At 43.7% G+C, this 71,315-nt stretch overlaps 3 protein-coding genes and 1 long non-coding RNA gene across 4 annotated transcripts; all 4 read right to left on the bottom strand.

Moving 5' to 3' along the window:
* Nucleotides 1-15,967: 15,967 nt before the first annotated feature.
* Nucleotides 15,968-25,165, bottom strand: LOC146754930 (uncharacterized). The gene is made up of 4 exons (XR_014938572.1): nt 25,043-25,165; nt 24,597-24,730; nt 23,447-23,606; nt 15,968-17,039 (listed from the first exon to the last, which is right to left on the bottom strand). It is a non-coding gene; the product is annotated as an uncharacterized LOC146754930 (long non-coding RNA).
* A 22,912-nt stretch (nt 25,166-48,077) lies between these two features.
* Nucleotides 48,078-58,952, bottom strand: LOC146754929 (uncharacterized). The gene is made up of 10 exons (XM_085526494.1): nt 58,745-58,952; nt 55,100-56,300; nt 54,521-54,659; nt 53,670-53,792; nt 53,104-53,265; nt 51,235-51,354; nt 49,526-49,726; nt 49,007-49,087; nt 48,152-48,278; nt 48,078-48,085 (listed from the first exon to the last, which is right to left on the bottom strand). The coding sequence occupies exons 2-10, from the start codon at nt 55,552-55,554 to the stop codon at nt 48,078-48,080; spliced, it is 1,416 nt and encodes a 471-aa protein (XP_085382620.1). The 5' UTR covers nt 55,555-56,300; nt 58,745-58,952.
* A 263-nt stretch (nt 58,953-59,215) lies between these two features.
* On the bottom strand, nt 59,216-64,360 carry LOC146754928 (uncharacterized). Its single transcript, XM_085526493.1, has 6 exons — nt 64,029-64,360; nt 63,133-63,399; nt 61,031-61,298; nt 60,478-60,539; nt 60,155-60,274; nt 59,216-59,227 (listed from the first exon to the last, which is right to left on the bottom strand). Exons 2-6 carry the CDS (start codon nt 63,187-63,189, stop codon nt 59,216-59,218), a joined length of 519 nt encoding a protein of 172 aa, XP_085382619.1. The 5' UTR covers nt 63,190-63,399; nt 64,029-64,360.
* A 678-nt stretch (nt 64,361-65,038) lies between these two features.
* Nucleotides 65,039-66,192, bottom strand: LOC146754927 (obscurin-like protein 1). Its single transcript, XM_085526542.1, has 2 exons — nt 65,841-66,192; nt 65,039-65,196 (listed from the first exon to the last, which is right to left on the bottom strand). The coding sequence occupies exons 1-2, from the start codon at nt 66,088-66,090 to the stop codon at nt 65,051-65,053; spliced, it is 396 nt and encodes a 131-aa protein (XP_085382668.1). The 5' UTR covers nt 66,091-66,192; the 3' UTR covers nt 65,039-65,050.
* Between the last annotated feature and the right edge of the window lie 5,123 nt (nt 66,193-71,315).

The raw sequence follows: 71,315 nt of genomic DNA, 5'->3' as shown, positions 1-71,315 counted from the left end.
ATAAATTGTCAGTATTTCTGTATGTAGCATAGGAAAAATTGCCTTTCACAAAGAAAGCTTCCGAACAGAGTAAACTTGAGACAAGGGCATTCTGACCACAGTAAAATTGGCATAGGCACCAGGTGAGGTAATTATGTAGGGCAGGGGCAAAAAGACAAAAAATGGACACAAAATGTACACAAATCGGACAAAGGATTAGACAAAAAATAGAGAAAATAATTGTATTAAGAAAGTAAAAAGGAAAAGAATTGGACAAAAAAATTGGAATAAGAAACTTAAAAGGACAAAGAATTGGACAAAAATGGGAGAAAGAACTTGAAAGGAAGAGAACTGGACCTGCAGCTTCATCACAGAATCACAGAATTGTAGGGGTTGGAAGGGACCTCTAGAGATCATCGAGTCCAACCCCCCTGCCAAAGCAGGCTCCCTACACCATGTTGCACAGCTCGGCGTCCAGGTGGGTCTTGAATATCTCCCGAGAAGGAGACTCCACCACCTCCCTGGGCAGCCTGATCCAGTGCTCCATCACCCTCACCGTAAAGAAGTTCTTGCACACATTAATGCGGAACTTCCTATGCTGAAGTTTCAGCCCGTTACTCCTAGTCCTGTCCCCACGCACTACTGAAAAGAGACCAGACTCACCACTATGGCTCCCACACTTCAGGTATTTATAAACCTGGATCAAGTCCCCTCTCAGCCTTCTTTTTTCAAGGCTAAACAGACCCAGTTCACTTAGTCTCTCCTCATAGGGGAGATGCTCCAGGCCCTTCACCATCTTTGTGACCCTCCGCTGGACTCTTTCCAAGAGATCCCTGTCTTTTTTGTACTGGGGAGCCATGAACTGTACACAATATTCCAGATGAGGCCTCACCAGGGCAGAGTAGAGGGGGAGGATCACCTCCTTCGACCTGCTGGACACGCTCTTTTTAATGCACCCCAGTATGCCATTGGCTTTTTTGGCTACAAGGGCACACTGCTGGCTCATGGTCAATCTGTCGTCCACCAGGACGCCCAGGTCCCTCTCAGCAGAGCTCCTGTCCAGCAGCTCTTCCCCCAGCCTGCACCGGTGCATGCAATTATTTCTCCCTAGGTGCCAGACTCTACACTTGCTTTTGTTGACCCTCATCTGGTTTCTTACTGCCCAGCTCTCCAGCCTGTCCAGGTCCCGCTGAATGGCAGCACAGCCTTCAGGCGTGTCAGCCAATCCTCCCAACTTCGTGTCATCAGCAAACTTGCTGAGGGTGGTCACTATCCCCTCATCAAGGTCATTGATGAAGACGTTGAACAAGACTGGAGCCATTACAAACCCCTCAGGGATGCCGCTAGTTACAGGCCTCCAGCCAGACACCCTACCACCAAGGACAACTCTCTGCGCTCTGCCAGTCAGCCCATTCTCGACCCACTTCACTTTCCGCTCATCTATCCCATATTTCCTCAGCTTTGTTATAAGGATGTCATGGGGGACAGTATCAAAAGCCTTACTGAAATCAAGGTAGACTACATCTACTGCTCTCCCCCCGTCCACTCAGCTAGTGACATCTTCATAAAAGGCCACCAGTTTGGTTGAGCACAACCTACCCTTGGTGAACCCATGCTGGGTACTCCTGATAACCTCCTTATCACCCAGTATTAAACCAAATACTACTCAATAGTAAAGTCTTACAGGAAAGCGAGACCTGCATCATCAAGAGAACCCAAACTACTCACAGCCTAATCATAAAGAACGTCACTAAGAACGATGATGGAGCAGGAGTGAAATTTGCAGCCATCCCCTGCCATCATGGCAGTGAATCTCAGTTTGGCCCCAGTGCACACCCGTCACTCACAACAACCAAAAATGGCCTTACTGGGAATGGCAACCACTGTCACCAAACCAGACCAATGCATTTCTTTCAGAAATACAAGGTCTGGTATCCTAACAGTTTTATGATCTTGTATCTTTCCCAGTTTTTATTTAAAAAAACAACTAAATAAATTGTATTACTCATATAAACCATATATAATGTTGTATATGATGATTTGTTCCCCCTCTGCCCCATCAACATAAACTACCTGTAACTACCCTTTGCTTTGGTTTCTATGAGGCCCCCTTTCCCTTTCAGTAGCAAAGTGCTCCCTTTACATTTATTATGGGGTCCTTTCGGCTCTTCATTGTGGCCCATGACAATTCATCTTCACACAGTGCAAACCAGATATGCCATAAGGTTGAACAGCTCTGTTGCACTAGAAAGCAAAGCACTGGCTTGCAACCACCCTGTTCACCCATCTGCAGGGCTTACACCAATACACCCATCATCTCTCCTCCCTACTTTGACGACTTGCCACTGCTGTGAGGTACAACGACATTTAATTGCAAATGATAAACAAACAAACTGAAAAGATCTCTCATGCTGCTTAGGCTGACCCCTGCTTTGTGATGCAACTCCATCCAGTCAGATCCACCACCATGACTTTGACGGCTAGGAACAGAACAGCCTAAGACTGTCAAAAAGAAAATGATTCAGACACCCAGGTGCCACAGCTTTTCAGCACTTTACTCCCAGAACACTGAGACTCCAAACCCTCAGATGGATAACACCGAACTGGGTGCCAGCACTCTATGTAAAATGGCCTGCGTGGAGTTAGTTATTCTCAGCACCATCAGACCATCAGACTCAACTCCTCCAATAGGAACCCTTCCCTGGTGCCCATCTCTCCCCTATGCCCAGAGCCCCCATGTTGGGTGCCAGCTCTCCGCCTGCTGTTGCCCTGTCGGGGCTGCTGCTGCAAGCAGGGCAGTGTGGGGCTGCCAGGGAGGTGGACTTGGTACGGCGATAGCACAGACTGCCACAGGAGCCTGATAAGACTGAACGTGCACGAGTCTACGGGGCACCACAGACAACAGGCATCCCAGGGTCCCTTCCAACCCAAGTCAGTCGGCAGCTCCCAGCAATTCCAGTGTATTGTTCAATGCCACATCTCATAAGCCAAAGCGTCAGCGAGGATGGAAGCAGCACATTTGGTAATGGACATTAAGCTGGATGACAACAGGTTACACCCAGCTACAACACAAATGATCAGATTCAACTTCAAGCACACTTTTTGGTTTCTACAACACTTCCCCTGTGCAACCAAACGAGGCCGGGTGGCCGGAGCTCCCACCAGAGGCAGGCTGCAGTGTGATTGGTTTGCCAGGCCTCAACTTTTCTAATCTGCTGCAGACAGGAAGTAAATACAGCTGCTCTTGAATTAAATACACACACTGAAATGGCACAGTGAAGCACCATGCTGAAGACAGAGCGGGTTTGGTGTGCACATGGCTTTGTGCAGCAGCACACGGAAAATTCAGTGACAGTAATTCCCACCATCGCTGTAAACAGCTTCCCTTTTGCATTGCAACCCACAGCCACACAGCCCAGCCCATCCTGCAGCCATCCCCTGCCATCATGGCAGTGACTCTGCCCCAACAAGCGGCTCATTACTGCCTGTAAGGCTCACCTGCCCATATGCTTACAAGCAAATCTCACACCTCTTGGTTCTGGATTCTAAATCAACCAGCACTTAAAAGGAGCCTAACAGGAGGGAGAGCAACATTTACCACTGTCAGGACAAGTGGAAAGAGTTTTAAGCAAAACAAGGGACAATCAGGTTCCACACAAAGGGAAATTTCTTTACTCAGAGGGCGGTGAGGCCCTGGCACTGCTGCCCAGAGAAGTGTGGGTGCCCCAACCCCAAAGGCTTCCAAGGCCAAGTTGGATGGAGCTCGTGATGCCTGAGCAGCTGCACGGAAACCCTGGCCATGGCAAAGGGCTGGAAGTGAGTGGGCTTTAAGGTCCTTTCCAACCTAAGCCATGACATGAGCCCAAGAATACAGAGAGATGCAGTTGTGCTTAGAATTGTTACCAGGAAAGTCTGTTGGGATTGGAAATATTAAAGCCTCAAGCAGTTAATACGTAGCAATTCACAAGATCAGGCCATGGGAGTGAAACATGAGTTTGTGACATGAGGCCGGATCCTGACCAAGGGAAACGAAGCTCAGAGACAGGGCTGCAAGCTGAGCGACCACACTCAGATGGCAGTATGGGATGTTTACATGCTAGCAGTGCCATCAGCAAGTGCAGGTGTTAGGGTGACAATTGTAACTGTGCCATGAAACAACTTCACCTGCACCTGGAAAATGACTCAGGGCAACATGCAGACAATGAAAAGCAAAGGCACCTGTTTCTCCTCATAACTCTACACCTCTGCTGCTCTGCCTGAATGTGGGAGAATTGCAGCCACCCTGCAGGATCATTGCAGGGGACAAAAGTGGGTCCAGACCCATAGAAGAGCCCCAAGGATGCTCTGGGTGATGGAACACAGCGTACCCTCACAGGGCAACGCAGGATCCCAAATTGGGAGCAGCGGCTGATGCAGCAGAAGGCCGTGCAGCCAGAAACAGCTTGCGGGAAATCTCAAGATTGCACCAAGGGAAAGGGCAAAGTTCCTCCCTTGGGGAGGACCTAAATGAGGCACCAGGGAATGTGGGGAGTGACCAGCTGGAAAGCAACCCTGTAGAAAAGCCCCGGGGAAGCAACGTTGGCAAGGGACACGGAGACAAACAGAGGCTACCAAAGTACATTGGCCAGAAAAGGGAGAGGACAGAAAATATTCAACCCACATCCCACCAACAAACAAGACAGGGGGACTGATGGCTAACAAATGACATACAGGAGGCAGAAGTGTAATATTAAAGAGCAAAGCCCTGAGTAGGATCACACAATCCATAAGAACATGCTATAAACATGAGGCTGATGTTCACAACTCTCCATCCAAGTCATGTTAAACATCACCCAAAAAGGGAAGAGAGAAGGCTGGGATGTGAGGGATAGTACAGGAGGGTGCAGAGGAGGGGCGGGATGAGAGATTAAGGAGACAAGAGAAACCAAGAAGCTGGGCTACGCTTTCCTAACCAAGACATGGATCCCTTCTTGGTAAGCACTGCCCCTTCACTTCCTGGTGAAAAACACCCAGGATAGCATTTGCTTTGCTAGCACTGCTACCAAATACCAGCACAGTCACAGCCACAGCACTGAGCAACAGCATCCACAAATCTGTTACATTTCTAGCTTCAATAGATCATTTATTCTCACTGTTAGTGAAACTGTCCCAGTTAAAGCCCTAGGGTGGACTCTGGCTGGAAAATGCCACAAATATCAACGCCACAACCACCGGACAGCAAACCTCCACCTATCTGTGCAGTCTGTGATGGCAGCGCAGGGTCACAGTCGCCCCATGACCTCACAGTGGGCCAGGTGCCTACCCATAGCCAGCGGGCCCAGCCCGCATTGAGTCTTGCTGGCGACTCTCGAGGTGTGAACGTCTCCTGTGGGAGCACGAGACACTGAGACCTTGCCAGTGCGAGAGACATCAGAGTCCTGCGAGAGGACTGCGAGTCACTGAGGATCCCATTGGAGGATCCCCAGAGCTCAGAGCTTCTGCCGGTGGCACACGAGCTGTCTGCCACAGGTAGGACGCCTGACAGGCGCTGAGGCCCGGAGGCTGCCGACTGCTCTGCAAGAGGCAGCTTCATCCAAATCCATCCTTGGAGCCACACAGCGCCAGGGCAGCCGCAGCCATGAGCCGGGAGGCGGCTTCCAACCGGAGGAGGAGGGAGACATGGACGTGGCCGGCAGAGGCCCACGAGGAGCCGTGCCCCATCTGCCTGGGCCCCATGGAGGACGCCGTCCGCGCTCTGCCCTGCAGGCACATCTTCTGCAGGGAGTGCATCCAGCACTGGACGGCCAACACGCCCAACTGCCCCCTGTGCCGGGGGTTAATCACCGGCATGCTGCGCCTCAGCTGGCGCCCCTCGGGTCGCCCCCCGACCCGCCGGCCCCGGGGAAGGCTGCAGCGCACCAGGGAGCGGCGGCAGACGAGATCAAGATCTGCCCATCGCTCCCGCAGCGTCCCAGCACGGCGCACGCAGCGCAGCCCCTCCAGGCCCCCCCGCCTGCTGGTGCGCAGCAACTCCTGGCACGGGGACCCCAACCAGCGCAGCCGCTTCGAGGAGCCACCCCGCGAAGAAGAGGATGGGGAATGGCTGAGGCGGGTGGCCCAGGAGCGGCGGATGGCCGCCGGAGACCACGCGCGGCGCCACGACGGGCCCCAGGTGTGAGCGGGCGGCCCAACCTCAGCCGGGAACAGCAACACCCAGAGCTCAGAGCTGCAGCTGAGAGCTGGAAGAACAGAACATCATCACCACGACCATAGGGTTGGGATGGCCCTCCTGCGACACACAGGGTGCACGGGGAGCGGGACACTGTCAAGAAATTAGAGTGCACCTGAAATGGGACATAAAGCTCCCCTCGATTTTTGCCACCTGAATCTAAAAAACAAAATCGCCATCTCTTGCATTAATCCCATCCCTGCTGTTGATGCAACACCTGGAAGATGTATATAGCAAGTGCCACCCTACACATGCTATGGACTGAGCAAATCTTCCTGGATTTTATTGGCAACAAGAAATCCTACAGCTCTGCCAACTTCTCATGCTGCATTCAGTGACAGTCATTCCCACCGTCACTGTAAGCAGCTTCCCTTTCCTATCCCAACCAGCAAACAAACAACCCACCCCATCCTGCAGCCATCCCCTGCCATCATGGCAGTGAATCTCAGTTTGGCCCCAGTGCACACCCGTCACTCACAACAACCAAACGTGGCCTTACTGAGAATGGCAGCCACTGTCACCAAACCAGACAGATGCATTTGTTTCAGAAAAACAAGGTCTGGTATCCCAACAGTTTTATGGCCTTGTATCTTTCCCAATTGTTGTTTTTTTGTTTTTTTTTTTTTCCTTTAAATATATACTAAATAAATTATATTACTTATATAAACCATATATAATGTTGTACATGTTGATGTGTTCCCCCTCAACATAAACTACCTGTAACTACCCTTTGCTTTGGTTTCTATGAGGCCCCCTTTCCCTTTCAGTAGCAAAGTGCTCCCTTTTCATTTATTATGGGGTCCTTTCTGCTCTTCAATGTGGCCCAAGACAATTCATCTCCACACAGTGCAGACCAGATAAGCCACAAGGTTGAACAGCTCGGTTGCATTAGAAAGCAAAGCACTGGCTTGCAACCACCATGTTCACCCATCTGCAGGGCTCACACCAAGACACCCATCATCTCTCCTTCCTACTTTGTTCCACTGGGCACAGACTGTTGGCTGCCCATCCTTCTGCTTTTCGCTCCAAGTCCTTACAGAGTCAGCTTCAACTTTAATTGCAACCAGTCAAAAGTAGCCACGAGTGGTACAAGAAGGAACCACAAGAAGTCCTATGGCTGGGATGAGCACATCTGCAGCTCGGGGCCTGTGTGAGCCCTGAATGCAGAGCCCTACATCTTTGCAAAGCCTCTGCCAGGAGCTGAGGGCAACAGCAGTGACTTGCAGATACAGGTGTGAGGGTGATCTTACCCGTCAGTAACAGCTTAGGTTAAGACTCTCTCATGCTGATTTACGTTTGACAGAGTAGTGATAAATAAGAAGCATGTAAATTTATCTGTTTGCTGCAAGTAGAAGGCATTTACACTTTTACTGATTATTAGAAATAGATAAGATGTGCTGAGGAGGGCATTGCTCCCTACCCTGTGAATGTAACGCCTTGCCTCCAAATACCTGTGCTGACAGCATGTACAGCTTATCCTGCAGTCCACGGAGATAAAGGTAGCATCTGCTGTAACACAACACCTGACCCTTTTAGGGGGCAGGTTTGCTTTCTAACACGCTGCAAGGAGTTCCACCAGCAATTGTGCTACACAACTCCTTACATTATGGAGCCACTGATGTTTTTAAAGAAGTCAGGTTGCAGTTTCACAGCTCCTCTTGCAGACCTTTCCATGGCACCATCGCAGCCACACACAGACCATTTTCCACCGCCCAGCTGACATGGTGTTGGATTCCCTTCTGCCTACAGCCTCATAACAGAGAGGAGAAGTAGGGAAGATGACTTCAAGAAGAAGAAACTGCTGAAACTGTCACTGAGGTCCCCATAAATATTCCCCATGGACCTCATTACACATTTGAGCAAACATTACCTTCACTCACACAGCTAAATTTCCTGTTTGCTTGGCTGATCAATTCCTCATCAAATTTTAATGCAGGGTTCAGGCCATCTGCTCTGCGGCGTTTTAATTAGGCCTAAGATTGCACAGCGTTGGAGGCAAGCTCAGAGCCACCCAAACCCCCTCTGCCTGTGTATTCAGGGGGAGGGGAAAGGGGACAGGAGGAAATGAAGAGGCCAAGAACTAATTAACTCCTGTTACTAGGCTAAGTCTGCTCTCTAGTGGTCACATCGCTCAAAACACAGTGCATGAAAAGGTTATGCAAAAGAAAACGTATCCAAAAGTAATCGAACTCCTCTCCATCGAATAGAGGGAAAAGGAAAAAAGCAAAATCTATCGTGCTTATTGCAAATGGGAACATTTACTTCCCCTGCAAAGTCTTATCTTTCCCCCCACTCCAGAATTCATACTCCTATAGGCACAAGAGCAACATGATGAAGAGAAAGCTGAGGTGCTGAATGAGTTCTTCACCTCGGTCTTCACTGGTGGCCAGGATTCTAGTCTTTTTCACGTCCCTAAGTCTTGCACCCCCATACCTCCATGTGGGGACCAAGGAGGTAAATCCCTCCCCACTGTAAGGGTAGAGCAAGTCCGAGAGTGCCTCCTTAGACTGAATGAGTATAAGTCTATGGGGCCAGATGGCGTGCATCCCAGGGTCCTGAAGGAGCTGGCTGAGGTGGTTGCCGAGCCGCTCTCCATCATATTTGAGAAGTCGTGGCTGTCAGGTGAGGTCCCGGATGATTGGAAGAAGGGTCATGTCACTCCCATTTACAAGAAGGGGAGCAGGGACGACCCGGGGAACTACAGGCCGGTGAGTCTCACCTCTGTGCCTGGGAAGATTATGGAACAGATCCTCCTGGACAACATGCTTGATCGCATAAAGAACAAGCATGTGATCCGAGACAGCCAGCATGGCTTCACCAGGGGAAGGTCATGCTTAACTAATCTTGTGGCCTTCTATGATGGAGTGATGGCGTTGGTGGATGAAGGGAAGGCGACCGATGTCATTTACCTGGACCTGAGCAAGGCCTTTGACATGGTCCCCCATCACATCCTCATCTCCAAATTGGAGGGAGGTGGATTTGATGGGTGGACAACTAGATGGATAAGCAATTGGTTGAAAGGCCGCAGACAGAGGGTGGTGGTCAATGGCTCTATGTCCAGGTGGAGGCCGGTAACGAGCGGCGTCCCTCAAGGGTCTGTCTTGGGACCGGTGCTCTTTAACATCTTTATTAATGACATCGATGAGGGAATGGAGTGCACCCTCAGCAAGTTTGCTGATGACACCAAGCTGAGTGGTGCAGTCGATACGGTGGAGGGAACAGATGCCATTCAGAGGGACCTTGACAGGCTGGAAAGCTGGGCTCGGGTGAACCTAATGAGGTTCAACACGGCAAAGTGCAAGGTTTTGCACTTGGGCCGGAAGAACCCCAGGCACCTGTACAGGCTGGGAGGAGTTGTCCTTGAAAGCAGCTCGGCTGAAAAAGACCTAGGGGTCCTGATAGATGAGAAACTTAACATGAGCCAGCAGTGCGCTCTGGCAGCCCGGAAAGCAAATGGGATCCTGGGCTCCATCAGGAGAGGGGTGGTCAGCAGGGATAGGGAGGTGATCGTCCCTCTCTACTCTGCTCTTGTGAGGCCCCATCTGGAGTACTGTGTCCAGGTGTGGAGCCCTCAGTACAAAAAAGATATGGAGATTTTGGAAAGGGTCCAGAGGAGGGCCACAAAGATGATCAGGGGGCTGGAGCACCTCCCCTATGAGGACAGGCTGAGGGAGTTGGGTTTGTTCAGCCTGGAGAAGAGAAGGTTGCGGGGTGACCTCATTGCAGCCTTTCAATACCTGAAGGGAACTTACTCCCAGGAGGGGAGTAAACTCTTCGAAAGGGCTGATAATAGCAGGACTAGGGGAAATGGTTTTAAGTTGAAGGAGGGAAGATTTAGGTTGGATGTTAGGGGAAAGTTCTTTACTAGAAGGGTGGTTAGGTCCTGGAACAGGCTGCCCAGTGAGGTTGTGGATGCCCCGTCCTTGGAGGTGTTCAAGACCAGGTTGGACAGGGCCCTGGGCAACCTGATCTAGTAAATGTGTATGTTTGGTGGCCCTGCTAGGCAGGGGGGTCGGAACTATATGATCCTTGAGGTCCCTTCCAACCCGGGTAATTCTGTGATTCTGTGATTCTGTGATTCTGTGATGAGATTGTGACCATGTTCAAGGAAACTCTTCTTTCTACATGGTTGGAAACTGTTCCTGATGCTCAGAGCACTCTATACGTCCAGCTATCCATAACCATGAGCAGCTGCCTTCTGTCCCTTCGACCCAGAACACACGGACTGTGGCACCTCCAGCCTCAGGTTTGAGGAGTTTGCCAGTAGCATCCAGCCAAATTCCTTCCAAGTCCACCAGAATGATTAAGTTCTTAAAATCTCTATCTATTCATTGAAAGAAAATGGGCTGGAAAGAAGTGAAAACAAATCAAACACCTTATTTTCCTTTGCAGTTTGGGAGTGGTTGTTTAAAGCATTACTCCGCAGGGTGCAAAAGCATTATATGTATTTAAAACAGCTGTTTATTTCACAGAGACTCTACTCAACTTGGATTTTCTTAAAATCACAGTTTCTTTGAGAAGTCATTAATAATATCAGCATCTGCAAGAGCACCAATTCACTGCTGAGTGGCATTGCAGCACGTATAGCAGTTGGTGCCTTAAGGAATGCAGTACTGTGTGCAGAACAGATCCCAAAAGTCACCAGGCAAGCATATTTTCAGGCACAAAATCTGATTCTTAACTGTATCTCTCTCTTAATAGATGTCAAGATGGCTGTCTTAAATCTGACAGACACGAGATCTAAATTTCTTCACAGCAAAGACCAAAATCAATAGTTAACCTGAGTGTAACCTCTCTGCTTGAAACCCATGTGCACTTAATTTAGGAATTACAAATTAATTAGTATGAATTATTATAATACAAATGATCAAAACACCATTTAGCATGAAGAACAAGCATAGCACAGGGCTTAAAAAAACAGCACAGCTTGTCAGTGAAGTATCACAAGGCTTGAACCATCCAATGCTTTTTTCCTGCACCAGGAGCTACGTCATATTGTAGGTCTGCAAAAACCAACAGTGCAGGATCTTACTCCAGAATGCTGAGGGGTCTGAGCAAGGACAGACTTGCATCCTACATTTAGCATGAAATCACATCAGTTTAGAAGAATACTAACCGTGATCCGAAATTGTTGTAATTAAAGGAATAATGTCCAAATTTAATTATTGGGCCCCTCACACAAGTAAATGGAATTATCTTCAATGGTGTTCCAGTTACACTGCATAGCTGCAGCATTCATTGACTGGCACTGAGAGCAAATATCTGTGTACTTGTAAACGTGGCAGCATCTACTGCAGCTTTTTGGGGAATAAATTAGTGGGAGGAAGAAGTAACTTCCTTGGCTTTGCAGAATAGTATTGCCTTGGTGCAGAGCTTGTACCCCTTGAGCATCTTGGACAGGATCCCTGTGCTGCAGAAGGGCAATATTAGCTGCCCAAAGAGTCAGAATGATAGAGAAATCAGCAGCTCTTCTCAGCTCATAGGCTGGGCAATGGGGAAGAGGTTTGGTCTCACACACAAGGTCTTCAGGAGGGCTGTGGCAAAGCTGGGAGTGGGCTTCCTGTTGGCAAATCACAGTGCAAGCGTTAATTGCAAAACTGTCTATTTTAGGACTGTACACAGATTTTATTTGACAAGCCAAATTCTGACAGTTCACTCTTCATCAGCAGAGTTCCTGCTCTAAATTACCAAGTGCCAATGGCACTCAAGGTAAAGCAGTGCGATAGTAACCACGGATTGTTTGAAGGTCCTGCCTCACAACGTCTATTGAAAATTGAGCATATAGGACAAGGAGAAAAGAAAAAGCTGCATCCGTAGGAATCATTTTGAGCTGACACAATGCACTGTTGTGGCTTTTTCCCTTCACAGCTTGCTTGCAGCAGTTCAGCTCGTTCTGTTTTCCCTACCAGCTGCTGTATGAACAGTGCCCCTGTCAGCAGGAAGTTACAAAGAAATGAATGAAGACTGATGATTAACGAAGAAAGAGGGTGAATATTAATCATGGAGTCAACATTTGATGGGAGCACTGGTGGAATAGTGGTCCCACTGGAAGTTGTTAGGAGTTGATTTTTATGCCCCTGGGCAGTAGCTTTAAACCACGACTCATGATGGAAGAGAGGTAGCTCATAATGTTTTAAACAGGCCATGGTGGAAAACATACCTTCTCCCTCCCCTCCCCAGCTCCTCTCTTTTGTTGTGCTACAATGAGAACAGAGTTCCACCGTGCATCCTACATTTGCCCAGAGCACCCAAACTGTACAGATCAAACCCTTAAGCAGGCTCAAACAGGGACAGGACATTTCCATTTTTCCTTGCTGTTCTACCAGAAGTCTACAAAGTCGTCTGTGACAACACACTTCTATAGCGAAATAACTGAAGTATGAATTTTGGTTGTTTGCAACCTGATTCAAACCTCTTTGAAGGCAATAGGAGTCACAGCTCCACTACAGAGCAAAGCTCTCCTAACCTTGGCTGGAATTTCCTGTACCACACAAATTAATGAGCATACTTGCAATCAATACTGCGTATGAAGTGCACAGGTGATACTCTCTTTCTTTGATATTATACAAAATCATTCATTATACCAGACCATTCATTTTTCTGATGAAAAAAAAACAACTTGCAGATGCTGCCTTCAGGCAAGCTTCATCCACTTCCCAGACCCAACCACTGATCCAAAATGGAGATATCAAATACTGTTTGGATACTGCAGATTTACTGCACGCATCAACTTTAATTGGACAGTCAGAAAAGACTTGCAAAGTCACTCAAGTATGGCTGCAGCCCAAAACTGAAGTTAATGTGAGTTGGACGCACACCAACATGCAGCTCTTCTAACAGTCCCATCATACAAAATAAGCTGTTACAAGTGTTTTACAATTTCTCCTGCAAGTGTTTCAGGGGGTGTTTTGGAGGGGTGGAGAAACAGCAAGGAAGGAAGAGCTGATATCAAATGCTGTAATTCTGTTGAAGCTAACAGGATACTGATGTGTCACTACGACAGTTTTCCAATGTTTCTGTGGTCCTCATTAATCTGATCAGCACTCAGAAGGATGCAGAAATCACTGCACATGGGCTCTTCCATGAACCCTGCTCTACAACTTAATCTGTGCCATAGGATGTTGTGTCCTCATTTGGCCATGCAACAGCAAGTGTGTTATTTGTCCAGAGAAAGTTCTGGATTTCAAAACACAGGCAGCTTTCCTATTGCCTTTCCTATTTCCTACTTGGAGCACAATATCAGGCAGATGACAATAGAAACCTGATAGGGTTTGCATGCATTTTTCTGGAGATTTAGGCTGCGATCTCTTGCCATTCAGCAACTATTCATCTCCCAGAATGAAGTGACTGTTCACAGGATGGTTACAGTTCCACTTATGTGTCCTACAGGAAGAAGGACAAAGCCAGAAGTGTCCCTTTAATTTCAGCAACAGTAAAGACAGAAGGGAGCCACAGCACAACTACTCACAAAGAGTCTGAGATTCAACAGAGAAAGTCTTACAAGTGCACTGAGGCCATAAAGAGCTGAACAGTAGAAATCATTTAATCCTCAGTGCTGCATTTTATCCACAACATTGGCCCTTTAACAGCCCAGAACCCTTCAGGTGCATTTCCAGAGCTGATTACTGCTGTTCCAGGCAAGTAATCTGCAGACACGCAGGTGATTTGCTGGGAAGCTGTCTGCTGCTGCTGCTCTCAGACCCTGCTCCCTTTTTTGCCTTTCAGTTTCCAGAGCATCCTCTGTGCACTAAAAAACGCTCCGTGCTTCTCCTCTTGCTTTCACAGCAGCTGCTTACAGAAAGCCAGCAGTACAAGAGGCAGCAGACACAGAGGCAGCCTTTATTCTAATACTCTTGCAAAACTGTGTGCTACCTTGCAAAGGGTACAATGCATCGCAGCTCCCCTACATAAATAACTTTTTAATGCACCTGTCATTTCAGATGTCACACCAGAGACAAGGTCAGGCTCGGAGAGAAATCAGCCTGCTCCATCCTTGACCCGTCATTCATCATGGCATTTGTCCACAGCCAAGCAGCCCAGCTGGTTAACAGGGAAAAAAACCTTATCTGAGCTCTAAAAGGGTCCCATTTCTGATAGGAAGAACTTATTAATAATACTCTCTGGAAAGCAGCGGGAGTTCTGATGGACAGCTTTGCAGGGACATTTTTCAATAGAGAAGCTTAAAATCCTATATTTGTGCACCAGATCAGCAGGCTGGAGGAGATGAGAGTTTAATTTTGCAGACAGCAAATGGTGACTGTTTGTAAGTTATTAGAGAGGGAAATATGCCTTCAGTGTTATGGGGATATATGAGCCTTGCCTTCACCTTTCCCCATGTATCATGCTGCGTGTCATCATAGGCACGTTAGCACGTTGTGCAGGTCCCCTCAAATCACCGGGCAATAATTAGCATTGCAAACTGCTGGTTCTTACCTCTTTTACAGGACCCAGCTCAGTTCTTAAAACACACACCCCCTGAATTCACATTAACTTCAGGAAAAGATTCCTGGGTCCTGTGGAGTTAAGAATAAAAAGTATAAAAGCTTTAAAAATGGCAGCTTTATTCCTAATGCAGATAACTGCAGGCTTACGACAGCCTCAGAGGCTTCTGGCATTGGTGTCAGGGTTTGTGATTTGGGGGTGTGTGAGAGCAAGGAGAGAATGAGAAAAGGGAAAAGAAAGCAGGGGTAGATTCACAGTAGCTTAAAGAGCACTGACTGTGTGCTCGACAGCTCACTGACCTCGTTGGAGCGCCGAATGCAGGGCACAGGAGCCACATGGATTGGGTACGGACTCAGGCTGACCTCTGAAATCTGCACTCACAGCATTTTATGAGCTGATTGTTGTTAGACCCACAGACTAAGGCAGTTCATGGGCTCAAGAACACAGAAGCAAGTTCCCACGGCCTAAAGTTTCCAAATTGCATAGTAAAGGCTCATGTATGAGCAATTAAGCCATCGCAGCTCTAGAGTTTTCCACTTAGTTCAGCTTTATTTTGTTGCAAGCTGAATTAAACTGCTATATTACATTAGCAGATGTACCCCTAAGGAGCACTGCAGACCCTACCTACGGCTCAAAGAACAACACTGGGCTGGTTGGTGTCTGCTCTATCTGCCTTCTATCAGCTCTAGCATGGCTTCTGATATGGATATAGAAACTGTATTTTGAGATACAGCACGACCATCTTTACTTAATGTCTACTTAATCTCTACCATGTCTACTTAAGACACTTGGTATGGGGATGTCACCTGAACTGGTGTTGCTCATATGCCTTCTGTTCTCCTTACTTAAACAAATTCTCACCTTGCCAATGCAGTGCAGTTATTCAGACTACGGCTGGGATTTTCAGATCCCAAACTCCTCATGGATGGCGCTGGCTGTACATACAGTCTCCTTTGAAATCCAGGGCCATGCACAAAGCCCTGCCTCACTTTCAGCAGAGCCACCCTCGCCCTCCAGCTCTTGCTATCCCCAATCTTTCCCCATTCCTCAGCTCAGCTCCCATCATCGTTCTCCCTGTGCCGACTCAGCGTCTCCCTTAGAACTCATTTGTTTGCTCCGAAATGCTTTGCTTCCTCTGCTTTGTTTCCCTGGACCTAACATTTTTATTTGATTTTATTTTATTTGCCTCCTTTCTCCCTCCACAGGGTGACAGCTATTTTATCACCTACAACAAGAAATGCTGAGCCTGTCGTGCAGGCAAAACATTTGCAAAGGGGCAGGGGGTACACAGAAAGCAGTAGGAAATTGATAAGGGTTGTAAAGTGGCTTTATAAAAATGCCGACAAGCCTGCTCAGGGCACAGAGCACCTGCACCTCTGCCCCCGGCAGCGCTTCCTTCAGATGCTCCTATTGTTTTCATTACTATTTGTGACTTGATCATTAATAAATTACTATTACTTTTTTTTTTTTTTCCTGTTGCTTCCAGCCACCAAGGGAGCCAGCAGGTGCACCACTTTTACAATTAGCCCTCTGTAATGCATGGTTGGCAAGAAAAGTTGTCCGCAAGCTGCAGACTTTACCAACTGCTCGATGGCAGCAACTAGAGGACAGTGTGCAGGAAAGCACCTTCATGTGGCAGCTCACACAGCCAGAGGGGTTCAGTCTCAAAATTGGGGTCCTGCTTGTGAAGGTGAGTAGTAGAGGCAGGGGAAGAATGTACACAGGCAATCTATGGGGTAATGAGATCACAGTAAGTCTTACTGAAACCATTATTTCCATCATCTAAGATACGTTCCTGGTTAGAGGCAGCAGTGCAACTCATTAAACAGGAATCTGACTGATTAAACTGTTTTGGTTTGAGGAGGGGAAGTTTAGCAGTGAAATCAGAAAGTTGCTTCTCTCCATCTGCAGATTGTGCTCACTCACAGGCAGGGCTCTGGCTTTTCAGATCAGTGCTGTTCTCTGCGTTTGTGTTGGTAAAATTATGGTTGTAACAAATTCCCTTTGTGATAGAATATCATTCCCTCAAATACCACCATCACTGCATTGTCCTGTCCAGCAGCAGCTAAGTGGCACAAGCTGGGTGTTGTTTCAGTTCAGCCACAACAGGGATTATCAGCACAAGGAGTGTGCAGAGCTGTTGTGTAGTTTTTCCCCCAAAAAAGACAGTGCAAAGCAGAAAGCATAAACCATTTGGTGATACCTATACAAGGCAAATGAAAAGTGAAAAATCCATTGCAAAGTAAATGACCACAGACCTCAGATCAGGCATGTAGCCAGCAATCCAGGGAAGCTGTGTATCTTTGTCTCTGAGACAGTTTTCTTCCAGTCCCAATGAACTCAGGTGTTTCACGTAGTTCTGATGGGAAAGCATGTTCCTCTCTTGGAGGAAGTCAGCTGGAACATGAAACTAATAAAGAAAGAGAAAAGAAAAAACATATATATTTAAGATGACATGCTGCTGAAAATCACCAGACTCAGAGCTTGCATTGAGCAGAGCAGGTTCCATTGATGCTGCTCTTCTGCCTTTGATAGCAGCTGTACAGGGTGCTCCAGAGAAGAACAAAGCAGCAACCCTGTGACAATCTGCCCCTTTTACTGCTGCAGGCACAGATCCAATCTGGGGACTGATTCATGCTTTGAATCATAAGATTAGAAGTCTTCTCCAGTATTTCCTTCCATAGAAGGAAATCGAACATCTCATAAGTGGCTTCCAAACAAGCATCCAGATTCCTTGCATCCTGCTAATGTGAACTGGATGTTAAACCAGCAGCCAAACAAAAAGACTGATTTGCTTTTCTCACACTACTTAATACCAGAATCAAAATGCATAAAATCAAAAACATTTCATAAGAACATCTTCATTTGCAGACTCAAGTCACTATGAATTGATCATAACAAATACAGGAGACATTGAAAGCTCCTCTCCTGTGGCTCTCAAGGTCCAAACCTCTAATCTTGGTCACTGCATTTTCAGGCCACTGCAACCCAACAGGCACTTCTAAAAGAGCAGGAAAAAACCTAACAGGAGAATGCTGTCATGTCAATAGCTTTTCTAGTGAGTGTAATGAATGCAGACAACACAAGAGTACTTTGATAGAGGAATCCCATCTGTGTCTAACGAGTAAATCCATGCCGCGCAGTTTGCGTTCAGTGCAACCTGTTTCCTTCCTGAGAAAACAGAACACCAGGAGACTTTGAGGTAGAGAATTTAAGGCAGAACCAGTTGGTACAGCCTTATTCAGGATAAATATGAAAGCTCAAGGCAGATTCTCTTGCCCCTACTGTAATATATGCTATAAGTTAAGATCTACATGTATATCCAATCGCATTTGTGAAGGTAGGGAGGGGAAAAAAATCACCGTGTAGTTAGACACAATTAAATGAGTTACATAAAGGGCACATCTTTAAAAAAAAAAAAGTCTGAAAACTTTGAAACTGAAGTGGAATGGAATAGCAGCATGAAATGTCAGAGCTGAGTTAAATCCCAGCTTCAGAATCAGTCCTCGATCCAGCCAGAATAGGTCACCCAGACTTCATCCTGCCAAATTTACACTGTTTGTTGAAGTATGCAACTCAAAAAGTTAGAACCAAAAGCTGTCCCTCTCCACTGCAGCTCAAACACACCATTCTCCCTACTGAAAAACTGCCAGCGTTTTCTGTTTTCTCTTGTTCCCTTCCAGATTTATTCTTGCCATGCCCAGCTGTGAGCAGGGCAGTGAGCAGGGGGTCGGGGCTGTGCAGGCTTCATGGTGCAGCCCGGGCACTAGCTCCTGCATGCCTTGTGCAGACCCCATACCATGAAGCCATTAGAATTCCTCCTGCAAGCAGCATGCTGAGTCCCTTAGCTCCTTCCTTTCACTTGACCTGAACTATAGGTTCTGCTGGTTGTGAGCTCAATCACTGTCCTCCCCAGGTCTGCTATTAAACCTTGGCTCTAAGAAACCAAGAAATTAATCTCTGGTGCCCGACTTTTCGCAGCCCAGCGTGCTCTACAGCAGCTATGCACAACCTCTGATCCCCAACTGCATGGCCTCATCCATAAACAAAGGTACCTTGTGGAGTCTGGTGAACCCAGCTGATCCCTCACTAATATCTCCTGGAGCAAGCAGAGTACAAAGCCTTTCAGCTTGGAAGTTTTGCATTCTCTTACTCTTGGATTAAGAAATAAAACAAATTAAACAAGACCCTCACATCCCTACGGTCTTCATTTTCTACAGCACACCCATTGCAATGGGTGAAAAGCATTGCTTTTGCCAGTTACCAGACAGAGTGTTAGTGGGTGAGACAATGCCATGCATCCCTCTGCACTGCAGACCCAGCGTGGCACTGGGGCAGCACAGTGAGGAACAAAGCCACTGTGCATTTGTTAATCTGTCATTCACACTGACAGCTGTGGGTACACGCTGAGAGCCACGGGCAGGGGACAGCCACCAAACCACAGCCAGCAGCACTATCAGAGCAGAGCTGAAGCACCGGCACCTGTCTGCAGTAATTTTCTTTTGCTGATAGTTACAAGGATTGCTGCAATATAAATTCCGCATGGAGTGCTGAGAAAGGAACAAGGCCCCGCTGCACCAAGCGCGGTGTTAGATAGGAAGAGATGACCATGTAAATAAATGGGGCACAAAGGAAGTATTTTTCCCAATTTTACAGGTGAGGAACCATGGCTAAAAGCCATAAATCAGTTTTATTGAGGGGATACAGGGTATTTTCAGGAGAAATAAGAACTGAGCCTCAAATCCTTATCCACTGCTCAGTCCCATTTTGTTCCTTTTCTGCTTTGAGGGCCAACAAAGCCCACCAGAACCAACCTTCGTGTCTGCCCATACAGGACAAAGCCAACTTACAATGTGTCCTCCTATCCCTCCAGCCCTGCAGCATGCAACTGCTGCCCCCAGAGACCACCACAAGGAGACCATCCTCACAACACACAGACGTGAGGCTGTCATGGCCAGGGCTGATGCAATTTGGGCACATCCCTCCCCTGCCCTGTCACCCAGCTGCCTGGTTGGCAGCACGTGAACCCATGCTTTGCATCTGCATGAAGAGTTCAAAGCTGGCAGTCCTTAATAATATAAGCACAGCTGCTTCCCTCCACAACTCCCCTCAAATCAAGCAGCCAAGATAGCTTTCTGAATGAACGAGCTATCTTAAGGCACTGAGTGAAATAATTTCTCAGATGCTCAATCTAGTTTTTGAAACAATCTGGAAATGACATTCTCATTAATTACACACCACGTATCTGGAAAATGACAGCGCTACTGAGCTGACAGTGACAAGGAATCAGAAAATAGCTTGTGCAGGTGGAACAAGTCATGGACAAACCTTCATGTCTATATGGAGGGGATGGACAGAGCTGTGAGGGGCAGCACTGCAGGTGCCTAGAGACCATTCGTGCAGCAGAGCCACAGTGAGCAGTGGGTGATTTCACCCTCCTGGCACTCACAGAGGGAACTTCAAGCAGTGTTTCCCCTTTAAAAACCAAGACAAGCTCAGCCTGGACAATCATTTATATTTGCTTACTCCTTGAGCTTTGGTGCAGTGATTGCTTGCTGGGCTGGGAGCCTCCCAGCCATGTCATAGACCAAGAGGAAAATCAGAGGTCTTCCCTGGGCTGAGTCCTGAGCAAGTCAATGGGAAGTAAATATAAACCATAAGCACTGAAGTAAGTGAAAATAAACTGTTTGGTGCATGCTTATACAATGACAGAAGTCTTTGCAAATTCATAAAATGGAGAACATGAAAAGCAGCAAATCCTTTTTAAAACAGGAAGGAAGTCAGGTAGGTGAGCAGGAAAAACAGCCCAGTAGTTAATGTGCTAATGTAGGACCTGGAAAACCTGAGTTTACAGGCCTGCAGTGGGCCCATAAACTTCTACATGCTATCACTGAAACTGGAGAACCACACTCCATTACCCCCAAAACTCAGGAACTGCTTATAAGAACTTCAGGAATTGGGTTAAGTCTCACCAAAAAGGGAAAACATGCCTGTTCGACAGAAGCCAACAGCAGAAGGCAGGAAAGCTCACATCACTTGAAACCACAGCTCGCAAGGAACCCAAACTGCCCAGGAGAACTGAGCCCACAGCTCCATGCAAGGCAACTGATCCCCTTCTCAGTGCACAAGAAAACAATACTCTGACCTTTAAGTAACAATTTTAGTTGTATCAAAAAACTGAAGTGACTTGAGAGCCATTTCTCTTGCTCCCTGGAATCATTTACAAGGGGATTTTTGCACCCAGGCAGAGCATGCAGGCAGGGGGCTGCACCCAGGAGCAGTCCATGCAGCCAGAGTTTGTCTTGGCAGGGAGCTGCTGGCTTCCTTTGCATACAGGGAGCAACCCGGTTCTGCTCAAGAACTGCCTGGTTTAGGAACACGCACCTCAGCAGGTTGGAGCCCTGCAGACAGGCTGCTTTCGTGAGAGAGGGCGTGAAAACAGATCAAAGTCTCAGAAGAAGTTTATTTTAAAGTATTTCCTACAGCCCGATCAGATTATGTTTTTAAAAGTTCAATTATCTTCTGATGAACTCAGCGGCCAAATTAGGAAACTAAATACAATTATTAAAGCATAAGAGAATAATTTCAGATCTGCTACAAGAGCCAATTCAAACTTAACAAGCCCACAGATCCTGGCAATTAACTCCACACAGATCACTCAGCTTCATTTCAAACTAGAAGACCAGATGAATGCCTGGGATATGACTTACATTGATTCTCATGTTTTTAATCAAAACTTACACAGTCCTTTTAGCTGGCCAAACCCAGAACCAAGATTTTGTAGAAAGGTATTCAATTTCTCTATGGAATTGGGGGATTTGAGCAACCCCGTGCTGAGCTATCAAAGCAGTGCACAGAACTTACCTCCGGCATGCAATGCAAAGCCTGAAAACTTGGAAGAAATATTTCACATAGTGCAGCATTTTGCAGAGCAATCTTTAATCCAGATGCTATCCCAGCAGCTGGGCTGATCTCCTCAACAACTTCAGTACAGTTCTGTTGTGGTCTTTTTTTCCTGAAGAGAACTTCTAAACTCACATCTTGTTGGCCAGTAATTCTGAATTCCCATTCACCAAGTGACCAGCAATGCACCCTGCCATTATACCATATAGCCATGCTCACTTGGGAGCACGGCAGCTGATGTCCCACAGCACACACACATTCATCAGAAGGGAGATGCCCACAGCTGAGGTTATCAAGAGTGGAAACTTCAGTATGCAACAGTGCTGCAGGTGAAGTTTCATCTGACACATTTAACCTTACATATTGTTGCATTTTCTCTCTTCCTGTAGGCAGCGTGGGCTCCTGGACATCACACATCAGTGGCACTAATGAGGAGAAGTGCTGACCACCAGTCAAGAGAAAACGGTACCTAACACACCATCTCAGTCTGTAGATTACTGATACCATCATGTTTAAAGGGCAAAGGCCAAAAAGCACGAGCACAGGACCCTTGCCTTTAATAGGGTTGCCATATATACCCAAAACAAAACATACTTTTAAGCTGCCTGCATTTATAAACTCTTGAGGCCCATATTTGAAGGAAAGGGAAAACCTTCCATGCTGACAACTCCTCCCAGCAAGTTACAGAAAGGAGGTATTTAGGGGAGAACATGAATTCCAGCCCCTGATGGAAAAACACACTCCTCTTGCAGCAATTTCTGTTGTTGTATTTTTGTATGGGGGTTAAAAAAGGTTTGATTTTGCAGTTTAGCATGTTGAGGCCTCTCAGTGCTCGCTGTCGGAGGATGCCGATTACCCAGCTTCATTCATCAAAGTGTCACTTTTCTGACAGCCATTAATAAATATACTGCCAGAGCCCCTCACACCTGGCAGCCATGGCACACTGCAACACACCGCTAACCTAATTTGCTAATTGCTGCTTTCCCCATTAATTTTAGTCCTGTCTTGTTTGGTGTTGACATGGAGGGAAAAAGAAAGAAGAGTGGGGAAAAAGAAGCAGGCAAGAAAGTAAGCTTTGGGAGTTTTCTGATTATTTCTTCACTTGTTCTTCCCCCTCCATCACCATTTACTTGGGGGTATCAGCTTCCTTTTTATCCTTGCCCTTTCTGAGAGGGCTGGCAGCAATGGCAATTTGGGCACTGTGGTGTGAGGGCTTAACAAGCTGCACACCATGTGTTACCCACATACAAGCCCAGACTCTGGCACTGTGTTTCTCTCAGCCCCCCACCCTGAGCTCCCAGCCTATGGCTGCACAACAGTGGGGCTTGGGGTGCTCTGTCCCCCAGACATCATCGGTCTCAGCACTTCACACCTGCCAAAATCCCTACTCTGTTAATTCAATTCCCATCCACTCTCAAGCGAACATCACTCAGTTCCATTAATCATATGATTTTTCTGATAAATATCCTCTTTAAGGCCCAGGTACAGACCAAGTCCTTTGTGACTAAGCTGGACTGAAACGCAGGTCTCCAGCCGAGGTCAATTAAGACAAGGAGTACCAGACCCATCAAGCCTTCAGGCAGTGATGAATTATTGTTGCAGCGCTAGTAAAAGTCTCCCTGCAGGACACTCACCAAGCTGTTGCACTTGGACCACACATTGGGGTCCATATGCTCCAAAGCTTTTCCTTGCCTGATTAGGTCTAGTGATGGCTGCCTGCACCCACTGCTCCAGCTCTGCCTCCCCTTCTCAGGAACAGTGCTCAATCACTGGGGGCACAGAGGCTCCTTGGGCTCTGCACAGCCATCACTTGGCCACCAATGCTTGGTTAAGGACACAGACACCTGTGTTCTGCAGAGCTTTCCAGATCATTAATTCTTTTCTCCAATTAATGCAAGAAAAGGGTGCACTTACCCCACAGGTAAGGCCTGTGTGCATGCTCCTGTCCCCTCAGCCAGGCAGCTTGGGTCCATCTTTCTTGGTAAACAGAGCTTCCCACTGCCAAGACACTCAGACCACAACCACACAACATGAGGAATGGTCCTCTCAGTCTGGGACAGCATCCACTGCCAACCTGTGCCAAATACAAGAATTTTGGATGCTTCCTTAGCATTGGGAGGAAAGGAATGAAGGTGGCCAAGTTCCACCTTAAGTGGGTGATTGCAGTCTGCTAAACCCACAACAAATAACCGAGTCTCAAACACAATCCAAACACAGGGCATGTTTTAAAATTGCTTGCAACGAGACACTAGTAGATATGAGCATGAGAGGTTTTGCTGCTTCTGAGCAGACTTTGGTGCAAAACGCATGTTTTTCCCTAAAAGAAGCAGAAGGTTTAAACAGTTTTAAATTGGATAATACTACAAGAAGGCTCAGACTGTTTCGAAATGATGAGCTGGTAAGAAAACCCTTCTTTGAATCAGGATTATTACAATGATATTAGAGGATTAGCACAGGTCTGGGAGCAGGATTCAAGCAAACCTGCCAATTCTGGACATTGGACATTTTGACTGCCTTTGAACCCTTTAGCTATTCTGACAGTTAAAACTGTGCTGCCATGGCACAGCCCTGCTCCCAGCACTTACACCCACAGCTCTCCCTAAGCCACAGGTGAGATCAGTTTGTATTTCCTTTAGCACAGAAGGGCCAGGCTGGCACACACTCACCTTTATGGCTCGTTGCTACTCTGCCAGGGGCAGGACCCACAGGCCAAGCCTTCCAGGAGCCTTATAAGTCAAACACACTGTCCTGTTCCAAGTGGAGTTAAACAGGCCCAGTAAAAAGTAACAGCACTTCAGCTTTTAGCCAAAAGCCTCCATTCACGGCCCTTTAAAGTTAAATTTACTGCCTCCATGTAGCAACATCCCTGTGAAACTCCCTCCTGGTTCAGAACAAAACCTCTGTGCAGTTCAGCTGCGCTGTGGCAAACAAAACATTTCATCCTAGGGATCCAGCCATGCATCTGTCTGCCTTTATTCAGATCTCTGTGTCTCTTTATTCCCTTCGGTTTTCAACAGCTCCAAGCAACCAGATAGCACAGCTCGTCCTGCTCCCCACTGCTCACCTTTCTGCTATGGCTGAAGAGCTGATCACAAGGAGGAAAGCCACCAACATGTCTTTTTCCCCTGTGACAGAAGTGGATGCAGCTTTATTGAGCTTCTTGGGCTGCGTCTTCCACCACAGGCAGATCAAGAAAAACTACACAGGGCAGAGAATGAATAAAATGATCAATGCTCTGCCCTGGAGTATGATAACTCCCATTTTTCAGGAGTCAAGGTTAGCTCAGGGCTTCAGCTGCTCTGCAGGATCAGCCCTGCCCTTTGAAGAACCAATTTGTTCCCTTGCACGAGGCCCACTGTGCCCTGACCCACCACACCACTGCATGTGCCACATGCTTTCTGCACACACACAGCCTTCGTGCTGAAGCCAAAAAGCAAGAAAGCAAGAAAAAAGTTTAGAGCATTTCCTAACAAAAGAGAAAATAAGGGAAAACATTCTGTTGAAAAATACCAGGTCAAATGGAGAAGGGAGTCCTTTCATCTTCCATGCTCTGGGTTGGTTTTATTACACTGCGAAGCCATTTTACTGAATTAGTATCGTAATCATGGCAGGATAATGGGGGTATGGAGCACTGCAGCACAAGCCAGATCACTCAGCTGGTACAAACCAGCATGGCTCCATTAACTTCAGTGGAGCCAATTTATATCAGCTGAGGATCTGCCCTTTAGTTTTTACTACAGGAAAGCCAGACTACAAATGGGAGAAACCTATATTAAAAACAAATATCTTCAATCACAGCAGCAAGAATGTAGAAAATATTGGCTGAGTCAACTTTTATAGCAATGTTTTCTTTCTCTCCCAAGTGCTCAATTTTGAACACTCCCCTATAAAATTTTCCAAGCCTGGAGCAACTTTCCTCTTTCCTTTGGTTAAAGCCCACCTCACCTGATGGAGGCAACAAGGCTCTGGAGATGCTCAAGTCCTTTCCAGAGCAAAGTAGGGCTTAGGGAACTGGTAGCATCCCTGCACTGAGCCATCTCAGACCTCCAGCCTGCCAGTAGGGCAGTTGTGAAAATGGAGATTGGGCCACAAACATCTGCTCTTCTTGGGAAGCGTGACCCCTTCCCACAAGGAGAAGGTTACTCCAACAGCCCCCTTTAGGAATGCCACTGGGTCCCTCAAATGAAAGCGCACAGAAGAGCTCAGGGCCCCTCAGCAGCCTTGCAGCAAGCACCTTTTGTTCAAAGCCCAGAGCTGTTAATTAAAGGCTGGTGATTAATGATTAAACTCCACGTGGTTCCCATCTCAGGCTTAAAAAGTCCTCAGGATGCTGACTTTGCTGAAGGTTTCATTGTGAAGTTCTGGGATGTGAGGGGCTATTTATAGAGAAGTCCATCAGAGCTCTGAAAGGAGGTGCTCCTTCCACATAATTAAGAAGAAAAAGAAAAAAAAATACAATTTCCAAAAAGCATAAAGGTCAAATATTTAGATGAGGTAAATAAGTGATCTGCCTGTATGAGCAGCAGCCAGAAACAAGAGACTATTTCTGTGTGTGCTTTCCCCAGCTGGGCACGTTCAGTTCTTGGACTCGGGTTTCTACAGGCAAATATTCTCCTCTCCCAGGGAGTTCAGAATTCATTGTCCATAAAGATCATGGATCCTCATGCCATATTGCATTCATGAATAGCGAATACAAAGGATTTCTACATGCAGGATCTGATGCGTGGATAAGGGCAGCATTTATCCATCCTGCTCACACCCTGGCCTCTCTGCACCCAGCTCAGCCTGAGTGGCACAGGCTGTGGAAATGAAAGCTGGAGATCTCTGAGTTCTAGGAGTTTAGGAGAGATAGGCGAGGTAGGAAGGGTGGGGGAGTCGCCCTTTATGTCAGAGACTGGATAAACTGTGAGGAGCTCCCCATGAGAAACAGTCAAGAACAGGTTGAGAGCCTGTGGGTTAGGATTAGAGATGGGACTAATAAAGGTCAGCTGGTATTAGGGGTATACTACAGGCCACCTGATCAAGGGGAGGCTGCTGATGAGGCTTTCTTGCTCCAGATGCGTGAGGCGTCTGGCTCACGGGCTCTTGTCCTGGTGGGGGACTTCAACCATCCTGACATCTGTTGGGAAAACCACACGGCGAGCTGCAAGAGCTCCAGAAGGCTCTTGGAATCCATTGATGATAGCTTTCTGGTTCAGGTATTGGACAGACCGACCAGAGGTCAAGCGTTGCTGGACCTGCTGCTCACCAACGCTGAGGAGATCATCAAAGGCGTCAAGGTTGGAGGCTGCCTGGGCTCCAGCGATCATGCCCTGGTTGAGTTTGTGATCTCAAGCGATGTGGGCCTGGCAAAGAGCAGGACCAGGATGCTCAACTTTAGAAGAGCAGACTTCAAGCTACTCAATGGAATACTGGCCAAGATCCCCTGGCGCGCTGCCCTCAAAGATAAGGACGTTGAGGAGAGCTGGCTACTGTTCAAGGATGCCCTCCTGGCAGCACAAGAGGTCTCCATTCCCCTGATTAAGAAAGTGGGCAGGAGAGGTAGAAAACCGGCATGGCTCAGCAAGGACCTGCTAAGAGAACTGAGGGTGAAGAAAGGGGTGTACAAGCTCTGGAAACAAGGCTGTGTCACCCGGGAAGAATACAGGGATGCCGTCCGAACTTGCAGATGTGGGATCAGGAAAGCCAAGGCACAGGCAGAACTGAACTTGGCGAGGGATGTGAAAAACAACAAGAAAACCTTCTACAGGTACATTGGCCAGAAGAGACAGGCCAAAATGGGCGTACCTACTCTGGTAAATTTAAAAGGAGAAATGGCTTCAACAGATGAAGAGAAAGCTGAGGTGCTGAATGAGTTCTTCACCTCGGTCTTCACTGGTGGCCAGGATTCTAGTTTTTTTCACGTCCCTAAGTCTTGCACCCCCATACCTCCATGTGGGGACCAAGGAGGTAAATTCCTCCCCACTGTAAGGGTAGAGCAAGTCCGAGAGTGCCTCCTTAGACTGAATGAGTATAAGTCTATGGGGCCAGATGGCGTGCATCCCAGGGTCCTGAAGGAGCTGGCTGAGGTGGTTGCTGAGCCGCTCTCCATCATATTTGAGAAGTCGTGGCTGTCAGGTGAGGTCCCGGATGATTGGAGGAAGGGTCACGTCACTCCCATTTACAAGAAGGGGAGCAGGGAGGACCCGGGGAACTACAGGCCGGTGAGTCTCACCTCTGTGCCTGGGAAGATTATGGAACAGATCCTCCTGGACAACATGCTTGATCGCATAAAGAACAAGCATGTGATCCGAGACAGCCAGCATGGCTTCACCAGGGGAAGGTCATGCTTAACTAATCTTGTGGCCTTCTATGATGGAGTGACGGCGTTGGTGGATGAAGGGAAGGCGACCGATGTCATTTACCTGGACCTGAGCAAGGCCTTTGACATGGTCCCCCATCACATCCTCATCTCCAAATTGGAGGGAGGTGAATTTGATGGGTGGACAACTAGATGGATAAGCAATTGGTTGAAAGGCCGCAGACAGAGGGTGGTGGTCAATGGCTCTATGTCCAGGTGGAGGCCGGTAACGAGCGGCGTCCCTCAAGGGTCTGTCTTGGGACCGGTGCTCTTTAACATCTTTATTAATGACATCGATGAGGGAATGGAGTGCACCCTCAGCAAGTTTGCTGATGACACCAAGCTGAGTGGTGCAGTCGATACGGTGGAGGGAACAGATGCCATTCAGAGGGACCTTGACAGGCTGGAAAGCTGGGCTCGGGTGAACCTAATGAGGTTCAACACGGCAAAGTGCAAGGTTTTGCACTTGGGCCGGAAGAACCCCAGGCACCTGTACAGGCTGGGAGGAGTTGTCCTTGAGAGCAGCTCGGCTGAAAAAGACCTAGGGGTCCTGATAGATGAGAAACTTAACATGAGCCAGCAGTGCGCTCTGGCAGCCCGGAAAGCAAATGGGATCCTGGGCTCCATCAGGAGAGGGGTGGTCAGCAGGGATAGGGAGGTGATCGTCCCTCTCTACTCAGCTCTTGTGAGGCCCCATCTGTTGTATCGTGTCCAGGTGTGGAGCCCTCAGTACAAAAAAGATATGGAGATTTTGGAAAGGGTCCAGAGGAGGGCCACAAAGATGATCAGGGGGCTGGAGCACCTCCCCTATGAGGACAGGCTGAGGGAGTTGGGTTTGTTCAGCCTGGAGAAGAGAAGGTTGCGAGGTGACCTCATTGCAGCCTTTCAATACCTGAAGGGAACTTACTCCCAGGAGGGGAGTAAACTCTTCGAAAGGGCTGATAATAGCAGGACTAGGGGAAATGGTTTTAAGTTGAAGGAGGGAAGATTTAGGTTGGATGTTAGGGGAAAGTTCTTTACTAGAAGGGTGGTTAGGTCCTGGAACAGGCTGCCCAGTGAGGTTGTGGATGCCCCGTCCTTGGAGGTGTTCAAGACCAGATTGGACGGGGCCCTGGGCAACCTGATCTAGTAAATGTGTATGTTTAGTGGCCCTGCTAGGCAGGGGGGTTGGAACTACATGATCCTTGAGGTCCCTTCCAACCCGGGTCATTCTGTGATTCTGTGATTCTGTGATTCTGTGATTCTACATTGTTGTGGATTAATGTTTTTGGAAGCTTTGAAAACTGACTGAAGTTTAAATTATTTTAAGACACTGGTAATATAAATAATCTGGGTTCCTAGCTTTTGGTCCTTGCTGACCCATGACAGGCCAGGTTTCTTTCCTGATTATAAACTTTCTCTGACCGCATTCAAGTAAAGAAGGTTGGTTTTTCCTATGAATGTTTGGAACAAACCTCTCTTCTTACAGAAATGTATATACTAGAACTCTTCCCAAAGCTAATAGCTCCTCATGGCACTGAATAGCTGAGTACCATACCAAGTCATACAAATGTTTTCACAGCTCCTCGTTTGCTTCAGCTCAGCAACCCACAAAATCTAGGAAATGATGGTTGGAAGGGCCCTCTGATCCCACCTGCTGCTCCATACTGTTGCCAACATTAGGCTATGGTTATAGTTCCACAAATAAGATGGGCCGCTTTGTCCTGTGCTATACCCATACAGTTATTTCTTAACCAAAGGCAGCTGTGCTGCTCAAGCATGATTTGCCCTTCATAAACCCATGCTGATTTTTCAGATTCTCACCTTGTTCCTTCAAACCCACGGGTCTGAAATTCACCTTTGGGTGGATTCTCTCGGACCCATACATTCAAATACATCTGACTTCTCTGACAAGCCCCTGAACGCCCATTCCTCCACTTTTGGCTGCCCTTTTCCTTCCCATGATGGTTTTGACAAGAACTTCATGTACGTTTTCTTTGGTTTCACAACAAATGCATCAACAATAAACCTCTGCTGAAACACCGTATTTTCAAAACACAAGCTGAAACAAATCAATGTCTCCTCACATAAATACTGCCAAGTCTGAGCCCCACTGCCACCATTTTACATCTTCCAGTCTTCCCGTGGTGCAAAAATGTTTAATTGTGGTTTGGGGTTTTATCTCTCTCCAGCCTTCAATTGTACTTATGGGATGCATGTTAGACGTATTTACATTGAAAACTTAGATAGGAGATCTCAGAGCTTAGTTATGCCCTGTCACAGTGCTGTATATCCTAGATAGCTTGCATAGGTTTCAAGAGATTGCAGATTATTTTTATCCCCTTTTGTCCTCAGTAGTTAGCAAAAAATTTGGGTACTTGCAAGTTTTCCTCTTGTGTAAGGGGAAAAAGGACTAACAGCGGAGTCAATGAGCAGATCCTGTCTGTTCACAAAGGACACTGAATGTCCCTTGTTCCCTTCCATGGCATTAAATATGAGAAGAGATTGCTGTGCAGAATTGCCCACACTGTGGCTCTTCTGATCAACACTCAGATCCAAATCCTCCCTCTAGTTTTTCTGACAAAACTATATTCGCAGTATATTTTGCAATGCTATCACTTTCCAATTTCATGGTCTTTCTACAAATATAGTTTATAAACCAGTCCGTAGCTTTTCCATGTATTCCACATGCGCCTGTTTCATATGCAGAAATATTTTGGGGTTTTGGCTGGTGGCTGCTATCATTTGAGCTATGTGGTTTCAAAAATGTCTTCTTACAACTATCCTAGTAAAGGAGTGGCACTTCTGCTTAGTCCATAATGTTACATGACTGGAATTCATTATATGGTTTTCTCCGCTTTGCTTTATCTTGTGAAAGAATGCATTTGCAACACAGTGCCCTAGGCAGTTCATCAGCACCAGGGCTCAGTCCCAGCATGACAGACATTACAGAGTCATGGAATATTCAGAGATTATATTCAGGTTACCGACACTGTGTGTATATCCTTATCCATCCTAGTGATGGTTCTCCTGGCTCCATGATTAAGATAAAAACTGCTTCCAGGGAAAAGAAAGAAAGGAAAAGGAATGGAAGATGCCTTTCGTGGTTAATTAATGCAAGCCTTGAACACTAAAATGGGGTGAGTAACATGTCTTTTGAAGTTTGGCTACGTGGAGGGAGAAAAATCTCACATGTAGGTTTGACCTGGTTCAAAGCTTTAACTGACAAAAGGCCTAAAAAGACATGAAATAAAATTCCTGCTCTAGATAAAAGTAGTCATTTATGTTTAATGTAAGATGTCATAGGTACAAAACTAGGCACAGGAAGATTCCCTCTCTCTTTCCAGTCCTCCAGGACGTGCAGAAACCAAAGTCCTCACTGTATGGTAGAAAAGAGAAGAGTGAAAATGCAATTAAGCTGCTCATTTTTCAGAATAGATTTGACTTGAATTACTCCTGTTTCCAACAAATAGCTCTGCACTGTCAACAGGGTGATCTATGACCATCCTTTCTGTGGACCCTACAAAAGGACAGCAGGTTTCCAAAGAGTGAGGAGGAAGGTACGGCTCTAAACCAATGTTTCACCCAGACTGGCTGTTTTTGAGTAAGGTCCAAAAAGGTCAAAAGGAAGGTAACCCACAAGAACACAGCATCTTAATGAGCAAGTCTGTAACATTTTGGCAGAGAAAACTATCATCTGCTACTAGTAGTGCAAAGATTCAAAGCTCTGCATGACCCGCGGAGCCAAAGAAAGCAAGCATAGGTTACATTAAAGACTTTAAACTGAATGTAAAAGAATAACACTTCAAATCAGACATATTCCAGTGGACTGCCTTCCTGAAGTAAATCCAGCAGCTCTTTGGACATCAGTGGGTTACTCCTTGTTGAACTGGAAGAAAAGTTTTGCCTGATGCTCTTAACAGTTGTAGCAGAACACAAACATCTGGGTCCAATTCCCCACTGATAGGAGCCCTTCGTTACCACAACTGTAAAATACCTATTTCACAAGAAAGTTAGAAAGCCAGCATGAAGTGCCTTTTTGTGCTGACAAATGTCATTACAATGAAGTATCACCTAAACTCAAGTCTCGCCAATTCCCTTTGTTTCCAATTTTCACACACACCAAAGACTTAAGCAAAACAAGTCAGTAATGTGACAATGGAAGATAAATGTATAATTCATGAACACCAGAGGAAGAGAGTTAGAAAGCAATTGCAAGTACAACGAATAGGTCCGTTCCAGAATGGGAATAATTAGCCCTTTAATTAAACTTATCTTGCTGCTAGACAAGAGCAATGCTCAGCAACACCTGGCCTGGAATGTTCCCGTCTCTGCAGGCAGCAGATGGAGCACACAGACATGATCCACCTCCCTCCTTCCAGGGACACGGTTGCCTGTGCCAGCAATTAAGGTCTGGGACAATGTCTGAATTATTGTGAACTCTGCCAGATATTTCCTAGTCCGATTTGTTCTCGGTAGGTAAAGCAGGACTTTTCTTGCTGCTGACAGTCCCCTCTTCCTTACCTTCCTCTCTGCCATTCTGAGACATGCTCCCCTTTTCATCCTTGGCAATGCAGAAATGAACTCAGATTTTGCAGCGACTTGCATGCAAGTATTTCTCAAAGACCTCAGCGGGGCTTTGCTGGAACGAACTCATCCAGGTGGCAGCAAGTGCAGTCCTGAAGGTGTTAACTTCCAAGATAACTGCTTCTTGGACCCTTTGGTACACTGATGGGGAAATCAATGAGATGTCAGGCCTCGGGGGATCCTTTTCACATCCCTCCTGAAATCATTACAATTAATGACAGAAATGGGGCAGCTAAAAGCCCATCTGATTCTGTGACCTTCCTCCAACCAGCAGCCAGCCTGGGAAAAACAAAAAGTAGGAGCAAGTCAAGCAGCCTTAGCAAGATACGTAACAACATATTCAGTATCTAGTGGTAACATTATTCCCATGTATCAGGATACCGGAACCCAGGCAAACTTCCATCTCCCATTACTGCATGGCAAACAGCTCCTTAATATAACCATATGTCATATGAAAAAGTATCATCTTTTGTTTATATTAAATTTGCAACCTGATAAATCATTATAATGTCTTTCATTTTCTCTTGTGAGAAACGCAATGATCAGGTTCTCCCTACATGTTTCCTCCTGGCAGCTCAGGCTTTTATTCACTTCTATCACAGCAGAGATTCCTTTTCCAAGCTGAAGAATCCAAAGTTCGCATCTCCATAGAGTGTGACTAATTATTTTGTATTTTTACATCACCTTTGTTCCCCTTTGCTCTACCTTTCCGATTCCCAACATGTATTTGAGATAAGAGGACAAAAACATCACTGTCTATTCAAACTGTATACACACCAAAGGGCAAAACCAATGCATGTTTCACTCCCTAAAACATTCAACTCGGAAAGGCTTCCTGGTTGGTTTGCAGCGAAAATGTGCATGAATTTTCCACCCAACAGATTCAGTTTTAATGAGTAATGTTCTTTATCTGAGCATTTAAGAACCAAATAAAAGATTCATCCAGCGCTCTTAGTGTAATTATTTTGCCTATCCCACATATATACATTAAGATTAAATGGCACAAGGAAAGCAGTTTCTGCCATAGCACCATCAGCACAAAGGGGACTGTTAAAAGTCCTGAAAAGCCAAAAGTTACTGCCTTTAAAATCTGGATTGCAAAACCAATGAGAAGAAAAAAAGTTCTGTAAGGATAAGGATAGAAACACTGGGAAATGTAAGGCTCACACTGAGGCATTAGAGTTGGTTGAATAATAATAAAACTAGACTCATTAATATGTTCACAAATAAGCATGCCAGATTTCTGGGGTGACATTAATCATGGCTCGCAATTATTCACTTGAAAAATCAGCATGAGAAAATGAAACATGATGTTTCATCCATTTTAGTACGCTTTCATTCTGTGAAAATTCACACCAGAATTTAGTGACTATTATTCTCTTGTTAGGAAAGGTTCTCTCATCCTATACAGTAACATTGATTTGGAGTCTATTAGAACTAAATGAAAGAGAAAAACAGTGTTCTAGGGTGAGCTCATCCAATTCCAAGAAGGAAAAAAAAAGGCATTTTATTAATAAATTAGAATATTTACCACTAGGCAGAACGAAGCGACTGAGTTTCTAACTGACTCTTCACAGGAAGCATTTTATTTGGAGCACTACTTATTTTTCAAGCGTAAGACAATCATTGACCATAAACAAGAGCATAATGGCTAATAAAGTGATCTTTAAGTCAGCTGTATCCATTTGTTGGAATATTCTGCTTTGTTTCATCCCCTGTTTAAAAGGAGGAGGAGACAGATAAAGTAAAAGTAGAGAAAGGCTCTACACACAAACCAGGCAGCTGGAGGGAGGTGGCTGATTGCTTTACTGAACTATATTCACCATTTTGTTACTGGGATGGAGATATTTGCAGTTCAGTTAACATCTGTGCATCAGCTGCTGCTAATATTGCACCCCAAAGCCCACAGTCCCCAATACTTTCAACTCTCCAACACAAACATCTGCAAACACAGTGTAGTTGAGGTCAGAAGATGTCAAAACCTACATCTTTCTTCCAACATCCTTGAACCATGATCCCTGCCAATGTATGACCAGCGTTCCTCAGGGCACAAAAGGAGAGGCAGCTCCATACTCCAGAAGTATTACATCCAAAATGCCAGTTGTGCTTCTGGATAGCCAGGAGACGAAAGCTGATTCTGATCACCAAGCAATAAGGAGACCATGGGGTGGAGGTAAGCAGACAGTCCTATCTGAGAAAAGGACACAGCCTCACAAAAGCATCTGTTGGATCATGGATCCATTCGCAGCTCAGACCTTGCTTCTAACCCCTGTCCCCTTGCCACATCTCCCTTCCTTTGGCTGCAAAAGCCTGCAGCAGAACCCAGCAGCCCAAGGAGACACTCTGCTCATAGCATACGCAGTCTGAGCACAATTAGAAACACAAATTGACCATTACGTCCTTTATTAATCTACTCTAATTTTTATGGTGTGAAAACACCCAATTCCACTGCTTTGGCTACTGGCCCCGAACATAACAAGTTACATGGGGCTTTTCTCATCAAAATATCATCATGTCTAAATAGAGGATCTGTCTGAACCACAGTGAAAATGAGTAATGATCACAATTATGGGCCGTATAACAGTCCAATAAAATCTAATTAAAATGATCCACATCCCATCTGCCAACAGCACATAAGCAACACCATCCATTGGGGGGGACAAAGGGGGAAGTAAATAACACTGTCTTCTTTTTTAAAATACCAAATATTTCAAGATGAAAAAGCTACGTGTATTTTATCACCAGCACCAAACTGTGCTGCCGAAGAGCTTCTGTGATGACTTAGAGCAATTCCTTGCCCTAAAATTATGAGATATTTTGGGGGTTGCTCCATGAGAGAGCATCCCACGAAGAAGTTCCCTCAAAACAAACTTCTCAGCAAGTCTGTGCAGTTTGAGTCCCTAGGCATATTTTCAATTGAATTTAAGCACTGAAAATCCAGGCTTTTAGTAGATCTTAACAACATAAGTACATCTGTACCAGAAATGACTTTGGGGCATCATTCCACTGGTTGTTCTATTCTCAGGACAGCAGGCAAATAAAAATAGCATCATGTCTTACTTCCCATCTCCAAATTTGGAACCTTCCTGGGCTTTCTACAGCCGGTAATAAAAACAGTTCAAGTGACTTTCCACCTCCCTTTCTCAGGCATCTGTTCTCTGCTTTGAGTCTGTGAAGCTAATACTATGCTTTCTGATTACACAAACTATGAGGTTACCAATAAGACAAGTTGTCAGTGGGCAAAACTGTATCACCTTACCCAAGAGCAGAAAACCTTTAGACTGACAACATGTTCCACTTATCTTCCTATATGTTTAAGGGAACACAAGAACCAAAACAGAAAAAAACTGAAGTTTAGGGGGAAAAAAAGGGTGATGAAGTCAGATTTAGGATGGAAGCTAGAATACATTTTCTCACTCGGAGGTGCTATGAAGTGCAGTACAAAGCCATGACTGGAGAGAAGCCAGGATGAGAGTAAAGAGGGAGCAAGCTGGAGACCAGGAAGTGTAGGTGCTTCAATGCACTTGAGATGTCTTTAGGAATGGTGAAGATTACCCTCAAAGCAACACTCAGAGTTTGAATACTTTTCCATATATTAAAGAGAAGTGAAACTGGAGACAGCCCACCCCAAACTGCAGGCAGCAAAGCTCATACTAGGTTTCAATACGTTTGTCTGACTGTAGCTTGAGCTTTGTTACAAGGAACCAACCAGTTTTGGATCCAGATGCTGTCTAGAACCCACCTCGCAGCAAACCTACGTAATAACAGCAAATGTGCACTGCTTTAGCTGAGCTATTTACCAATGCCAAAAGTTAGGATCACTCTTTTAATACTTACTTTAATTGCATTTGTGTTCTGTAACTGATAGCTTGATGAAAGGATGAAAACTCCTCCTTTTCTCCATAGCGCAGCTGTTCTTTATGGTTGGCTTTGGCCTTGCAGAGTAGATGGTTGCTGGTGATTTGATCCGCATCCTTGACCAGCATTCATCCAAGCATGGATAACAGTCTGCAGCATTGGTTCCTTGATGTTAAACCATTCTGAGCAGTTCTTTCTGCATTTACAAAAACAGATGCAAAGAAATAGATGTAATTCAGTCTAGAAGCTGTGGGACCCATTCCTTAGTTCAGTGGGAACTCAGCTTTCGCTCCAGCTCTGGTGTTTTCATTCAAAAGAAATGTTCCTTGTTTGCATGATATCATCCTAAATGTATCTTGCAACCTCATCCTGTTATCACTGACTTGAGAACCACAGCCTTGGCGAGCTCCTTGAGTGCTTGTCCCAGGAGCACACATGCTGCTGCCCATCCTCTGTTCTTCCTTCACATCAACTACAACTGCACTCTGTGTGCTAAGTCCAAAAATATTGCTTTTATACTTGAAGTTTAGAATGCTATCTCTTGAAATTTTATTCAACAATCAATTTGTATATAAAATCCTATGAATGTCTCTATGTCAAGATACCAAAGCCATCAGCGAAAATGAATTTTCTTCTACCTGAATACCCCGAAGATGGAGTCTGTTTTGGCATGATCTACTATTATTCACCATCCATCTGCAAAATGTTTCTGTCACAGCTGCTCTACTACTGCAGACTTTCAGCACCTCACTGCTTATTTACATAATTTTGGGCCAAGCTGAATTAGTGCAATTCTCTTTTAAAGGATGCTGAAGCCTTCACAGCTTTGCTTTTACTGTGCTTGCTCAAACCTCTATAACCCCTAATTGACAAAGAAGTTCAGGAATGCAGAGACACAACAGTGGTCTCCAGCATAAGTGTTTTGATAAAATGAAAGAGGAAAAGTACATATTATACACATCACCTCTGGGAAACAGTAATCACAAAAGTTATTAAACATTCTGCCAAAGGCTCTGCAGACTCCTTTTCTCTTTTGGTTTTGTTAGCAATAAAGGCAGCTTGCTAATATTTGTCACTTTCAAATTCATAATTTACTACTCAAAAGGCAGCAAAGATACATTATATTTTCATAAAAGACTATGAAGTTGTCCAATTTTCCAGAGCTGCAGGAGGACTGAAACACTGTGCGGTGGCACAGGTCCTTTCATGCATTATGAATAGGGTGATTTTACAATTCAAAACAACAGTTCTCACCTTTCCCACTGCCTGGCACAGCTGGGCAGTGCTTTAGGAGACACTGCATCTTTCAGGATCAAGAAATGCACACCCCTTATGAAGGCAAAGGGATTGATAAGAGACTGAAGGAGGCACTCAAAATACAATTACTGTGTTTGGGGATGGGATTTGGTGCTTTTGTCCACAAACCTCCTCGAGTAGGAATAATAGTACTTCAATGGTCTGAAAAACTGTGCTGGAAATTACTGGGATCCAAGTTTTCATTGCTTCCTCTGAGTCAGTAACCTACAGCAGAGGCAGGTGAATTTTAGAACCTCTCTTGGTGTATATTGATGGCATTGATGTAGAGGATTTGGCTACCCTAATTCCCATGGCCACGGCATATTATCTTCAAGTTGCTCCATTAGTTACCATACTTTACAGATTAATATAATATCTTTGGATCTCCTCGTTACAACAGGCTTTAATTGGCTTCTGGTGAGGACATTCCTTTTGGCTTGATCTCATGGAGCCTCTGCTGTAAAACTGGGAGTTGCATTCACAATACAGCTCTTTCTGCAGCTAGAACCCAGAACTCACCAGGCACCCCATTGCCATAAAATTCTTATCAACTTAATATCCTTCAGACCTACACACATCATATGCTTAAAACAAACTGAAAAGGGTTGCTGGTTTGCCTACTGCCTGCAGTCAAGCCTCAGTCTTTTCCAGTTCTTGAAGCAAAATCTCACATCTGCACACTCACTGAAGCCAGCTTTGCCTGACACATCAGAGAAAAATTCCATTTTTTCCAAGCTCCATATAGACACAGAGCACATTTTCTTACTGTACTGTTAGCTCGGATTGGCTTGAGAAAGGTTTATTTAAATTCTTTTGGGGAAATTGGAGCCCATAGACACCGAGTTTGCTGTCCGTATACATTCCAAGAGACACGCCAGCCCTCATCGCATCCTGCAAGAAAAGCTCCCATGTGAAAATTAAAGACAGGTTCTGAAAGCTCCCTCTTCCTGAAGCACTGATTTTGCTACACAGTTAATTCTGCAAGATTTGAAACTCTACTCTCTGCTTTAACGTCCTCCTTTTCCTACAGCCTTGAAAATGTCCACTGACAACCATTCGTGATGCACTTTTCCACTACAGATTAAATCCTTTCCTCCGTTTTCTTCCCTCCCATTTTGAGAGAGCTTATTTCCAAACCTGTATTTCGTACACTAAAAAAAACCCTGAAATAATTCCAGATCTTAAGTCTGCTCAATAGAAATATTTATTGATGAAAAAGTTCACTGTAAATGGGTCCACCTATGGAGAACAACAGCAAGCAAATAGCAAACATATAAAATGGGCCATATGACATACGTGCATAATGGGGTGGAAGAAGGAGCTGTATTTGCAAAACAAACATCTGCATTTCCTATAGCACATGTAGGTCCCCATGTTGCCACAGAGAGGGCAGTGAATTATGCATCCTTCTATGGTCAGAACTATGGGGGAGCTACAACCATATGAAAAGGACTGGAAAGACCAAGCGGGTAAGGGAGAAGGAAGGTTTATTACATCAAATGAGATTCAATACTAACACAGCTCACTGCTATAGATCCTGAATCCAATATCCTACATGAGACGGATAATGATATAGTCAGTGGGAGGTCCTTCTAAGAAGGGGAAATCTGCAGTTATATTTTTATACAAATTTTTTTTTATACCTTTCTATCTTGAGCCTTTGCAGAAGAAATGGGACGTTTGTCTCATCTCTGCTTTTATCACACACACAAGAGACCAAAGTAGTCTTTGTACTAGATAGCTACTACTATTTAAAGCACACTGTAACAGCATCATGGGGCTGAGATGTAGCTGGATGGAGGGCACCCTGCACATGGCATGGCAGCATTTTGTTGAGCTTCAGGAGGGCAGCCTACCCACAGCATGGCAGTTTTGAGTTGAGCTGCAGCTGGAAAGCACCCTGAATATGGCATGGCAACATTGAGTTGAGCTGCAGAAGGGAGGGCACACTGCACATGGTATGGCAGCATTAGACTGACTTGCAGCTTGATGGAAGGCACCCTGCACATGGCATAAAAGCCTTGGTTTGAGCTGCATCTGGATGAAGTTCATGATGTCCATGGCATGGCAACAGTAGGTTGAGCAGCATCTGGAGGGCACCCTGCACATGGCATGGCAGCTTTGGGTTGAGCTGCATGTTGATGGACGGCAATCTGCACATGGCATGACAGCACTGGGTTGAGGTGCAGAAGGCAGGCACCCTGCACACGGCATGGCAGCATTATGACGAGCTGCAGCTGGATGGAGGGTACCCTGCACATGGCATGGCAGCATTGGGTTGAGCTGCAATGGGAGGGCACCCTGCCCATGGCATGGCAGTATTAGGCTGAGTTGCCACTCGAAGGATGGCACCCTACCAATGGCATGGCAGCATTGGATTGAGCTGCATGTGCATGACATCCTGCACTAGTTATGGCAGCATTGGGTTGAGCTGCAACTGGAGGGCACCCTGAAAATGGCATGGCAGCATTGGGTTGAGCTGCATGTTGATGGAGGTTACCATGCACATGGCATGGCAGCATTGGGTTGAACTGCATCTGGATGGAGGGCACCCTGCACATGGCATAGCAGCATTGGATTGAGCTGCACCTGGAGGGCACCCTGCCCATCACATGGCAGCATTGGGTTGAGCTTGAGCTGCATCGATGGCACCCTGAACATGGCACGGCAGCTTTAGGAAGAACTGCTGGATGGAGGGCAACTTGCACATGGCATAATAGCCTTGGTTTGAGCTGCATCTGGATGCAGTACACAATGATCATGGAATGGAAACAGTAGGTTGAGCAGCATCTGGAGAGCACCCTGCACATGGCACGGCAGCATTGGGTTGAGGTGCAGAGGTAGGGCACCCTGCACATGGCATGGCATCATTGGGCAGAGCTGCAACTGGAAGGCACCCTGCAAATGGCATAGCAGTATTAGGCTGAGCAGCAGCTGCATGGAGTTCACCCTGCACATGCCATAGTAGCATTGGGCTGAGCTCCAAAGGGAGGTCACCCTGCACATGGCATGGCAGCATTGGGTTGAGCTGCATCTGGAGGTCACCCTGCACATGGCATGGCAGCATTGGGTTGAGCTGCATGTTGATGGAGGGAATCCTACACAAGAAATGGCAGCATTGGGTTGAGCTGCAACTGGAGGGCACAGTGCACATGGCATGGCAGCCTTAGGCTGAGCTGAAGCTGGATGGAGGGCACCCCGCACATGGCATGGCAGCATTGGGATGAGATGCACCTGGGTGTGGCACCCTGCATATGGCAAAGCAGCATTGGGTGGAGCTGCAGCTGGAGGGCACCCTGCACATGGCCTGGTAGCATTGCGTTGAGCTGTAGAAGGAGGGAGGGTACCCTGAACATGGCATGGCAGCATTGGGTTGTTCTGCCACTGGAGGGCTCCCTGCACATGGCATGGGAGCGTTTGGTTGAGCTGCAGCTGGATGGAGGGCACCCTGTACATGCCATGGCAGTATTGGGTTAATCTGCAGAGGTAGGGCACCCTGCACATGCTATGGCAGCATTGGATTGAGCTTCAAAGGGAGGGCACCCTGCTCTAGTCACGGCAGCATTGTGTTGACCTGTATCTGGAGGGCACCCTTCGCTTGGCATGGCAGCATTGGACTGACCTGCAGCTTGATGGAAGGCACCCTGCACATGGCATAAAAGCCCTGGTTTGAGCTGCATCTGGGTGGAGTTCATAATGTCCATGGCATGGTAACAGTAGGTTGAGCAACATCCGGAGGGCACCCTGCACATGGCATAGCAGCATTGGATTGAGCTGCAGCTTGATGGCACCATACACATGGCACGGCAGCATTGGGTTGAGCTGCAAAGGGTGGGTACCCTGCACACAGCATGGTAGCATTACGCCGAGCTGCAGCTGGATGGAGGGCACCCTGCGCATGGCATGGCAGCATTGGATTGAGCTGCATGTGCATGGCACCCTGCACTATTTATGGCAGCATTGTGTTGACCTGAATCTGGAGGGCACCCTGAACATGGCATGGCAGCATTGGGTTGAGCTGCATCTGGATGACACCCTGAACAAGGCAGGACAGCATTGGGTCGATCTGCATCTGGAGAGCATCCTGCAAATGGCATGGCAGCATTGGACTGACCTGCAGTTTGATGGAAGGCACCTTGCACATGTCAGGGCAGCCTTAGTTTGAGCTGCATCTGGATGGAGTTCACAATGCCCATGGCATGACAATATTGGGTTGAGCAGCATCTGGAGGGCACCCGGCATATGGCATGGCAGCATTGGGTTTTGCTGCATCTGGATGGAGATCACCCTGCACATGACATGGCACTATTGGGTTGATCTGCAGCTGGAAGGAGGGCACCATGCCAATGGCATGGCAGCATTGGTTTGAGCTGCAGCTGGAGTGCACCCTACACATGGCATGGCAGCATTGGGTTGACCTGTATCTGGAGGGTACCCTTCACATGACATGGCACATTTTTGTTGAGCTGCAGCTGCAATGCACCTTGCACATGGCATGGCAGCATTGAGTTGAGCTGCATCTGGAGTGTGTCCTACGCATGGTTTGACAGCATTGGACTGAGATGCAGATGGATGGAGGGCATCCTGCACAAGTCATGGCAGCATTGGGTTCAGCTGCATCTGGATGGTACAATGAATATGGTATGGCAGCATTTGTCTGAGCTGCAGACCGAAGTCACCTTGCACAAGTTATGGCTGCATTCGGTCTAGATGCAGCTGAATGGGGGGCACCCTGCACATGGCATGGCAGCATTGGCTGGGCTGTAGAGGGTGGGAACGTGACAAATGGCAAGGCAGCATTGGGTTGATCTGCAGAATGAGGGCACCCTGCACTAGTCATGGCAGCACTGGGCTGAGCTGCAGCTGGATGGAAGGCACCCTGCACATGGCATGGCAGCATTGTGCTGAGCTGCAGCTGGATGGGTCACGTCACTCCCATATATAAGAAGGGGAGCAGGGAGGACCCAAGGAACTACAGGCTGGTGAGTCTCACCTCTGTGCCTGGGAAGATCATGAAACAGATCCTGCTGGACAACATGCATGGATTCACATAAAATTCACATAAAGAATGAGCATGTGATCCGAGACAGCCAGCACGGCTTCAGCAGGGGAAGGTCATACTTACCTAATATTGTGGCCTTCTATGAAAGAGTGACAATGTTGGTGGACAAAGGGAAGGTGACTGATGTCAGTTACCTGACCTGAGCAAGGCCTTTGACATGGTCTCCCACCACATCCTCATCTCCAAATTGGAGGGAAGTGGATTTGATGGGTGGACAACTTGATGGATGTTTAGGGATTGTCCCTCTCTACTCAGCTCTTGTGAGGCCCCATCTGTTGTATCGTGTCCAGGTGTGGAGCCCTCAGTACAAGAAAGACATGGAGCTGTTGGAAAGGGTCCAGAGGAGGGACAGGAAGATGATCATGGGGCTGGAGCACCTCCCCTATGAGGACAGGCTGAGGGAGTTGGGTTTGTTCAGCCTGGAGAAGAGAAGGTTGCGGGGTGACCTCATTGCAGCCTTTCAGTACCTGAAGGGTAATTGTTTAGTTTGTGGAAGATTGTGGAATTTTAGTTTGTGGAAACTGAAAAATTGTACTGTTTGATACGTGGGTTTTGAAGGGAATGGGACAAACTGCTTTGATGGTATAAGAAAGTGTAATTGCTATTGGTATACAGAAAGTATAATTGAGGGTGTGGAAGTGTAACTGAAGGTACAAATAGAGAAATCGTGTACAAAGGAAAAAGTGTTAAAGAGAAAGTAAGTTTATGTGTGCTGGTATGAGAGCAACCCCCTGTATTGTTTCCCCCCCCTTCAAGAACTCTTGGAGTGAGAGAGAGCCGGGTACAGAGACTGTTGCTGTAAGCAGCAAAGGGGGGAGGTGGGGAGGAGGGGGCAATGGAAGTGAGAATAGCCTTCATGTGCAGAGATGTAGGAAACCTGAAATCCCAGTGTTAGCACTGGACACCTGGAGAGAAGGAGGTGAAACTGAAATAGGATGTTAGTAGTTTATGTAATGATGAGAGTTTGGAAAGTGAGAAAGTTTGGGACAGACACAGGCTGGAGGAGTAAGGGCTGGCAAGGTATAACAGGGATGTCAGGACTGAAAAGAGGTGAACGATATGAAAACAAAACAAAACTGATTGACAAACAGATAGTAAGGGAATTGGTGATAATAACAGCTGTTACTGTTGTGGTGCCAGAATAGGGCCGTAGGACACAGAGATCCCCTCAGGGAGAGGTGGGGGGAGTGGGGGCTTGAAGTGCCCAGGGAGGGCTCCGCCCCACTGAAAGGAAAGCAGTGTGCAAACTGCAACGGGAAATTGCATCTAGGGAAGCAGGATAAAGAGATTTATTTTCTGGTGGATATGGGTGCTTCTTACTACTCATAGATGGTTTTGTAACAGTAATAGAAGCTACTGCCCAACAAGAAAAGGTTTATGTTTTTTTTTGGATTAATTAAATATAAACTAAGTAGGAATACAGAAATTCTTGTACCTGCCAGGTTGCTCTGGCAAGAAATTTAATAAAACTGGAGCTAAGGGTCCAACAATATTGACTGTTTAAAAACTGTAAGTCTGACATTAGCACAAATGGGGAAAAACAATGTTGTACCCCAGGAGTCACAGCAATATCAAACATGATGCACTTAGGGGTGTGGGCATCAGGGCCAAACATGAAGCCCTGAATAGAAGTTAAAATCAAGAGATTGCCCAGTCAGGGTAAAGTGGTACCCTATAAGGATACATAACTGTAGAAGGATAGAAGACTTTCTGGAGTTTGGACTCCAATTTTGCAAAAATTTTTGATAGCAAGTGCTGTAGTTTGGTACAACACTTGAAGGCAAGTAGTAGAATTGTTGAATGCATACACTCAGTGGTGGCAAATCCATGCACTTTATTAACCCAGTTAAGGAATGAATAGGTGGAGTTTACCTTCTGGATTTGAAGGATGTTTCTTCTGCCTGCTTTCTGTATCACGGCTTTACAAGTCGGTGTGCAGCTTTGGAGGAGCTATCCCCCTTGCATCCGGAGCTGTGCAACGCTGGAATAAACATACCTGCTTTACAACCCATCTCTGCATTATAGAGTTTGATTCCGCAAGTCAGCTAAACATTTGTGGTTGGTTTTTCTTTTCCCTAAACAAAGCAACCTGTTTTCTGCACTTGCTGTGCCTTACGAAAATGCACAGAAATTAGGCAAGCCTGAGACTCACCAAACACCACATGTGACGTTTTGTAAAAGGTCAGTTTTGCAGCAGAGAACCACATATAATTATACCAAGTGTGCAACTACTTTTCCCATGCAGCAGCAGGCAGCAATGAGGCTGTTCTCATAATAAAAATACCATTTGAAAAGTAGTGTAATTAAGTGTATATCATGATGTACCCAGTAGCAACGAGAGCTCTATTAACAGCTTCTGGACCAAGTAGATCACTCCCATCCCCTGCAATGACTTTGCCTCCAATATCGCATGGCTGATAAATTGCAGTCTTCTGGATATGAAATATTTGCAAGTAATTTGCAAACTGCAGCTAATCAGAACCGTCTTCCATATTGTCACCAACCACTTCAGGCAGCATTGTTCCATTTTGACATCTCGCTATGAGGCATTCATGCACGGCATTCACATACATAGGTCAATAAATAGGAGGGAGGGTGATTTCAAGTACTTATGCTTCCATCAGTTTCTTCTGTGTACCTGTGCAGTAGCTGCCCATCTCACCTGGTAGGTACGAATGCTGTTTTCTAGTCCAGGTCAATAAAAGCCTCCATGTTGACATCCACATGCAGATTTGTCCAGCTAACACCATGGAGAAAAGCTTCTAAAAGTCAGTTCAAGTTTTTAATGAGATTGCTGAGCATAAAACCACATGATTCCCATGATTTTTCACAGATTGTTTTCTGCAAACCTGGATCTCACAAGCCTACAAGCAAGGAGAAAGCTTATCGGCACAGCAACAAATAGTACGATTGTGGGTTTTTTAAATACAATCAGTATATTGTTCTATCACCAGCTGCTTTAAAGGCAATTCACTCCCATCAAACTCTCAAATATTCACCCAAGTCGGCTTTCATCCATGTTTTTACCTCCTGAGCAATTGAATCTATAGGAACTATTGGACTTGGAGACAACACAAGGACATACTGCCAGCTGAGAACCTTTCAGCTAATTCATCCAACAGCATCTAAAGGTTCGAAGCTCACTGAGGGGGAGAACAGTATTTGGGATATTAGAATTCCCCCCAAATGTATTTGGCTTATTTTTCTAAGTTTATTAATTTAAAGCTGAATTTGCACAAGTGAGGGAAAGCACCTTTCTTCCACACTGAGGAATTGGCACCATCTTCTCTCCAAAGAAAATTCTTTAAAAAGGCCCAAAAATTAAGTATACATAAATATTAATGTGTATTCATGCTCTTCTCTCTGCCAGAGTTCTGCTAAGTACACCAGTCACGTGAAAAAAGCAAGCCAGGCCATCCTGAACAAGTACAGTTATTACTGCACAATGGGTAAATAGCAATCAGTCCTAGAGATACTGTTCCTATACAGGGGAGGCAAGACAAAAATAAATAAACCCCTAACCACAATAAAATCCAAACCCAGTTTAAGAAAGCTTGTATTTATTTCAGCCTCAATGGAGTCAGTTTGAAACTGTCAGAGAGACACTGTAAACCTATATACAAATTTAAGAACACAACGGAGTAACTGTTACTGTTTATTAACAACCAGTTTTAATAATACGATAAAAGTATGTCCTGAGAAAGGGGAACAAACATGCTTCTTCAAGGTTTTTTAGCTGTTCTGGATCTCAGCCGTCGCTTGATGATCAGATGATCACTTTCCTTCTTTTGTTCCTCAGATTCCTGAAGAAAACATTTCAAAAGTTACTCATCTTTTCACACAAGACTGACAAGCTCTTCTTGACCCACGCAAACATATTTCTTCCCCTAAATGGATTTCAGAATGGCATTTGTTTATTATATTTTGTTCAGAAAACTATGGGATACCGAGATCATTTTAATGCAGCTTAATCACAAGGAACAAATATGGAGAATGTACAAAATCCTGTTTATCTTAAAAAAGCAGACACATCTGAGGAAAGCCTGAAGGCAGCTTTCATTCTGAAATACTTGTTTTCAAAAGAGTATTATAGTACTTGTTTTGTGAAACATGAAGCGTTCAGAAAACATTTTTAGCCTCAATCCCTGTAGCTATGACTTGCCCAGAATTTCAGTTCTCGGTTCAGTTCCATGTTCTCAGAACTACAGTGAGAGAAGAAATTGTCTCATCTTCTTCATCCTCTAACAAAAAAAATATAACATTTTGGTTTCTGCCCCTATCATTCGTCAAATCATCAAAAAATTCAGAGGGATATTACAGTATGGGCAAATGATCACTATGCTGAACAGAAAAAGGACTCTAATGTAATTAAAAGATGCAGTTCCAACAGAGCAAGAATGTTCTTAGCACAATAGCTGCCGACAGAGTCATGAAACTGGCACATCAGATCCTTTGCAAGTTGGCTTAGACAGGAGATCATAGTTTAAGCATACCTAAAAAGCTGTCTAAGTTGTGCTCTAGAAAAGCGTGTAGTAGAATAATCCCACTCCGACACACTGAAATTATCTATGATTCCAAATTAGAAGACATCTCCGTGATTGCTACATCACCTACTTAGTAAACTGTAAGCCAGCCAAACACAGAGATCTTTGAGGACAAAATAAAACAGAACAGCAGGAAGACCAACAAGAATGACTTGGTAGAATAAAGAAATACCTCAGTACTTTCAACCTCCTCCTGCAAATAGATGAAACCTCCAGTCTGTTTGGACTCCTTAGTAGTTTATTTTAAGCCAAGACTACAGTATAATCGCTTACCGAAGAAGCAGGTATATCTAGAGGGCCAGAAACGACAGTGGAATACAGCTTCCTTTTGCATCGTTTTGGCTTGGTCTCTCCTTCTTCGAGACTTTCAGGTTCGTTTGATTTAGGAGAACTTACTGCTGACATCAGCTTCTTGGCTAGAAGAAATTTGTTTTGATACATAAACCAATCAACTTACTGGTTTTGTGAGTCTTTAAATCAATGAATGCAAAAAAAGCTTCGTAACAAACTTGGTTTATAAATGACACGTAACATTTAAGTGAAAATACTCAGAAATTGTATTTGTTCATCGAGGTTCTTTATTGCTTCTATAGCTGAAACAGTTTATAGCTTCAGGTACGGCAGCTTAAAGCACACATTAAAATGGAGTATGAAAGACAATCATGGCTCAGAAGTCGCTGGAAGTCAGAAACTTCAGCAGGAGTTAAACAACAGGCCTAACTTTCGTGCTGACAGAAGCACAAGACAGAACCAACTTTCTCTGTATACTTGTAGGTTTTCACAAATGTAATAATGAATCTCTGAAGAGACGAATAAATGCATTTACTTCATAAATCAAAGGACAACTTAACATGGCAGACAAGTCTAAGAACACATACATTAATAGCCTACAGCAGAAACAAGCCATTCTACAATGTCTAGAAAACATGGAATAAAACTTATTCTACACCAACCTTTAGAGTGTATAATAGAAGGAGAGCTTTGAATAAAATCTCCAACTTTTTGCAGTGTTTCATCCTTCTTTTTAGTCAGTCTTGAAGCACGTACTCGCTTTCTCAGGAAGTAGTCTTTTCCGGATTTCTGTTCAACAGAGATGTGAACATGTGAAACAAGAGCATTGTTTAGACTTCATTTTAGTTCAACGTTATTTGAAGTTGACATTTTGAGCTTTACTACTGACACCTCTGTTCATTATGCTGATGATACCACAACGGCAAGTAATGTAGACAATTTTATACCCTTTAGGGAGTTGTCAAAATCTCAGCTATTTCAAGGCATACGTTTCTTAAAGTTTCTTAATAAGGCAGTAGTTTCTTTAAAAGTAGCTCCCAAGCTGTGGAGTTGTTTCTTACATAAGCTGTTCTAATTACATAAAATAAACAAACATACAAAACAGAAGACAACAGATGGGAAAAATCTACTACTCATACTCTGACCATGCCAAGGATACTGCTATCACATGTGAACATCTGTTTTTAATAACTGCCATGCATATTAATGATATGAACCTTAGTTTAATACAAGGGCTTCACTTACAAAAGCACACGATAATACACTAAAGCTTCTCTTCCCAACTATTCAGTGTGCAATATCCTTCCCTCCAAATCATTACACAGTACAGCCATTACACGCTCTGGGGACAGACTGACTTGCCCTTTGGCTAGCTTATGGAATTTAATAGGAAGAGCTCATAAGCATGTAAGATTCCCATTCAGGTATACACATAAGGATAAGACACTGCTTCTTTGGTGTGACCACACAATTACAGGAAGTCCCAAGCTAGCTTCAAAACTAGAACAAAAACCAACCATTTTCTCGTCACTTGCAGAGGGTGAATTAAAAGCCATGACAGATTTTGTATTTTTTGTGTTCTCACTTTTCACAAAATCCTGGGAAAATAAGACAAGTTTCAGCCATGATTCTTTTGGAAAGAACAATTGATGTCACAAAAGTGAACACTTTAAACACTTTTGCTAATATTAGGGAAGTATTTGCTAGTGGTAACTATTCCACTGTAAATCAAATAATAAATAAGCATTCAATTATAAAAACAGGACATTAAGATATCAGTATTAGACATCTCATGATGTCTAAAAAGCTGATTTATGTCTACAGGTTTCAAAGAAAATACACAATGGAGTTAAGAGAAATTCCCTTCTCTTAAACCATTATCACTGAGATTGGCTATTAGTTTTGTTCATTAAAGCAGTTCATTGATTAAATTCTTCAACTACTTTACTGAGGTAGAAATAGCATTTTTTTAATGCTTAAATGAGAACGGTAAAAAGGCATCAGATATTTTGTTTTCTGTTGGGTCTAGGTCATACCTCATCCATGTCATCACTTCTTTTCTTTTTTGCCTTAGGCATTTTCACTCCTAAAGGTATCATGCTGCCGTGCTGCTTTATCTCCATCTTATCAGGTTGCAGAGGTGTCAGTGGGAATTCCAGCTCCGGTTTTGGGAACCGACTAGTTTTGCCATTTTCTGCGGACACTCCAGAAGATTCGAGGACAGTTTCCAAATGCTCCTGATAGCACAGAAGAATTTTAAGTGCAAGTGTTAAGGTAGCCATGAGATTAAAAAGCTATAAAGCATCTGGAAAAGGATATGTAAGCATTCGATTTTCCTGCTGTAAGAACACTTGTAACAGAAGGAGTCTATTTCAGTTACAGCAGAGTTTTACCCCTCTTTCCTAGAACTTGCTACATTTAAAATTATTTCCAATCTATGATCACAAAAAAAGTTCTCCATGTTAAACTGAGCCTGATACTTTACAAGTCAATTTTTCTCAAGGGCACAGACAACTACACTTTTTTTTAATAGAGAATGGTGGTAGAACTGACACGATTTTCTTCATCTCAACTCTGCTGCGTCAGAACTGGGCAGGAACAGGAGCATTTGATTCAAGTGTTCGATTAACTTCCAGCTTAATCTTAGGGAATTTGCCCTTCCTCTTCTACACTAGAGATGTTATTTACATAAGTAAGGTCCAGCTGGCAAGGTGCAAGCCCAGTACAAGTCATTAAAGAACTCCATTGCTATCTTTTCCCTGGAGAGAATACAGACATTCAAGCAATGACACCGTACTTAAGCTGAAGGCTATCATGTACCTGCTCATGGTCAAATGGCAGCAAATGCACAGCTAAGTGACAGGGAAATGTCAGTATGCATTTCCCCAGCAGCACTTACTGTCCACAATCCACCCAATCCTGTTTTTCTCAACAGGAACAACGAAGTCAGAACTGAGATCACCTGGACTCCTCCTTCTCTATGGCAGGAATTCAGCTAGCATATCAAAAATGAGTTCAGATGCTGGTTGAACACATGGAAGACAGGCTGCTGGGGACATCAGAAAATGGTAGATGGCTGCTTCTACTGCTGCTAGTAACTAGCAAACTCCAGTGTCCCAAACACAGACTAGCAGCTTTTACTACTTACACTGTTCCGACCCCCTGAGGGGAGTCTTCTTCCTCTCAAAAAGTTACCAAAGATTGTAGAAAGACAAAAAGTAGTCAGAGCCACTTTATCAGGCTCTGCTAAGAATCTGAATGGAGTATCACCACCCACTGTATTTCCAAGAATTAAGTTGGTTAATAAATACTTTGTTTTTAAAATATATGTAACTGCTATTTTATGAAAGTTAGCAATTAAAAACTTATATAGGAATGATTAACATCATCTGCTAACAAAACAATGTCCAGAAATCCTGCAGAGGAAGAAAATAAGTTCAATTTGCTGTGCCCGTTTCAGTGGCTCCATGAATTTTTTCCAAGTAACTTATCTAATCATGAGCCACTTCATAAGCATTAACATGAGGAGAGTTTTCAACAGCACCTGACAAAAATTCATCACACAATTGTTTCAACAGCTTTTATTCCTATCAAAGGCTATAAAAACAGGTGATCTGATCACCTTGAAAGGGATAAATAAATTAAAACTTGGGAATCGTTTAGAGAACATGAGATCTTTTCCTACTCATTCCTTATCAAAAGCAATACAATCACAACATTTTCAGATCTGAAGTTTCATACTAACCTCAGATTCATTTAATGAAGTGAGGCTCCTAGTACATCGACGTGACAAATAATTGTCTTCAGCTTTGCATCTTAATGGAATACTTTCTCCAGTTTTAGTTTTGCTTTGTTGTTTCCTAGGCTGTAAATATTTAAAAGGAGTAAACATTAGGCTATGCATTAGACCTCCAAAATATCTCGAGTTTTCTAAAGTTACAGTGTAAAACCTCAAGCTCAGACGCCACATGAACACGTAAGCTGAAACACAGCACAAGTGTGGGAAGGTAGTAACGTCTATTCATTGTGTGATCTTCAGATACACCCTACTGGGTCTCACTAACAGTCTCAGGCAGTATTCTGCCTCCAAAAGAGAGAAAGCGAGACATTATTTAGGGACAAAATCTGTAACGCTGGTTGTTTTGTCATCCATTCCCCCCATACTCTGCGCGCTCACAGCTGCTATGTTAGAACACCAAAGGCTAAACCTCTGCCTAATCTTCAGCATCCACATACGAATACATGGAAAACTGCATGGAAAAGTTCCATAATGTACACAGAGAGATGGTGTTCTAGTAAATAAAATATTTTTGAGAAGATGAGAGCTCATGTTTGAGTGGAAGACAAAAAGAACCAACAAGTACTCATCACTGAATATGTAGTTAAAGGACTATATGCTAAGAAAAATGATTCTAGCTCCAGTATCTCCTAGGAAAACAGAAGAACAAAAAGGGGTTAACAAGATGTTAAGTACTTACTTTCTATAAATATAATCATACCTTTTCATTTACAGAGTCATTCCTTCTACTTTGTCTTTCTTCAAGTAAAGGTATTTCTGGCAAACACTGAGGGCTACTGTGGTTAATGCGTTGTTTTAATTCTTTTATAAAGTCATCTTTGTCAGCCAGTTCTTTTCTTAACTCTTCTATCACAGTTGCATTATCCTAATAAACAGTAAAAACTGCTGAGTTGTGGGATTGGCAAAAGGAATTAACACACACAAGCAGTATTGCAATTACTTAGTAGCATCAGTTTTAGAATTGCAGGCTAGAACACTTAACTATTCAAGAACAGTAATATTTCACAGATTTGTACGATCACTGTTACAAGTGCAGTAGTCACAGAATTGCCTGGGAAGTTGTAATACAATATATTTTGATTCTTCTATTTTACTTATGTGCTTCAGCCTTCATCTCTCTTAAGATATAATAACCCGAGCTTTTATTTGTTCCCAAATCCTCGGTACTGTGAGAAAGTCGGCAGTTGTAGGGGAAGTTTTGCTATGAGAACATCTTTCTTCTCAGAGAAAGTGAATCCAAACATTCTCAAAAGAGCACAACTCATTTAGTCATCTGTTTAGCTTCTGAAATTCTATGCTACGGCTTAGATTGGCTATCCTGATTAAAAGCTGGATGTTGAAATAAGAAATGCAACTTCCAGAGATCATCCCCCCTCTGCTTTTTGGTGCTTCCCTTAATCTCTCTCCACGTCCCCTTCTGTCTTTTCATGCCATTGTAGATACTACCTCAGAGAAAGCAAAGAAAGTAAGAAACCTGAGGCAGAACTACCGTCTGAGTATTGAGCCTAGCTTGGGATCCGGAAATGCTGTGAATTATCAGAAAAAGCTACAGATGTCCAGTCTGACTGTAGGATCATAAGCATCAAACTGACATCTGCTTATCTGAACTACTGAAAAAATTGATATTTTAGTAATTAACAGAAATTCTGTTTCTGAAGAACAAAAATAAAATCTGGTGCTTTTTTTGGTTAGTTGCACATGATGTCAATACGACAGTGTTCAAGAACAGAAGCACACCCAGAATACAAAGAGCAGGTACAGGAGTTTTACAGAATTTATGGGTAGCTAATCAGGTAGGAGGAAAGGAGAGCTGACCTTGCTTGAATCCTTTAAGGCAGATTGTCTCAGTTCTGCTATTTCTGTCTCTTTTTGTATGACATTAGAAGCCAAAGTTTTGAGCTGTTTTTCCAAAGCTTCTACTAACTGATCTCTCTCCTCACGCCACTTTTGAAGATTATGGTCCTTTCCCACCAGCTCCTATATTTCATGTTGAAAGAAAAGCATACACAGTAGAAACAAGCAGAATCTTTAAGACAGCCTAGAATTAATAAGTTTTTCATATAGCATAAATAAGGACTCAAGCTGATAAAAAGAGTTTATGGTAAGAAAATTCAATTAACATATCGTGATGTCACTCAACAAGATCAGGTTACATGCATGTATTACATATGTATTTACTATGCAGATTATTGTATTTAAAGCAATCTGCCAGTGCTCTGTAGTGACTAATTATTTGAATATCTTTCATGGTCTACCACTAATTTCAGTTGGCCACTTTCATTTTGCTCCAATTTTTTTTTTTTTTTTTTTTTGGACCTTTTCCCTGTTGCTTGGAAAACCTGCATCATTCATGTAATAAAAATTAAGAGCAAGAAAAATACCTGTTTAAGTTGTTGGATAGTATGGTCTTTATAATCCAGCTCATCCTTAAACTGGTTATTAATCCTTTCAAGTTCATCCATCTTGTTCCTGAGGGATTCCTCCACAGAACGCATCGTGGACACCTGTAATGTAAGCACAGCTCACGGTTCATTAAAAGACTTCTGTAATCCAACCTGGCCAAATACTTCTTTGTTAAATAAAGAGGAATTCACAAACAAGTGCTGAGTAGGAAAACGACAGCAAGTGCAAGGTTACCAAGGAAGACATGAATTCATTTTTAAGCTTCAATTTTCCACCCCAAGCACACCCAATAAACTTTCAGACTAAGATCCTGCAAAATGGGTTTTAAGATATCTTCTTGTTTAATAATTAAATTTTAACTATTAGCATCACTGAAGCTGAAATTGAAGATAAAAAATATACATGCTTATATTAAAGAGCCTCTGGAAATTAGTCTATTTCTCTTCAAGTAAATAGCATTCCTCTTCCCAGTTATCAGTTTTTTTACAAGACTTAGGTTCTAGGCTTTGGAGTTACCACGGATACCAATGGCAAGTCACCAGTAACATAGAGATAATAACAAGTCCCCTCCAGAGGCAGATTAGCTATTCTCTTCACAAACCTTATTCCAGACTACCAACCAACTTTACTTTCCTCTGTTCATTATCTATGCGAAACCATGTTTTAACTTCTGGTCCCCTCTAGAGCTTCAATGGCAACTTTACCTAAGATTTGCTGCTAGCCACACTAGTGTGAAATTTCCAGCTTCATAGTTAAAGTTTGAGAAGTTTTAACAGCAGAAAGCCAAGCATAATCTTACAGAAAAAAAATATCTCAGTTGACTACAAACCTCGCTTTGTACTTGCTGAATTTGTTTCTCGGCATCAGAATGTTTGTCTTTTAGATCTGCATTCTCTTCTTCTTTCCTCTGCAAATCTTTTTTCAAATTCAGTACAAGGGCAGAACTCTCAGAAAGAATATTTTCTAGCCTTATGTTAAAAATAAAGAGACAAAGAACATTACTGTTACACATCTCATGGAAACAGCAATTACAGCTTAATCCATGCCCTGCCTGTTGGTTTCTATTTGTAAATAGACTCTTAAATCTATCCAGACCAGTGACAAGATTTAAACAATTACTTTTGAATTTCAGCTTGCTTCTCATAATCAGATGCTGAAGCAATAAATTATTCAGATGCTATTCTGAGGAATGTACAACAAAACCACCAGAAATCCCCATATTATTCTTTATTTCCTTGCACACTCCTGTTTTCCCTTGGAACTCAAGTAGCATACCAAAGCATCCTAAAGTAGTAGTTTGGCCATTGATAAGCATGCAAATGCATTAAGTCGAAGGGATGTTCCCATTAACTATTTTTAACTCTAGTTCATTCTCAAAGGGCTCTAAGTTAACTCAGTGGTTACTTACGATTCTATACGTTGCACTTTCTCCATTTCACTCTTTTCCTTTTCCCGAAGAGAGCGTTTCATCTGCTCCAAGCTGTTTTTCAGCTGCATAACTTCTTGAATCAGATTTGCTTCTTTGCTACTTAACTCTTCAACCTTTTTGTCTGCATTTGCAGACTTCTCCTGCAGAGTTGCTGTAACTGTCTCTAGATTAACAATAATAGATTCTTTTTCTTTAAGTAATTCATTGAGTTTTGACACATTGTCTTCCATTGTCTTGGAAGCCTCCAGGCGATATTCAAGCTCTTTTATTTTTACCTCACAGTTGGCAACTTCCTCCTGAAATTGTGCAATCACTCTCTGATCTTCTGCAGTCTTTTCTTCAAACTCCTGAGTTTTCTTTTCTATTTGCTCATGTAACTGTTTCACAAGATCATCTTCCTGACTAGTGTGAGTTGTAATCTCACATAGCTTCATTACAAGTTGACGATTATGATATTCAGCATTATTCAGTCCCGCCTTTAGGTTTTCATTGTCTTGAAGCAGTGCTTTGATGTGCTGACTTTTTTGTGAGGAAACATCAACAATACTTCTGCATACTTCCCAAATCCTTTCAAGACTACAGTAAAAGGAGAGGTCCTGCACAAGATCTGAGATGGAAGAAGTCTGTTACTGAGTGCATCCAGAACTAATTTGAGATGTCCCTGTCTCATCTTTCTCAGAGTCTGAGGAATCCTTTACACTGACAAAGTCAGTACTGATGGCATGAAACTCTAAGTGACATTTGTATAATTCATCTAATTTGGTCCGCATTTCTTTTACTTGTGACACTTTATCAATTATATATTCTTTGGCAACTTCTATGTTGTTAGTTAGTTGGGCATTTTTGTCTTCTAGTGTCATATTTATAGATTTCTGTTCATCCAGTTCAGAAGCAATTTCCCGATAATCAGCTTGACCCTGCAGAATTTGTTCATGGAGGGCATCAGCTGTTTCTTCAGAAAAAGAAAGCTCAATACGCAGGCTTGTTACCTGCTTACTGAAATCTTCTTTTTTATTTTTTTCTCTTCTGCATTGTTCTTCAAGCACAGTTAAATGATGTTCCAAGATTTCAGTTCTTTCCCTCAATGCTAGTACTTCCTTTCGGTACGCGGAGCACTTTTGTTTCATGTGTTCAATTGTCTTTTGCTCTACAGTGTTCTTTTTCTTTCTCTCATTTACAACTACGGTAAAACAAACAAACAAACAAACAAAAAGGGAAAAGGAATGTAGCTCAGATTGATTAAAATCATTATTACATAGCAGTTCACAACACCAAGTAGCAACTTCTAAGTGAAAAACTGTCGTAATATGCAAGCCATGCCCTCACATCACATAGTATTTGATACTAGTGAAGGAATTAAAGTCCTCTGAACACGTAATCAGGTGCCTCAGATTTCTATACAGAATTCACAGCAAAAGGTTTTCAGTCTGGAAAAACACTTTTACCATGGCACTACTCAAACCTTCCACTCCACACCAGTAGAAAATCTTATTAGATTTAAGAAACATGGGAACGAGATAGATAATTCACAGCTATATTCTTTCTATCTTCCGTGCTTCAGCAATCCCTATAAGGCAGCCAGGAATCACTCCATCTACATCTAAATGGTAGATAAACAGTTCTCTACGAAATTTCATTCCAACTCACAGTCCTCTTACTTTCAAAAGAAAGATAAAACCCTGGACAAGTTGATCACTTAAGTGTTGATATCTGTCTCTCTTATTCAGTTGATCTCTAAACAAAATATGAGGATTCCTACTTCTGTCCACACTTACTCTTTTGCATATAAAGTTCACTCATAAAGTTGTACAAATTTGCAGATTCAAGTTTCCATAAATATTCCATTAGCTTGGGGCTGTTTTTTTCTTTAACTGGTGAGCAATTAGCTAAAATCACATGCATTTTATTTCTATCAAAAGCAACTTCTGCTGTATTTCATCATTGCTTTAGAATCCAGTTATGTCCATTCCATAATATGCATACTTTAAGTATTAAAAAAAATAAATATAAGTCAAGATTTACTAGGGATTGTGTCACCACAACAATATATTCCATGGTGATTCTTGTACAGTCCTTTTATTACTACAACTACAGAAATGCAGAATTTTATAGCTCCCACGTGCAGCCTGCATTACATACAGATTCACATGTACTGCATGGAAACAGCCTCTTAACTCATCTAAGGAGTTTTATATACAGCCCTCAACTGATTTAAAAGTCATACTGAAGAAACAGCAGTGGCATATTCCACCCCAAACCAGGTTTTGGTTTTGATTGCTGCTCCCAGCAACACTAGTGAGGGGAATATGCTTTATAAGTAATCTAAACACTTTATGCTGAAAACAACAAGCAAGCACTAAAGCAAGATAAATAAGACTAGGGAGAAGATGTGTAATGTTCAGTCTAGAAGCTCCTTACACAGGAAGTAGGGAAAAAGCATTATTACAGAGCATAGGAAACAAGACCTAAAAGCTCAGAGAATGGTGTAAATACCATGAACTTGAAGCTGAGATAACCTAGCATCTCCTAAAACACTTTTGCTCGTGCTACTTATATAACTAATTCTACAAAAGAACCAGCACAACATACCTGTGCTCATTGTTCTACTGTGTATATTTAACACAGCTAAAGAATATATATTAAGCGGTTTTTGAAATTGGACGCTATTAATACTCACAAATAGAAGAAAATTTTAACATGATTGAATACTCAGTACTTCTTAACAGAAAACTTCATGCTGACATTGTGACTATCAGCTACCCATTTTAATTCCTATGTGGAGCATTGCTGTCATTAATTTTTAAATGAGAGCTTTGGTCATATGATTAGAACAAACCCACTACTATTTGGAGTATGGAGGAGTCCACATCCCTCCCTCAGTCTCTGGTAAGATGCTTATATGTGATGCCATTCAGTGGTCACATTAGGATTCAATATTTATGCCAAATAAAGGCAGCAGGGACAAATCATCCAAGAACAGCATCTCATCCAAAGAAGGCCTTGACTTTCTCCCTTGCACATATTTTGCAAGAGGAATACAAGAAAGGAAGGGACTACAGCTAAGTTTTAGATTTTCCCTTCTACATTGTATATGTCTTCCGTAATTCTAGGAACACTGATGCTCAGCTGTGCCCAGAAGTGAAGTTAAATGCATCAGAGCTTATCCAAACCATTTTGCTCAAATATTGCCCATGAGCGAGCAATTAGCAGGTCGTCAACAATTTTGATAGTTGCTTCAGGAAAAACAAAACAAACAAACAAAAAAAGGCACTTGAGCAGCCGATGCTACTCAGAAGATCAGCAACAGCAGTTGAAACAATCCTAAAGAAACTGCTTTAAAACTATTACCAAATCTGCAAGTGCATCAACAGATGAGGAAAAAGCAGCAAAAAGGAAAAAAATAGTGCAAAAAACTTTTATTCTTAAGCATTCAAAAATGAACAGCATAGGACCTTCTGAAAAAGGGATATTTACAGAACAGTTACTTCTATTTACAGTTTAACACAGTGGCTTTTCTCCTTATACCATAAGGTACGCGCTTCACAGCCTTTTGCTTCCTATCCGGAATAGGAAGCAATTTATTGTTTTGGAAGACACCCTGTTCAAGGATGGAAGAAACTGTACCTTTCTTTGGAAGTGGCTCTTCCACAGTAGGCTTATCTTCATCAGTACTGCGCTTTCTTCCCACTTCCAACTCAGTTTTCTCTTGTTTCAGTACTTTAACTGAAAGCACTGAAAATTGGCTGCTTTCAGTTCCTTTATTAGTGTTCTCTTCTGCCGGTTCTGCTTTAATGGTAGTTAAATGGTAGGTAGTCTTTTCCTGTATTGATATAAGATCAGTTACATTGAAGCTTAACAAAAGGAGCACTTAAGTCTCAGTAATCTTCTGTAGGCAAATATTTACACAAAACCATACAGCTAAAATATTTACCCGGTGACTCTATAGACATCAGTTACAAATCTCAATAGCAGACAGAACAAGTACACCTTCAGATAATGACAAGTGCAATACTTGGTAGAGTATACAAGGGAAAGCAAGAGCCTAGCAGGTTACAAAGTAAAAGACTTGCACACCATCAAGAGTTTACCGGTTTATCAAAGAATTTCCTGTTTCCAAGAAGTCAACAAAATTACAAACATGGTCAAAGAGCAAATGGTCAGCTCTCATACAAGTTCATCACATCACACTTCTGCTAAGCTGCTAAAATCACTTTCATCGTGACAGATATAATCCAACCTTAAAGCTTAGTCAGCTCTGTCACGCATATTTTAGATTGTGTCCTTGACCACAAGTGAAGCTTCCTTACTTACAAGATGACGATTGTTAAGCCATGCTGGCACTGCCAAGGACTGATTATTCATCTTTAGTAACTTATGAAAAGAAAAGCCTCAGAAGTGTTCAGGCCACACAATCTCACAGATAGAGTTGGAGCCTTGTTCTTGGAAGAAGTAATAGGTGAGGACATGACTACTCATCACAGTCAGCTTTAATACCATGGAAATACTAAGTTGCAGTGATGCAGACAGTCAAAGACTAAGAAGGGTCAAGTTGCTAAGCTTACAAGGTTAGAGATCTGAGTGACAGAATTAACTATAAATGTTTTCAGAGCTACTTCAGGCTACCAAACATCAAAAAATGAACAAAAACCACCAGAAGTGGTATGCACACATACTTAATCAAGCTAGTCTTCACATATTCAGTAGCTCACAGTACATTAGTCAGGATAAAGTTTTATGGACTGCATAGAATGTGGAGATAACCTGACCATTCATAATCGTACTTCCAACTCTACTCAACATACTTTTACTGTTGCTCTTCCTCTGATGTAGGAGTGTGAGGCAGGAGTTAGTGGAACACACTGATATTTTTGTTGTGTTAACAACAACTACCTTCAGATAAATTTGAATTGTTAAAATTTCAAGCGAGTACCAGCTACATACAGAAAATCAGTTTTCCAAAAATGTGTTGATTACAAGCATAGAATTAGTGCTTTTCTTTTTTTGTATAAGGATACGGAGATGTGTAAAACTCACATAATCTTTTACTTTTTCTTCTAAATGAGATTTTAAGTCTTGTAGCTCTGTAATAATGTCATCTTTCTGCACCACGATGTCCATTAGCTCTCGAATCCTTTCATTTTGTGCATTCATTTTCTTGGAAATAAAAAATAAAAAAAATTCAGTCATCAGTTTCTAATGTAGTGTTAAGTAGCTGAATTACACAATGCATTAAAGGCAAATTCAGTTAAGCTAAGCTCGGTAAGAAATCTATTAATGGAGCCTACTGGAATAGCATTTTAAGCTACCACAAGTTGGTATTAAAACAATTTTACACAACATCTTCTTGATAAAGTTACCTCAGTTGCTTCTTTAAGTTGCTCAACAGACTCATCCAATTTAATCATCTGCATTTCAAAGTCTGTAACACACAGAAAAGGTTGTATTACATAAGTAGCCAATAGATTATTAAGTAATCAATTTTTCCAGATATTCTAATTTTTAGGTAGTTTTTGTACAGATTAATTAATTTGCATGTGGTCTTCACTTATTGGGAGTGATTCAAAAGTTTTCTATATTTCTTGGAACGAAAACATTGCATCAACAAGACATAAAGAAGAGTAGAGATTACAATATAAAAGTAAAAATCAAGATATAGACATTTAACCCCATACTTACGAAAGCGTAAAGCTGCTAGTTGCAGTTTAAAGGAGAGGGGGGAAAAAAGAAAAGAAATAACCAAAAACCGTGGAATTGCTGAACCTGAATATACACAAGGAACAAACTATCACTTATCTACAGGCTATGGTTCCAAAGGTAGAACATCTCCTCTAATTCCTACTCAAACTGGTTATTTCTCTTTTAGATTAATGAACTATTTCTGTCTTCTACCTTTCACATTGCATAACTCACCTTTGTTCTTCTGCATCAGCTCTTCTTCTGTTTTAAGTAGTTTGGTGTTTTTCTCTGTTAGCTCTTCTTTGGTCTCCATCAGTTCAAAGTTAGTTTTCTCCAGCTGCTTTTCAAACCAGCCAGTATCCTCCTTCGGGTCCCCCAGGGATACAATGGAACTATGTGCTGCCTCAGCTTGCTCTTTAATATCCATGACATCATAATGCACAGAATCAAGAATGCCCTCAGGATCAACACAGGTGTCAGGCACTATGCTATGTTCTCCACCCTGAAACGTAATTTATAATCAGTTAAAACTGGTGAATAGCTGACTACATAATAGCTGTTATTTCTACAGATAGTCTGGATAGCCACTATGAAGACAGCCATACAAGAAGTTTTTAATTTCAGCTTCAAAACCCACCTCACAAATTCACATACAACATGACAGTGATTCGTATGGGGGGAAGATAAGTGGCATTCTAGTAACAGCTAATATATTTTATAGTATTTGATGACCACACTCCCTTTTTTTTTTTTGTTTTTTTAAATATTACCCCAGATTGATCTCCTTCAAATTTAACGTACAAGTTCGGACTCCCCTTTTCTTTGTATACAGCGTAAATTTTCATTTTGTGTTGCAGAAACAAGGAAAACGCCCAAATTCCCAAAGCTTTCTGAAACTGTTCTTAAGGCTCAGCAACTATTCCTGCTAGATGAAGAATAGATGTATCTTGCTCATCATACAGCAACACAGCATGCACTTCTTTGTAAACAGCCTTGTGTTTCTATAAGATGTGCCCATAACATTTAAATAGTAAAAAGGAAAATATTTAAGAAAAAAAAAAAAGGAAAATATTTAAGAAAAAAAAAAAAAGGAAAATATTTAAGAAAAAAAAAAAAGGAAAATATTTAAGAAAAAAAAGAAAGGAAAATATTTAAGAAAAAAAAAGAAAAATACCAGGGTGTCATGGTTTAATAATTTTGTAATTTTGCTATCAGTATTCCACATCATAACATCATATAAAGCATGAATAATTTTACTGCTCCCGAACACTTGCAGTATATATTTGATATTGTCGTGTGGGGCCATACAGCAGCAGAGATTTTCAAGAAAAGAAAACAGATAATCCAAATTCTTTTGCAAGCTGGTTTTGCCATTAAGCGCAGCAAGGTGAAGGGGTCTGCCCAGGAAATCCAGTTCTTAAGTGTAAAATGGCAAGATGGGCATCGACACATCCCAGCAGATGTGATTGACAAAATCACTGCTATGTCTCCTCCCACCACCAAGACAGAGACCCAATCTTTTCTGGGAGTAGTGGGCTTTTGGAGAATGCATGTCCCAAACTACAGCCACATAGTGAGCCCCCTCTATCAGGTAACACGGAAGAAGAATTATTTCTAATGGGGTCCTGAGCAGCAGCAGGCTTTTGAGCAGAGAAAACAAGAGATAGCCCGTGCCGTGGCCTTGGGGCCAGTACGGACAGGACAGGATGTAAAGAACATCCTCTACACTGCTGCTGGAGAGAAAGGTCCCACTTGGAGTTTGTGGCAAAGAGCTTTAGGAGAAACCCAAGGCCAACCCCCGGGACTTTGGAGTCGAGCATATAAAGGGTCTGAGGAGTGCTACACTCCAACTGAGAAAATCTTAGCTGTGTACGAGGGGGTTTGGGCTGCTTCTGAAGTAGTTGGGACAGAGGTTCAGCTCCTTCTAGCACCTCACTTGCCTGTGGCCCCCCTGTCACGGACACAGGTAGATTTTTGTTTAAACCGTGACAACTACCCAGAATGCAGCATAAGGGAATTTTTGCCTAGAACTCTGGAGGACTATTTTTAACTCAGAAAAGTCAGAGATAGAAAGTTCACACTGATTTCTGGGTCACCAGCCTCACCGTACATCAGCATTTTTGGTTTTTAAATGATACATAAAGTTCTCAATAGCACTGCTCTAGTTGGTAGTTCTTTCCCTTTCTGTGCAGCTTGCTCTGTGCATGGCTTGTGAACTGCTATTCAGGCCAGACAGCTGCAGCCCCAAAGACCTGCCATAAATGTACAAATTCTACCAGGATAATGTCTTGGTAGTGGAGAAACAGGATGCGCAGTCATATGGCTCTCACACATACCTTGTACAACCAGCTTGGCTCTGGACTGGGCATCACCAATGTCACAGGTGTACACATCACTGTCACTTTTCTCCAGATTTTTTATGCTCAGCTGCAGGTCTCGTCCTTTCTGTGCCCTCTTGTATTTCCTGCCAGGCCTGAGCACAGCAATGCCTTTCCTCCATATGACGAAGGATGCGGCTTTCTCGCTCTGACATGTAAAAAGTGCACTTCCACTTTCTTCAGTTTTCACATCTGAAAGTTCCTTGATAAAGTAATTAGGTTTTTCTGGAAGGAAAAAAAAAAGGATGAGGGTGTAGGACAAAGGGATTTGTTACCCCAACAAGTCCCAAGCATACAGAGGTGTCCTGAATCTCCTTTGCCCTCATTTCAGAATATCACATAGAGATGCAAAGAGTCTAAGAAGACCACAGAGTCCACCCATTTACATAGGTTTGATAATTCCAGTAGATATCCGGAAAGTTCAATACCATTATACATGCGCTGGTAGGATCTCATCTGATCAACTGCATATAGTTTTGATTACACATATTCAATAGAGACTAATTCAGATTGCCATCTTTTCTTGGCTCACTAACACCCAAGATCATAGAATCATAGAATGATCACAGAATCATAGAGTGGCCTGAGTAGAAAAGGACCTCAAAGATTATCTAGTTTCAAACCCCCTGCCAAGGGGTCACCAACCACCAGACCAGGCTGCCCAGATCCACATCACACTGGAGAATCATTCAGTTTCCAGATTATTTTAAGGAAAAGATTTTAATCCATCATATTTTCTGAAAACTAAGAATTGATCCTGCTCAAGGAAACAGAAGAGAAAAACATCACCCACAGGCTGCAGATATTTACCTCGACTTCTCTACATGCCATCCCCAGTGTGCTTTTCAACTCACCTTGCAGTAACCCTGGCTTTTGTTTCAGAGTCCTCTGTCTCACAGGTGTACTCCCTGCTGTCCTTGGCAGTAGAATCATGGATTATCAGAATGGCCCCACTTCCCTCCTGCTGCAAGTCATACTTCTGGCTTTTTCTGATTGCTTTGCCATCCTTGTACCACCTGATGTTCAAATCCGGTTTTGACAGCTCACAGCTCAGGCTGATGTCCTGCCCTGCTGCTGCTGTCTTATCCTCCAGCTGTTTTGAAACCTCAGTAGGTTTTCCTGGAAGAAAACATTGCTTTTTGAGTAACATACACTTAGGGTAGGATGCCTCTCTCAAAATACACGCATCTACATGCTGGAGATAAGTTAGAGAGGCACTTGCAACTGACGCCATCCTACAGCCAGCAGTAATCTGCAAAGTACAGACAATAGAATTCCAGGCAGCATTTATTCTCTCTTAAATCTACCCCATTGAGGATGATGAACCATGTCTGAAAACTGCCTCTTTCTTCTCTCCACTCATCACACTGGGAGCCTCGGATGATGCTCTCAGATGCACATGCTCTAGATAGGAATTTGTTGTACAGCTAGATGGTATGAAGGCCATCCCTTCAGCTTATAATTAGAGGATATTTGCTCCCACAGTTCCCTCAACAGAGCATTCCTGATTTACTGTTAATGGAACAAGCTGTAGTGAGATGCCCATTTCCAACACTACCCCAGTGCTTTGGGTAGTTCTCACATTTGTGTAAAATGTTTCCTCCTTTTACTTATTTTTAAGAGAAATTCTCAGTGCTTCGAGGTTCAAGTAGAAGGTTGCTATTCACTTTAACCATATTATGAGTTAGCTCTCACGACAATCTTATCAGAAGACAGTTGAAGGAATCAGACCCCAGAATCTCTCCCATCTCATTGCCTTTCACAGAGAGGCTTTGGAGGTTAGACCACGGGCAGTAAAAACGACTTCCCCAGCGTCAGTAGGAGTCACACTTTTTATAAGGAGAGCCTATTTCTGACTCACGTTAGAAGCTTTAAATCACCCACCACTTTCCACTCTGCTTCCATTCAGTGTCCAGTTGAACTCATCAATGCTTTCATGGGACGGAATGCATTCAAAAGTACAATCTTCTCCCTCCTGGATTTCAGTGTTTTTCAGCTGTTTGCTAATGCCACTATTCAGCTCTGGAAGGTAAGAGATAGGTTAGTATGAGGTTTATATGGAGAAAAGGCATTTGTGACTGACATGAGTAGCAGCACTGGTGTTTTAACTCAGGATTTGCAGAACATGGCTGCATTCCTTACAGATGTATTCTCTAAGACATTCTCCACTCAGAATTACCAGAAAGCTATTAAAAAAAAGAGACGTGAATCTCTTGTCTTTCCTCTGGAAGAACTACAAGGCGAGCAGCTCAGCCCATGGAGCAGAATGAAGATTCAATGAGCCACAGAGGGAACAACCTAACAGAGAGGACAACTCTAGGATGCTGTGTGAGAAAAAGGGTTTTGCCTATGACAAGAAATCAAATGTTTCTATTAGCTAATTTGTTACCATCCTACCCCTACTGGTGTTCAAACCATTTCTCCATTTTAGGGATGTTTAGAAAGGAAATATTTCCAGGACATTCTTGACGTGTTTGGTGATTTTCATGGCAAAATGAGACACATTTACATCAAAAGCAATGGGAATTTTCCAGACATCACTGCGCTAAATTGCAGTAATACACTTCTATTGTAGACACTATTAAGGCTCATGGGGGAATATGTGTAAGACATAGTGACCACACTGAATGTGCTTTCAGCACTCCTTTACTTTCCACAGTACTTACCCTGAATGCCGACCTTTGACTTGGCAACATCAGTGCCAATATCACAGGTATAGAAACCTGCATCTGACTTCTCGAGGTCATGGAGAAGGGGACATAGGGTCTTCCCAGACTGTACCAGCTCATACTTGTTGCCAGAAGAGAGCACAACACCGTCCTTTTTCCACACTGGTTTGACCTTCTCTTTAGAGACTTCGCATTCCAATTTAATCACACCCCGCTCCTCACCAAAAACATCATCCAAGGACTTCATGAAGACAGCAGGCTTCTCTGCAATTAAACAGGCAAAACAGAACAACGTGATACAGAAGTTGAGACATTTCCAGTTGCTTTCAGATTTTTAAATAGGGATCAATAAATCTTTACCAGTACTGACGACACCAGTATAGAACCTAAAGCGATTTCATGTCCGTTGACTGAATGCACTTTATGGTATTCTGAACTAATCAGGAGGAGAATACAGGGAACAGGAGGGACAGCCTGCATTGCCGGTGGGTGGGACTGATATCATATGAAGTAATTGGGATGCAGCTCTTCTAAAGCTGGAGAGCTGGCATTGCCCTCACATAGAGCAGAGCTCATACAGCAGGCCTCAGGATTAAGAGGATAAGCTGCTGAACAATTTTGATTTTCCGGTTTTATTGACTCCTTTTATCTATCTTCTATTTCACACATCAGATGTTTATAATGGGGAAAAAACACCCACCAAATGCAAAAGAAAGGAGAAAAATGAAATCCTTCAAACTCTGGAGTGCATAGAGTAAAAGAGCGTAATTGCTGGGGAGATCAGATTAGAATCACAGTATCCTTAGAATTGGAAGAGACCCTTAAAGGCCATCTAGCCCAGTTCCCCTGCAATAAACAGGGACATTCACAGCTAGATCAGGTTACTCACAGCCTGGTCATTAGTCATTCCAGAGGCAAAACACACACTGAATGATCTCTCCCTGCAGTCATAAATCCTTGGAGACAACAGCATTGACACTGCATGTTACTGAAGCAGTAAAAGAAATTGCTCTTGTAACTCTCCTTGTGTTAAGTAAAATGATGATAAAAAGCAATGGAATGCTTTGGCAGGACACCAAAACCATCCTCCTTAGTTGATATCTGCTGCAATGGAACCTTCCACTGGAAGAAAGCCCCTGATGTCTTGTCACCCCAGAGAGGTGAGCTTTAGAAGCAGGATTGCTGCACAATAGAATGAACTGGAGCTCCTTAGCATCTCTTGCATCCAGGAGGGCTGTGATCAGACCCACCTATCACCTTCAGGTGCGCTTTCTGACACCTTGTCTGACTTCACTGTCACTGTGCCAGCATCCTCAGGCTTAACCTGCTTCATTGTCAGTTTGCAGCAATTGCCAACGTTCTTGATGTCCTTGTAATTGTTGGTGTAAATGAGGTTGCCATTCAGGAACCATTCCACGTCCTCGTCATCATGGGACAGCTCGCAGGAGAAGACAGCAGAGCTCTCTTCTTCAATTTCCACATCCTGCAGGTGCTTCGTTACTTCTACATTGCGGGCTGTGGGGAAACAAGGTGAACTGTTACCACTGTTACTATAAATCATACTGGGATGTGGTAGAATGGTTGGACTAGACGATCTTTGTGTAGTATTCTCAGTGAAGATTATACATTTATAAAGTTAGCAGGAGAGAACGGCAGAAATCAACCAAGAGAAGAGAAATCTGAGGTGAAATAGGACATGTAAGAGACCACCCCCCCTGCTCTTACCTTCAGCTGTCAGCGTGGTTTCAGTCTCTGCAATTCCTGCCTTGCATTTGTACACACCAGCATCATTGGGCTTCAGCTTCAGAATCTTGAGCTCTGCTGAATGCTTATCCCTCTTGATCTTGTACTTCTCAGAGGGCACGATGGGTGTGTGGCCCTTGAACCATTTCACAAGCTTTGGAGAAGGCCTGAAGTCACAGGACAGGATGACAGAATGACGTTCCAAAGCTGTCTTGTCCTCCAGCTTCCTGGTGATTTGTATATGGTAATCTGCAAAGCAGGGCTGGAAGAGAAGAAAGGATGAGGACAATTGGAAGAAGAGGAAAGTCTCTTGTGTCTGCTCCATTTCAATTAATCTCATGTTCACAATGGTTTTTTGAACCACTCTAAAGATAAAACAAACGATTGCCTATAGGGAATGCCATTGACTACATTTCTATAAAGTAATACTGTATATTATCTACCAAATGCAAGGTCCAGCTCTTGTTCTGTGCTTATTAAATTGCTCCCAAATGTTGAGGCTTTTATTCAAATAAGAGTGAGTTAAAAATATAACAAGTACTTTAGGATGTGAATGGATAATCTTACGCTGGGGACAACAGCGGACAAAAAGCCTGGAAGTTTCTTTCAGATGAAATCAATGAGAAATGGCATCAAACTTATGTGCTACCAAACTTCAACTTGTCTAGTTCTGAAATACAATTAATTTCACCTGATTTGACCTCTTTGCTATAGCCAAGGACAAAACGTCAGCTCTGTAGATCTGAATAGTAAGCACATCAAAACTATTCAAACAGATCTTTTACTGAGATGCAGCTGTCTCATTTAGTGTCCAACGACTTTTAAATGGAAATGGAGCAGACCCTCCAGACACACACACAATATTTCAAAGACCCCAGTGAAGGAAGACTGTACGTTAATTAATTCTTCATCTTCATGATGTAAACCAAGCCAGGATATGTTACCTCTGACGAGCAGATTGGCTGTGGATTTTGATTTGCCAATTGAGAACTGAATGGTGCCTGTCATATCAGTGGTGGTTTTCAGTATGGTCAGCTGGTGGATGGTGCCTTCTTGCTGCATAATCAAGTTTCTGCCAGCCTGTAAGACTTCCCCACGTAGGAATACCACTTGGGAGGTTTCAGAGAAGGAATGGATATCTCGCATTCAAATTTGGCTTCTTCAGGCTCAGTCACATAGTCATCACACAGCTCCTTTACTAGATTAATGGATTGCTCTTTAAGAAAGATGGAACAAGAGAAAGCAGAGATTTAGAAGGAATGTAAAAAACCCTTACATTATCACCCCACTTACTCACACCAGCATTACTGCACATGAACACTACACCTATCAGCTCAGAATGCCTTGAAACATCATTAAAAATTAATAGAAAGAAAAGAATGTTGTTAAGAAGTCAGACAATAAGATTGACAATCTGAAAAGTGCCCAGATCATCTGATTCCCAGTCCAACATCTAAATCAAACCATGACCTTCCCATCCCAATATCAAACTCCTCGCATTACGAAATGGAATAGAGGTTCATTGAAACACGGACATTGATAATTACTTTGGTTAAATACAGCAACTTAGCTCTGAACAACAAGTTTTCACCTAGTAAAGGTCTCTGTAGCTCAAATGTAATGACTCTACTTAGGAGAAATTCATTTTCCAGGAAGTTCTTGCCCTTATAATTTTAACAGTGGCAAAGCTGGGGACTGAACTCTTGAGTAGTGTGCTAACTCAAATGTCTCCCTTTTCTTTATCACACTTAACATCATATATATACCCTGACATTGTATATATTAAAAAAAAAACCAAAACCCTGTGTTCTTTTCAAACAGCAAGAGAAAATGAAGAAAAGGTCAAGCTATGTTTTTTATCCCTCAACGTTCAAACACAAATCTGAAGTCTAAACGTAGAAAATCAACCTCCTAAGAAAATAATCCATCTTACTTTGCAAAAGTAAATTCCAAAAGAGAAGCTGGATGTTTTGTGGGCAGAAAGGTAGGTAGGTAGGAGTTTTTATTTCTGTGAAAGGCCCTGGTGGTGTTTAACTTCCTTGACATTAACGCAAAGGATGTTAGCTCGTTTATAACATAAGATAATTTAATCAAAATCATCATCAGAAGCATAATTACCTTTAACTGTAAGATGGGCACAAGATTCACGAGATTCTGCCTTTTCTGCTACAGATTTTATTTCTGCTGCATCCTTGACTTGGACACGTGTGTAAGTCAGCGAGTAGGTTTTTCCTGAAGCAGAGAACCACAGAGTCACTAAGGCTGGAAAAGACCACTAAGCTCATCTAGTCCAACCGCCAGCTCATCCCTACCAAACTGTGCTCTTGAGAGCAAACCCACAACTACACTTGGCTTCCTTGAGCAAAGAGCTCTGAGGCACATGGCCAGGCTGAGCATCATCCATCTGGTTTCACAGCATCACTGCCTGTTCTCTCATGTCAATGAAACCACCCATTCCCCCACGTCCACATCCCCACCAAAGTGTAATCTAAACATGGCTTCTACAAGGACTGACCAAATGTGGCTGTCGTCACCTTCAAAGTACCTGATACAGAAGGATCACACTCACTGTCAGACAAAACCTCTTTGGAGAGGTGAACTGACTGCCCTGTTCACCCCCACGTTGGAAATAACTGCACTCATTTCCTACCTGCTCCCAGCAGTGTGGGATGGTGGGATAGCATCACACTTCCCACACTAAGCATCCCACCATGTCACTTGTTCCACCCTAACCTCAGTCCCAAAACAAAAGGGGAACTCCCTTCTGAACCTTCTTCACTTCATTTCAGATGTCTTATATGCTTGATCTCCAACCCACCCCCCACTCAGGAGAAAGATCCCCCTCTTACACCCTACCATCTTGCCGCATTCTGATGTTGTCATCAGCCTTCAGCTTGTTGTCATCTTTGTACCACTGGCTCTGAACCTCATCGTGTGAAATTTCAGACAAAAGATGCACTCCCATATTCATTCACTTCCACATCTTCCAGTGCTTTAACAATCTTGATATCTCCAGCTGTGAAGCACTAGAGATATATTTGTCAGGATATTTCCAGAACTGAGTGCAGCATCTTTTCCTTACACATATTTGCATAGAAAATGAGTAGGATTATGTTTTATTCTAAACCATCATCCATTCCTGAGTCATTTCTCTCTTCAACACAGTCAATGCATTATTGCCCTTGAACTTAAAGATAGACTTACTAGCTACAATGGAGCTCCCTGCAAACAGTTTTCATGGAAACCAGAATCTCATTTATTCTAAAACCTTTCAAGCAAAATTAAGGGTAGAAAAACAATAGAACTGACTGAATCTTTAAGGTCATTTAGTTCCAATCCCCCTGCTATAGGCAGGGACACCTCCCTCCACACCAACTCTTCTCCTCAGGGTCAAGGCTTCTCTCAAATCATTCTCCTCTAAGCCTGTGCCTGTGCTTGGGATTGCTCTGACCCAGGTGCAGGGCCTTGTACTTGGCCACACTCAAGTTCATGAGGCTGCCAAGGGCCCACCTCTCCAGCCTGTCCAGGTCCCTCTGAGTAGCATCCCTTCCCTCTAGCACATCAACAGCACCGCTCAGCTTGGTGTCATCTGTAGACTTGCTGAGGGTTCATTTGATTCCACTCTCCATGTTGCCTACAAAAATGTTAAATAACACTGGTCCCAACACCACCCTCCACCTGGACACTGAGCTATTGACTGCTGCTCTCTGAGTGTGACCATCCAGACAG

Source organism: Coturnix japonica, chromosome 37 (genome assembly GCF_054131305.1).
Source record: "Coturnix japonica strain WE chromosome 37, WE-NBRP24, whole genome shotgun sequence".
Taxonomy (NCBI): Eukaryota; Metazoa; Chordata; class Aves; order Galliformes; family Phasianidae; genus Coturnix; species Coturnix japonica.
This window is presented reverse-complemented; position numbering and strand designations above follow the sequence as displayed.

What these genes read in the sequence shown, in the direction of transcription:
- LOC146754929 (XM_085526494.1), bottom strand. Translation starts at nt 55,554, where the DNA reads ATGAAGCTATGTGAGATTACAACTCACACTAGTCAGGAAGATGATCTT. An exon ending in AAAGTGCAACGTATAGAATC is followed by an intron (nt 54,660 to 55,099) that starts GTAAGTAACCAC and finishes TTTTAACATAAG; the next exon opens with GCTAGAAAATATTCTTTCTG. An exon ending in TTCAGCAAGTACAAAGCGAG is followed by an intron (nt 53,793 to 54,520) that starts GTTTGTAGTCAA and finishes CTTACATTACAG; the next exon opens with GTGTCCACGATGCGTTCTGT.
- LOC146754927 (XM_085526542.1), bottom strand. Translation starts at nt 66,090, where the DNA reads ATGAAGTCCTTGGATGATGTTTTTGGTGAGGAGCGGGGTGTGATTAAA. An exon ending in GTCAAAGGTCGGCATTCAGG is followed by an intron (nt 65,197 to 65,840) that starts GTAAGTACTGTG and finishes CTTACCTTCCAG; the next exon opens with AGCTGAATAGTGGCATTAGC.
- LOC146754928 (XM_085526493.1), bottom strand. Translation starts at nt 63,189, where the DNA reads ATGTGTACACCTGTGACATTGGTGATGCCCAGTCCAGAGCCAAGCTGG. An exon ending in AGCCAAGCTGGTTGTACAAG is followed by an intron (nt 61,299 to 63,132) that starts GTATGTGTGAGA and finishes ATTACGTTTCAG; the next exon opens with GGTGGAGAACATAGCATAGT. An exon ending in AACTTAAAGAAGCAACTGAG is followed by an intron (nt 60,275 to 60,477) that starts GTAACTTTATCA and finishes TTTATTTCCAAG; the next exon opens with AAAATGAATGCACAAAATGA.